Below are 72,089 nucleotides of genomic sequence, written 5' to 3' on the forward strand. Positions count from 1 at the left end.
TTTTTATCTCTTCCCTCATAATATCCCCTTAGAGTATTCTCTTGTCATCTTGTTTCTGATTCTGCTTTGTTACACTGGAGTTCCTTGGCCAATTTTATGAAAAACTATGATATAACCTGCAATTACAGCATTATTGAAAGCAATAATGTACAAATTGTAGATCTCACTGACACTTTTAGCAATTTAAGGCCCCAAGGAAACCTGCCTGTGCTTGCCTCACAAGAAGAAGGAGGGACAGGTGAAGAGGTGATTTGTAAAATCAACTTTCCCTTTAAACTTCCTTTAAAATTTTCCTTTCAGGGCTGGAGAGATTGCTTAGCACTTGCCAGCATAGCTTAAGGACCCATGTTCGACTCTCCAGATCCCATATTAACCAGATGCACAAAGGTGAGGCAAGCACAAGGTCCCACATGCCCACTAGGTGGCGCAAACATGTGGAGTTCAATTTCAGTGGCTGGGGCCCTGGCGTGCCAATTCTCTTTCTCTCTCTCTAAAATAAAAATAAAAAATAAAAAATTTCCTTTCAGGACTTGAAGATTTAGCACTTCCTTCCAGAAGAACAAATTACTGGAACCCCAAAGACCAACAAGATTTATTAGCAATGTGCAGTAGATTTAAACATTTTTCACCAAGATAGTGAAAATACATCTTACATCAAAACATACACAATGCGCGTATATATATATATATATGTATGTATATATATCATGTGTGTGCATGTATAGAAAAATGAAAACAAGCCTTTTACTTTTAAAATTATTTAAAATTTTTTTTTCATTGTGTGTATTCACTATATATAGCACTATGTTACACAAGGATATTTTAAAAGAAGTATATATTGTACATTGAATATAGTCCCTCATACCTCTTCTTTTTCTTTTCTTCCCCTCAGTGATCCCTTCTGATCCCCGAGACAGCTTAGTTTCTACTTCCATGTCATATGTGTATGTGCCAATTACATGAAATCTAGGAACCACAAAGGAGAAGAAATACAGCATTCATCTTTCTTAGTTAGCTTAGTTCACTTTACATGATTTTCTCCATTTACATTAAGAAATGAAATCAAGGGCTGGAGGGATGGCTTAGTGGTTAAGGTATTTGCCTGCAAAGCCAAAGGACCCTGGTTTGATTCCCCAGGATCCACCTTAGCCAGATGCACAAGGGAGCACATGTGTCTGGAGTTCATTTTCAGTGGCTGGAGGCCCTGGTGTACCCATTCTCCCCCCCCCCCTCTCTCCCTCTTTTTCTGTCAAATAAATAAATAAAGTATTTTTTAAAAAGAAATGAAATCAAGTCGGGCATGGTGACACACACCTTTAATCCCAGCACTCAGGAGGCAGAGAGGTAAGAGGATCATCATGAGTTTGAGGCCACCCTGAGACTACAGAGTGAATTCCAGGTCAGCGTGAGTTAGAGTGGAAAGAAAGGAAGGAAGGAAGGAAGGAAGGAAGGAAGGAAGGAAGGAAGGAAGGAAGGAAGGAAGGAAGGAAGGAAGGGAGAAAGAAGGGAAGAAAGAAAGAGGAAAGAAAGAAAAAAAGAAAGAAGGAAGAAAGAAAGTCATTTTACTTTCACCTATAGAATGTGATGTAATGTTTTTTATGCTTTCTCTCCCTCCTCTCTCTTCTCTTCTCTCTCTCTCTCTCTCTCCCTCCACCCCATCTTTCTCATGCCCATTCTCTTCTTTTCCTGGATGGGGAGTCATGACACTGTAAATGATTTTGCTTCACTGTTTGAAAAAGACTGGAGTAAGTGTAGGATTCCAACCATTTTGAGTAGGAAAAGAATTGAAAATATAATAGAAGTTTGTTTGTTAATTTTTCCTGTATCCTCAGGTAGTAACTATCTCCTAATTTATCCACTGTCTATCCTAGCTAAGGAGTATCTACATCCTACTAGGAAGCTTTACTGTCTTCATGGTTCATTAAGTTTTTTATTTTTTTTATTTATTTATTTATTTTGGTTTTTCAAGGTAGGGTCTCACTCTAGCCCATGCTGACCTGGAATTCACTATGGAGTGTCAGGGTGGCCTTGAACTCACGGCAATCCTCCTATGTCTGCCTCCCAAGTCCTGGGAGTAAAGGCATACGCTGCCACACCTGGCTCATAAAGTTTTTTAAAGTTGTAGAAATGCTCAATGCAATATACTGAAAATGACACGGGTACTTACTTCACACTGGTTGACCTCTGCTCTCTTGCATATGACACACTCATCTTTGCTCAGGCCAAAGCTTCTACCTGGAATTCTAGCTGCCTATCAAGACAACCTTTGCCTAGGCCTCTTATCTCCAGTGCTGCCAGAAGAGTTCTGTGTTGATTTTCCCAGGTTTTAAGGCTGCTGAGGAGCAAACTCCATTCAGTTTCCTCATCCTACTAAGTCAGGTACAAGCCACATCAAAGGAAAGATAACCACTGCTATTTTCAAACAACGTTCTTTTCTACACTTTTAAATAAACTAAGAGACTCAAGTAACTCAAGGTTTCTCTCAATCAACTTTCTTTATCCAGCTAGCAAGCTTCCATTTCATCCCCAATGTATTTCGTGTACAGAAAAAAAAAAAAATCACAACATTGTTGGCTGTTGTTCATTGAACATTTTAAACTAAAGAAGCCAAGTTTGAGTTTGTTAGTCACTTTTCATCACAGAGGGGAAAACTCACTTTATGCCTGTCTTTACGTCTCCATAAAGAAAACAACTGAACTGAGATATAGTTCAGTGGTAGAGCACTTACATACTCTGTACAAGGCCCTAAACTCAATTGCCAGCACCACACAAGTAAAACAAATCCACCAAATAAAACCCCACAACTCTATCTAGAGTTCGTGTGCTAACCAGAGTATTTCCCACACAAAAGCACCTCTCTAGGCTTTGTTTTTCCCCCTTAAACTATTGGCACATGGCAAATTCACTCTCTTCCAAGACACCTTCATGATAGATATTTAAAATTATGAACATCTAGGTGTTTATGCAGTTCTAAAGTGGTGAATTGGTTTTATCTTAGTTCCTTTGAATATATCGTCATGTACTGAATGTCTGAAGGTATGGAATCTATCAAAGACCAATGAATTCATGCCCAAAGGAAACAGCACCAATTTAAAAAGACATTCACTGAAGTTGGAACAACTCGAACAGTTACAGAATAGATAGCAATAAACTGCAGCACACCAAATAATACACTGTGTGTGGAAAGGTGCTCAAAAAAAGAAGTCATTGATTACCTCTTGAGTTTGCGAAGGTACCAACTCTTTTGTTCTGAAAATTAATAAAGAAAAGACAAGGTATTAAATTTAACTACCTGATGAGTTTGTTTAATATGTATGTGCCACCTTGGTGTGGCCAAAGTTGACCTGGTCACATTTGTAGTGGAATGCTTCAATACATTTTCCTACCCATGAATTTAGTCTCCCAAATGATTCCAAAACTAAGCTGGTCTAATTTTACTCTTTCTGTAATTCCATGCAAATAAATCACTCATTATAGTCTTTAGTATTTGGCTTTTATTTAGCATTTTGCTTCTGTTAGTCTTTTGTGTGGGAATCATTAATTTTTTGTATTGAAGAGTAGTATTTCACTGTAAGTATTTCATGATTGGCTTACCCATTCACTAGCATCTACCGAAATGACAATATTGTTCACTTTATTAACACAGTGATTACAGTGGTTGATTTTAAGATGTTAGACAAACTACATTCTTGTTACAATTTCACTGGCTATGCATTATCCCTCTAAATGTTTTGGGTTTGACTTGCTGTTCACTATTTTTGTGTTCATATTTATGTGGGATATTGGACTGAAAGTTTTTTTCTTTGGAGGTCTTTCGTCAATATAAAACTGCTCTTATAAAATAAATTCAAAAAAATTGTGATGCTTGTTCAATTCCTTGCAGAACTTTTGAGAAACAGGCTGCTGCATAAAATGTAGCCTGGCAGGAGTTGTTTAAATATACAGATTTCAAATATAAAACAATCTGTTTCTGTCTTATTTTTCTCCTGATTTCCATAACAAACACATTATATTCATTTTCACACATAGCTTGACGTTGGCTGGTTCGTGAGTGACTTGTAATCACAAACTTAAAAAAATTAGACTGGAGCAAAATTAGGGGCTGTTGTGTGCCTAGGTTTGTGGAGGAAGGAAGCTGAGACTCAGAGACTGCCAGTCTTCCAGAACAGGATCTTCCTACTCTCTATCTCCATGTTCATCAGAAGCACCATTACAAGCTTGTATGGGTTATAAATACATACGGTACCTGCCCTGTCTATATTTGAATTATAAAGGAAACGTGTCTATCTTTACTGCCTTCTCCTCTCTGTGAAAGTGCACACTGCTCTAACTGATGCAAATCCAAGAAAGAGCATTGAAACAATGAAAACTCCAGACTGTGGCCTGAGGGATACTAGCTGAACTGGGCATGCTCAGTCGCCAGGCAGAATTTTCTTTCAGTGGAGTGGAAACTACAACTGCGCTTACGGGCGAGCGGGTGGGCGTGTCCTCGTGGAATTTAGAACGCTGGCTCCGCCAATGGGGCCTCGCCGCCGGCTGGCGGGGCTGCTCATTGGCGGAGCAGGATGCGAGCAGGCGGAGGCGCCAGGGGAGGAGGCGAGCGCTGGTCGGGGAGGCCGGGCTAGCGGTGCCCGTCGCCAGCAGCTCCGCCGCCGGGTAGCATCCCGCCGCCGTCCTTCCCGCCGCCCCAGCGTGGTCACTATGCCGAAGAGAAAGGTAAGCCTACCTGAAGAGCTGCTCCTAGGCCTTCCGCGGTGCTCGGAGCACAACCTGATGCCGCGATGGACGCCCCGGTAACTCCGCCGCCCCGTCTGCTCCTCCGGTGCCTGTTGCAGACTTTTCCCTGCGCGCCGCCCTCGGAGTGTCGCTTCCCCTCGAGCACACGTCTGCCCGGTCGATGGACTCCCCGCGGGCAGGCAGCCCGAGCGGGGTTACAGCCCCCCTACAACCCGCCCTGGCCGGAGTTTCCTTTTTGCCAACTCCAGGTTGTGGCGGGGGAGACCGACTGCTCCGGCGCGGGGAACAGCAAAGAAACGTGTCCTGGGGCTCCCCGCGCCGGGCCGGGAGTCTCCCCGGGGGCGGGCCGGCGCGGCGCGGCGGTCCCTCGGCCGGGAGAGCGGAGAGCCATGTTTCAGTGCGCCAGCCCCTCTCCCGGCGGCGCGGACCCGTATGTACCCACGGGGCTGTCAATCAGCGCGCGGGCGGGCGGCGGCGGCGGCGGGCCAAGGCCGGGGCCACCAGGTCCTCCCCCAAGCCCAGCCCGCCCTGGCTCAGCGAAGGCGGCGTCTGGAGCCCACGTCCCGCGTGCGTGGACGTCATTTTCGTCTCCTCCGCTTCTTGTCGGTTGTGTTCCCTCACGCAGGCCGGGTATACCGAGACCCACCCCAGGCAGGGGTTGGTCATATGTATCTCCCCTGGGGTGAGACTTCCACTTGTCATTGGACCCGTGGGAGAAGGACAAGCTTTTCCCCCTCCCTGGGAAAACCTAAGAAAATACTTAGTACCCTCTCACCACCTACCCCAAGTTATCCCTGGTCAACACGTGTGGGATTTAAGCAGGAGCCAAATGATAAATAATAGCATACTTTATCAAATTGTGGACTGTGTGAGTGTGTGTGTGTGTGTGTGTGTGTGTGTGTGTGTGTATTATTTAAAATATTGGTAGCATAAAATTTAGAAGTGTTTTCCCTATTGTGTCATGACTAGTGGTGCAGACATCTCTACTTTGAAACAAATCATGTTAATCAAAAGGCTTTTAAATTTTTATTTAATTATTTATTTTAGTTTAAAGGGAACTCATACTATGCCTCATGGTAGGTGAAGAGTTTGACCCACATCTTATTTAATCCTCAGAACCACTGAGCAGTTTTTATACCCAATGAATAGGGTCCTAGATAGATTACCAGACATCTCACCGACCATGAATTAATAGCAGACTGTCGGAACCTGTAGGTCCCAGAGTCCTTACTCACTCTCTTCATTTGAAAATGGATGGGACAAGAATCTTCTCATTTAAGAATCTGGATGGCATATTAAGAGTATAATGCTTGAGATTCCTATTTAAATTTAAATGTCAGGAGAATTGTTTTTCTAGTGCTGTTGTATTAAAATGATGTTACCATTTTTAGCATTAGTGATTGGGAATTTTAGCAGAATCAAAGGAAGTAATCATGAAGAAATGGATTAGTAAGGGGGTTGGGGCCACCCCTTGTCCTGGGAATTACTAGCATGCTCAGATGAACAGCAGGCCATGTACACCTTTTATGTATCATGACCTGCTGAAACGTTTCAGTGTTCATAGGTGAGCCACAGTTTGTGAAACGATCACTCTTAGGTTCTGACACTACCTAACTCTCTCAAGGAGAAAATGGGAAGAAAAGAGTAGTAACCAGGTTTTGATTATGATTTTATTTCCCTAGGAGACAGGGAACTCCCATGAATTAGGCAAGAGTCCTGAGACAAGGGGCAAACCTGTGTACAAGCACTTTGGTGGGTTCCTTCAGCACATCCAAGTGTTTTTCAGAGATGGAGAGCCTTCGTGATTAATTAGAAGGCTTATTTATACCTGGAACCAGCTCGGTCTGTACCAGGCAGAGACAGCCCAGGATTAAACATGGCCGTGATAATCATCCACATACTCAGTCCTTACCTCTGGCTCAAGAAATCCTGCTGTTCCCTGGAACTGACATTAGAAGCCCTGGCACCAGGTAAGCCCTGCCTAGCTGTGCAAAGAAGGTACTAGAGATAATCCATACCCAGCCCTTGGAGATCTGTAAAATGGGTAAGGGCCAAAGAATTTCCATACTGCATTTTCCTTGACTACAGAATTACATTGCAATCGATCAGCTTACAGAGCACCCACATCATACTTTCTTTACCATCTCAGTTCCCCGAAGCACCTTGTCCTAGAGCTGTTATTGAATGAGCTTCTAAGGTCTACACAGTAATAAGGGGCATACTAATAAAGCCAATCTAGAATCCTAGAGCTGTTTTTAGACTATAGGAACACACCATTTATTCTCTTGGAGCTTGTATTTAATTCAGCCAAGTGATAAGAGTGGAAGACTACAAAAAAGTTGAATTTAGGCATTTATATTATAGAAAGTTATAGATGTTATAGATGCCTAAGGTAAGACAGATAAGAATGCATTGCTGAATTTGGATTAGCTGGTCTTGAAATTCTGGGTAGGACTCAAATAGAAAACCAGAGTCATTTTCTGTGACCAGGCATTTGGATGTCTCTTGTCATATCTTAACATGATGAGGTTCCAGTTACACAACTTCAAAGCTGAAATATCATCCATAATAGTATAAATTGTTCCTGTGATGCTTTTTTGTAAGGTTTATCTATATATGTATATTTGTGTATGATGAGTGACAGCTACAATAAACCAAAATTTAAAATATCATTTGAGTTATTTTTCAAAGCAGTACTTAATGTAGTAATCTCTTACTAAGACTTAAATAAAGTTGAGGTTCCTATATTACATAATCAATGGTGAGTGAGTGAAATTTCAGGGGGAAACATAAAACACATGAGCTCAGGTGGTGGTAGAACAGTGAGTGACTGAGTTCTAGACTATTCTGGTCAAACATCCACAATGCCTGCAGTGTTCATGTCCTTATGTGATGATTGAATGTTCTACAGAGAAGCACCAACCAGCAGGGTCTAGAATCACAGTCCTGGTGGTGTGATTAGCAACAACAAACACACTTTTGTTTTCCCAGTTCTTAAAACCTACAACTATGGTGCCTAGTAAATCACATCAGAAATCATGTAGATGACAATCTCTATGATGTTTGACATGTGCACAGTAACCTCTTTTTATTTAGAGATTTAAGAAAGAAAGTCTCTATGCCTATCTTTGAAATTAGTCAGGTTTTGCTCGATTATTCTTGAGTAGCATTTGGTCTTGGCTTAGGAGATGCTTAATTTACAGTGCTCAAGGTACCTGATAGTTTTGTCTTTGAAAAGACAAAACTGTAACCTGAAAGAAACTATAAGGGAATATATAGATAAATTTTGGCTGGGTGAAGATAAACATTAAAGAGTGGCACAAAATAGTTAGAAATTAAAATTTTTAAGAAACCAGGAAAAATATTTGTATCAGATTATATCACTTTGAAAGTTTGCTATTTTGAAGTGTCTCACATTTATAGAGAAGATAGATATCATTATAGGAAAAACAGACTTACAAAAAAAAAAACCTGGTTAATTTTACTAGAAATCAAAGATGTGTGCATTTTAGAAAATAGTTATTTACTTATTTGAGAGAGACCGACAGAAAGAATGGGTTTCCATCCACTGCAGACAACTCCAGAAACATGTGCCACATTGTATGTCTGGCTTACGTGGGTACTGGGGAATCAAACCTGGGTCTTTACGCTTCACAGGTAAGGCCCTTAACCACTAAACCATCTCTCAAGCCCAGATGTGTGCATTTTTTAAAATAGTCATATATGTTTTATTTATTTATTTGCATGTGCATATGTACACACGTGCTCATGTATGTGGGTGTGATATGCACTGGGGCCTCTTGCCACTGCAAACCAATGCTAGACACTTGCCACTTTTTGTGTTTGGCTTCACATGGGTGGCTGGGGAATTGGGCCCAGGCTGGCAAGATTTGCAAGAAAGTGCCTTAAAACTGCTGAGCCATCTTCTAGCCCTATTAAAAAAAAAGATTGAGAGTATCACTACCCAGCATTGAGGCACACAGACACAGCCAAACAATATGGGTAGGAGTTAAAGTTCCTTTAAAAGAAAACAAGATGGCAAGAGAGATAGCTTGGCGGTTGAGACCCTTGGCAGTTGAGGCACTTGCCTGCAAAGCCAAAGGACCCAGGTTCAATTCTCCAGGACCCACAACCCATGTAAGCCAGATATACAAAGTGGTGCATGCATCTGGAGTTCATTTGCAGTGGCTGGAAGCCCTGACATGCCCATTCTCTCTCTCTCTCCCTTTCTCCCTCCCTTCTCCTCCCCCCTCCCTATTTATCTCTCAAATAAATAAATAAAAAGCGTCTGTTTAAAAAGAAAATGAGATCGATTGGCGATGATCTACTTACCATAGAGCCCATTTATCCATTCAAAATAAACAATTCGGTGATTTTTGTAAGTTATAGAGTTGTGCAACCAGTCCCTTAATCCAGCTTCAGAGTTTTTCCATAACCTCATAAAAGTTCCCTATGTTGCTAACATCCAGTCTGTACTCCCACTTCAGCCTGACACCATCCCCAGTCTTCGTATTTTTTTTTATCCATGTGCTTTTTCTGGAAACTTTTCATAAAAGAAATTATACAAGCAGTCTGAAGCTGATATATATGGTAGCCTGTATCACTCCATTATTTTTGTTGTACAGTGATTCTTATTGTGCATTTGTCTTTCATCTTTCAGACATTGGTAAGCATTTCGACTGTCCTAGTTTTAGGGTTATTACAGTTCTGAGAATATTTGATTATAAGTCATTCCATGAATAGATAAATCCATTTTTTTTCTTTTCTCAGGAAAAATTTGAAGAATAGAGGTGGTGGGTAGTTTTCAAAGTCAATGTACAAATTTTAAAGAAACTGTCAGGCTGTATTTTAAAGTGGCTGGCATTCCTTCTTGCTCATAATTAGTTGTGAGGTCTTCTTACTTACAAACATTGTAATGAATTTTAGTGTATATTTCTTATAACTAATGATGCTGATCATCTCATATGCTAGCTAGCATAATGTAACTGTGCATATATATATTTATTTTTTCTGTCATGCTGTAGACCAAACCCAGGGCCTTCACATACTAGCCACTGAGCTGCATATACAGCCCCACTATATTCTAAATAAAATACTGTTTAGATTTTTTTTTTGCCTATTTTTAAATTGAGTTGTTTTGTTTCATTATTGAGTTGTAAGAATTCTTTATATATTCAACATCTGTCCTTATTCTGATATATGATTTCTAGAGATATGTCTACAGTCTGTGACTTTATTTAATTTGGGGTGTGTGTGTGTGTGTGTGTGTGTGTGTGTGTGTGTGTGTGCGCACACGTGCACACACTTGCCTCCACCTCCCCAGCTCTGAGATTATATGCATGTAGTTCCACACCTGGCTTGTTTACATAAATTATGGGGATTGAATTCAGTTTCTCATGCTCACAAGGCAGGCACTAGTCCCCTGGCTTTATTTTTGTTGTTGTTGTTTTTAATGATGTCTTTTGAGAGCAAAATTTTTAATTTTGATGAAATCTATTTAGTGTCATATCTAGTACAATTTTGTATTATCCAATATCACAGATATCTTTTCTTAGAAATACTGTAGTTAGCTTTGTAATCCATTTGAAGCTAATTTTGTATAAAGGTTTAAATTCTTTTTTTTTTTTTTTTGCATTTGAATACTTAGTTGTTGCAGTATTTGTTGATAATAATTCCCCTTTCTCCATTGAATTGGTTAGGCATCATTGTCAAAATTCAGGTAACCAAACATTCAGAGCTTTAATTATGTTCCCCATGTATCATTGCACCAGTATTGCAGTATCTTGACTACCTTTGTTTTGTGGTAAAAATTTAAGCACAGTAGTGTCAGTCTTCTAATTTGTTCTTTTTTTGGTAATCATTTTATCTCTTAAGTCTGTAGTGTTTCCATATACAAATTTAAAACCAGCTTGGAACTTTCTATAAGAAAAGCTTGCCATGATTTTAGTGAGGATTTAATTGAATCAATATATTAATTTGAGAATTAATTGCCTTAGAAAAATTGAGTTCCCCAGTATGAGCATGGAAGAGGCTGGCATCCATAAATGCTCTCTGAATTGAGTATTGATCTAGAAGTATTTAAGCAGAAGCTAACAAATGGTGGGACTACTCATTTATTAATTCCACATTAAATAAACATTCACTGAGGATCATCTCTATGCAAGGTGAAAGTGAATATTGTTCTTTCCAAGTCTTTTTAAAGTGAGAATGAGCTTGTCATTGAAAGTCTTTCAGTCTGACAGGTCCAGGTGAGACAGGTAGACAAATATTGACAGTTCATGCAAGAAGTAAGGAGCCACAGGAAAACTAAGCTCTCAGGTGTGAGCATTCAAAGATTTGCCAAACTGTACATCCAAAGAAGAAAGTCTGACAAACACTTATTAAAAGAGTTGGGGATTATAGTGTTAACAACCCTCTTAGTTTTTAAAAGTTTTTGTTGAGCCAGGTGTGCTGGCATATACCTTTAATCCCAGTACTCAGAGGCAGAGCTAGGAGGATCACTGTGAGTTCCAGGCCACCCTGAAACTACAAAGTGAATTCAGGTCAGCCTAGGCTAGAGTGAGACACTACCTCGAAAAAACAAAAACATACAAAAAAAAAGGTTTTTGTCTGTCACTGTCTTTCTAAATCTGCATGCTATTTGATTGATTATCTGTTAGTTTATTTTAAATTAACTTTTTTAAATCCTTCTAATTTGGCTTAACTACAGTGGATGATGGTTCTGACTATTTCACAGAGCATCTCACACAGGGACTTTAAAATTTTCTTGAACCAGTGAAAAATTGTTTACAAGAGAAGAGAATCATAACATGAAGTATTTCATAGACTTGGGGGGGGGGGGACATACAGTATGGTTCTAGTATGCAGTTTACTGGCTATATGACTTAGGGGTGTTTACTTGGCTTCTCCATAAACATCTAACTTTAATTTTGTAAGACTCCATTTATAATGACACACTCCGCCTCATGGAGTGTGGAAATTAAATAAGAGAAGAAAGATAAATACTGAGCACAGTGCATGGGCAGGACGGCCAAAGCACACTCATTTTTGTGATGGTGACACTTTTACTTATTCAGAGAACCTCAACAGCATCATAGGCTTATTGTAAACATCAAGCTTCCATTTTGTTTGGAAGACAAATGGCAGATGCCAGGGCGGGACAAGTAGATTTCACTCTGTTAACTGCAGAAATGGGGGTAGAGATTGTTTTTGAAAGGCCATAAGCTTTAATACTACATATTTTACTTTTTTTTCCTCACAGAGAAAAATGTATGTAAAATATCTCCATATACTATTAAAATTCCCTTGGCAAATCAGTTAATCATTTCCTCCTTGTATTTCTCCCCTAACATGTTGTATTTGTTCATGCTCAAGTTAAATATGCCCCAGTTTCCTGCAGGGTACAATTAGAAATGGTGACTGAAATAAATACCATTTAGACTGCCTGCTTTCACAGTACCTAGTATGATGAAATATAATGTGATTGTCCTGAGTCAACAAGTTATTGTCGAGGATAAACTAAATCAAAATGTTGAATTCCTTTTTCACTGGCTGCTCATCTATTGTACATTGCATTACCTTCTTCAAAGAATTCTTTCTAATCATGTTTTTAGTGACGGAGTCTCATAGTCTCGTAACTTGTGGGCATGTGCAGAAACTACGCAAGGGAATGCATACTCAGTCACACCTACAAGTGATGCGTACATTCAGAAGGAGACAAATTGAGATAATGGCTTTAATTTTAAATTATTCCAAAATTTCACAGTTGAAAAAGAATTATAATTAACATGAGTATATGTGTTAGTATTCAAACTCAAATATTATTATTGAATGCCTAGTTGTACTGGAACTGAGCTATGTGTAAAAGACATGAAATATATAAAATTCATTAGACACCTTAGGTAAAACTGTGTGAAGTTATTAGAAATAAAGATACAGGAAATGTACTGTAATTTCACATTTTATTTTACTCTCAGAACAGTTCTATAAGGCTGTTGTTTTCTCACACACACACACGTTATTTACTGTGACTAACATTTAGGGAACTTTCTTTGAGTAAGGCACTGTTTTGTATTATATTAGTAAACTGAATCCCCTCCATCATCCAGGAGTGAGGTTTGTCTCTTTTCATCTCCACTTGAAACTGAGGCAACAGAGGCTGACCTAACGTCCCCACGGCTGAGGTTTCACCCCTGGAAACTTGGCTCCAGAGTCTGTCATCTTCACTTGCATCCCTACAGCCTTTCCCACACACAGGGGAGGGGCAGTGAGGGACATTCTTGTGGATCATGCAGCTAGTTACCCAGCAAGTCATCATTACCTGTGACTGTGCCCTAAGGACTGCCTCAGGGTCCAGGCCTTTGCTTGGTAGGGAAGGCACATTATCATGAAGCCTTCTAGATATTCCAGAAACTAATAGCTTTATAGGGTTATACACAGCACATACACACAGAAAGAGAGAGAGAGAGCGTTTTCCCACCTGAGAATTAATTTGAGTATTAATTTGAGTATCTTTGTGTTTTCTCACACTGCACATGAGCTGTTAAATTTGTTATATCCAAGATATGTTGTGTGTTCCTTAAATTGTTATATTTAATAATAGAAGTGCTTCATCTACAAACAGGAAAATGCATATATATTTGTATATTAAATATTACATTCAAAGATTATACTACAGGGCTGGAGAGATGGTTTAGCAGTTAAGATGCTTGCCTGTGAAGGCTAAGAACTCATGTTTAAATCTCCAGGTTCCACATAGCCAGATGCACAGTGACACAAGTGCAGAATGTCACACATGCTCACAAGGGGGCGCACATGTCTGGAGTTTATTCACAGCAGCCAGAGGCCCTGGTATACCCATTTTCTCTCCCCCCACCCCTCCTCTTTCTCTTTGTCCCTCAAAATAAATTTTAGAAAAGATTATATCGTAAATGGTAAGTCACTATTACTTAGATACTGGGTTTAAAAGAACAAGAAGTTACCTTGATTTTTAGAACTCATCAAATCATAAGTCAGAAGATATGAAAATCTGTTAGACCTAGAAGAACTGGATGGATTTTTATTTCACTGTCTTGGATTGTCAATGAACTAATGACACAGATTTTAAAATGTACACAGTGATATTTTCCAGTTATATGATTATCTTGACCTTATGGAAAGAAATAAAAAACCTATACAAGTTATTGGTTTTCTTCATTTTTTCTTTTTTTCCTTTTTAAGTATACTTTGTGCTTAGTTTTACAATTTAGGCAGTTATTTATTTAAATGGAGGAAGTCATGAATACTAGGCCAGGTTTATGTGGGAGATAAGTATACTAAAGGCTTGAGGCAGTCCAAGTGAAGCTTTAAAGCCCCTGTCCCCTCCCACAAAGGAGTATGGTGTCCCACACAAGTAATGCCAGTACTTGGGAGGTGGAGACCTGGAGATAGCTGGTCCAACACCTGCCTGAGCTGCATAGTGAAGCCATGTCTTAAAGAAAAAGAAAGAGCCAGGCGTGGTGGCGCATGCCTTTAATCCCAGCACTCGAGAGGCAGAGATAGGAGGATCGCCATGAGTTAGAGGCCACCCTGAGACTACATAGTGAATTCCAGGTCAGCCTGAGCTAGAGTAGGACCCTACCTTGGAAAACCAAAAGAAAGAGAGAGAGAGAGAAAGGAAGAAAGAAAACACATAACAAAAGCTGCCTTCCGGTAGTTCTGTGTGTACCTTATATGTACATTTTTTTCCAATCTTATTTTTTATTTATTTTTTTAAATTTATTTTTTTTAAATTTTTTAATTTTTATTAACATTTTCCATGATTATAAAAAAATATCCCATGGTAACTCCCTCCCTCCCCCCCCGACACTTTCCCTTTTGAAATTCCATTCTCCATCATATTACCTCCCCATCTCAATCATTGTAATTACATATATATAATATCAACCTATTAAGTACCCTCCTCCCTTCCTTTCTCTTCCCTTTATGTCTCCTTTTTAACTTACTTGCCTCTGCTAAGTATTTTCCTTCTCATGCAGAAGCCCAATCATCTGTAGCTAGGATCCACATATGAGAGAGAACATGTGGCGCTTGGCTTTCTGGGCCTGGGTTACCTCACTTAGTATAATACTTTCCAGGTCCATCCATTTTTCTGCAAATTTCATAACTTCATTTTTCTTTACCACTGAGTAGAACTCCATTGTATAAATGTGCCACATCTTCATTATCCACTCATCAGTTGAGGGACATCTAGGCTGGTTCCATTTCCCAGCTATTATAAATTGAGCATGTACTTCTAAGGAAATGAGGTGAGTCCTCAGGATATATGCCTAGGAGTGCTATAGCTGGGTCATATGGTAGGTCAATCTTTAGCTATTTTAGGAACCTCCACACTGTTTTTCACAATGGCTGGACCAGATTGCATTCCCACCAGCAGTGTAGAAGGGCTCCTCTTTTTCCACATCCCCTCCAACATTTATGATCATATGTACATTTTTTAAAGCAGCATCATTTCAGTGTGTTTTCTTGGCTGTATTTTACCTCCCAATTTCAGTTTGTTATCTTGTAATTCCCCTTACTGGTCACATACAGATCTCATCATAGCTGGCTAATTGTTTCTACAGAAAATACTTGGAACATCTTTACTAGTTTCTGAAAGTTACTAACTGATTTGGGGGAGGGAAAGTAAAATTGTACAGATATCATAACTGTTTACTATTTTCTCAAATTAATTCATATCTGGGCAAATAGGAACATAGTCACTATCTGGTACTATATATTTGGTACATATATCTGGTACTATATCTGAGAGTCAGAGTTAAAGACTCTGCCACATTAACTGGGCAGGGTTACATGATCCTCTTGAATCTCTGTTCTTCATCTGTAGATGGAGATGTTAAGAGAGCCCCATTTATGTCAGTGACCATGTGAAGATGAAGTGTGGCATCACTGCGCAAGCACACTGAAAGGGGTCGACGTGCTGTGAAGATGCTAGGATTGATTTACTGCAGTTTCTTTAGCATTCACAGTGAGATTCTTGGAAAACAACTTAGATCTATGTATTTGAACACTTTAAAAAGAAAAAGAAAGAATAGAGCAGGAATGGCAGACACACCTGTAATCCCAGCAGTTGGGAGGATTCGTAGATACAGAATAGTTTTGCTATATCACATAGTTCAAGACCAGCCTGTGCTGGTCTCCACCCTGTCTCAAAGCAACAAAAACTGAAAATGAAATTATGTGCATCTCAACATACATGATTTTAATGGAGTGTGTTTATTGTTAGCTCAAGAGACCATGTATGGATGGAGACTGGTTGAAAATACTCCCCAACATATCAGGTATACTTTGGTGAGGCTATATAGATCCAGGCATTTTCCAGACTAAAGGCTGTCTGTTTCCCAGACCTGCCACCAGGTTGGAAAGTAGGGAGACTACCCTGAGCTCCTTTGAGCAGTGTTCTCTTAAGAATATGAACTGGGGGGCTGGAGAGATGGCTTAGCGGTTAAGCGCTTGCCTGTGAAGCCTAAGAACCCTGGTTCAAGGCTCAACTCCCCAGGACCCACGTTAGCCAGATGCACAAGGGGGCGCACACGTCTGGAGTTCGTTTGCAATGGCTGGAGGCCCTGGCGCACCCACTCTCTCTGTGTCTTTCTCTGCCTCTTTCTTGCTCTGTCTGTCGCTCTCAAATAAATAAATAAAAATAAACAAAAAAATTTAAAAAAAATTAAAAAAGAATATGAACTGGGTGTGGGGGGGCCGCTAGAGAGATAACTCAGCAGTTAAGGCACTTGCCTAAAAAGCCTAACGATCCAGGTTCTATTCCTCGGTGCCCACATAAAGCCAGATACACAAAGTGGTTCATGCACCTGGAGTTCAGAGTTGTTTAAAGTGGTAGAAGGCCCTGGTGCACTGATATTCTCTCTCTCTCTCTCTCTCTCTCTCTCTCTCTCTCTCTCTCCCTCCCTCTCCCTCTCCCTCTCCCTCTCCCTCTCCCTCTCCCTCTCCCTCTCCCTCTCCCTCTCCCTCTCTCTCTCCTCCCCTCTCTTTCTCTCTCTCTCTGCCTTTGTCTCTCTTAGTTGTGCTTCTTGTGCAAGCATGAGGGGCCTAAGAGGGCCTGATTCTGCAGGGTTTCAAATCTCCAGATCCCCACATAAACAGCTATGCGTGGTCACACAGCCTGTAATCCCAGTTCTATGGGGATCAGTGATCTGAGGATCTTGGGAGTCTTGCAGGCTTTGGAATCAGTAAAAGACTGGGGCTCAAAAACAAGACTAGGTAGGATAACAGAATGCTTCCCTCCACTGGGGCCCCACAAACTGCTGCAGGAGAGCATGTGGGGCAAACTAAAGGAAGAGAGAGAGAAAACATGAATTCAGCCCACCTGCATGGGTCACAATCCCCACCTTCTACTTGCCAGCAACCTTACCAACTGAGTCCTCTTGAGCGAGTGACTCCTAACTGAATAATTTGTTCACTGTTTGGGACATAAGTTAGTTATTCCTCCACACCTCTGCCCTTGTCTTTTCCCACCCCAGTGCCTGCCATCCCTAGGATGAGCATGAAATTTCTGCTATGTAATAAATACATATGTGAGCAGCTAAATCAGAGTAGTGACATCTTCATGTCCGTCTTAGTTTGGTGAAGAAATGCAGACCTCAAAAGTGAGCTACATTCGTATTCAAGGCTTTTGAGTCAGCCAGTAGCATTCTTCATCATCCCATCCACACGAAACTATAACATATCAAAGAGTTAATCTTGGCAAAAGAGACACCCCAGACTAAACAAGTGTAGAATACAATAAGTTCTTTCTTTTGCATCAGACATATGCACCCGTTGTTGAATCATCCATATTTACACTACTGAAATGCATACCTACACAAGGCTTTTCCTCTTCTTTTTTTTAGTTAACTTCGTATTTGCTTACAAATGAAATACACTCAAGTACCCCTCCAAAGACTGGTATTTATTTCAGCTCACCCAGGCTTTTAAGACAGAATCCCTGCTCCAGTACTTTTATCTTAAACAACGTAATATTGGGGAATGACCTGACTTCCTGCAATTTGGGTAAAGTTGATAAACCAAGCAAGGGAGAAGCAAAGAAATTTGATGTAAGCGTGATTATTAATACTGTGCATATAACCTCTCCATTTCAAGTGCTAAATGTTTAAAGAAGACTTTAAAGGGCAGTGAGGTATTGGGAGCCTCAAACTTGGAGCTACAAAGAGGAGTGAAAACAACCATGATAAAAACATTGTTTCATGGCTTTGAATAAAACTTTCAGTGTTTCATGTGTCATAGAAATATTTAACTTGAGGAAACTCCCTGTTATTTGAGAAACGTTGTGAGAATTTCAGATAGTACTCTCATTTATGGGAACAAACGACCATGTGTTAATCAGATAGGTGGGAATTTTAGCTACTGAACTGCAGAGGTAGAGATAGGCTTATTTCTGTCTTCCTCTTTATCAGTTTGAATCTTAAGGCCCCAGAATGGTTCCCCCCCAACAAACTCACTATTGGATAGAACCCCCCACACACCCTGGATTATAACAAAAAATACAAATTAATTTTTAACAAAAGCTGACATAGTAAAAATAAATAAATAAATATTGACCAGCAAACTGCTGAAAACATCACCCAATGTATTCTGTAGGTGAAAAGAATTATTGGTCTATTTGAACTATTATATGTATTCTCAACTTTCACATAGTGGCATGGAGCGCTGGGGGTGGAGGGGGTCATTGATTCAATTTATTCTGTGGCTTCTCCTAAGCTCCCTGAGTGCTCGAGGCTTTCAACTAACTCACTGAAGTTTTAAAGTAATAGCCCTTGTCACCTTGACTCTTAGAAGTAAAACTCTAAAAAGCAACACTTAACAGTAAAGACGTTTTTGGAACTTTTAAGATAGGAAAGTTCCAGCAATCCCTGCTGAGGATCAGGGGCCCTCTTGTCCTCTGTGTTTCAGGATCATGCACTGCGGTGCATGCCCGATTCTCCCTAGCCTCCTGCCGCTCCTGCAGAGGCTTTTCTTGTAGTGACAAGTCCACCGGCTGGTGAAATCCAGTTCACAAGCAGATGATGGAAGATAGGAGGATTGTCCCATCTTCTCAGAGAGAAAGTGGTACTTTATGCATAGTGTCCTCTCAGGGGCTGGTCAGTACTTCCCGTGGTGTGTAGAAGAGAAATTCCAAGTTTCTTCTCTTGGGTTCCTGACCAAGACTACTGGAAAGACTGAAGGAAAATATGGGTCATTTGAGTGTCTGTAGGTGTCAGGACTCAGGACCCAGTCTTTCTGTAAATTGAGAGCCCTTAGTGGTTAAGGTATCCATGCTCCTTTTCCAACTCCTCTTGTCAGTAGCTAAAGAAAAGTTCTAACTCCAGTATCCTTCCTTCCTTCTTCCTCATTCTCCTCCTTCCCTTCTCGTCCTTCCTTCCTTCCTTCCTGTTTTTTTTTTTTTTTTTTTTTTTTGAGGAAGGGTCTCACTCTTAATCCAGACTCACCTTGAATTTACACTAAACCAGGTTGGCCTCATAGTCATGATGACCTTTCTGCTTCAGCCTCTCGAATACTGACATTAAAGACCACTACTCCTGGCTCCAATATCCTTTCTTTCACACAAGTGAAACAGTATGTCTTAGTATACAGACCAGACTGATAGAACATAAGAGACAGAAAATGCTGACTATTGTCACCCAAAATTGTGTCAGGAGAGAGACAGGATGCTGTGAAACTGGCCCTAATAGAGCAGGTGTGCCCCTAGCTTTTATTCTCTCTCTCTCTCAAAAGGGATAATATTTTTATTTGGAAAAAATGTAGAACTTGCGGACCTGGAAATGATATAACATACCTGTTTTCTCACTGCCTTAAGTTCCTAACTGTGAATCATCTTTTATCACATTTGCTTCAGATCTGTTTTAAATATACACAGTTACACGGTTTAACTTTCCTTCGAAACCCCTCATATTTCTTGCTTTGACGACCTCCCTGGAGAGAATCAGTGTCATGAATTTGCAGTGTGTTCTTCCTATATATGATTCAGGCACAGCTACATACTTCATGTTAGCTTGCGCATGTTTGAAAATTTGTAAAGGTAGAATTATGTATTACTCTGTTTTTAACCCCTTCATCACTGTACATAATGAACGGGTATACTTTTTAGATATATTGTGGTGACTGATAGATTTAGACCTTTCTAAAGATGTGGTGGGTAGTTTTCTTTTTACCTCTTTGTTTTTCTTTCCCTTTTCTACTCTACCATTTGTCAGTCAAATTTGCTTCCTTCCACCCTTCCTGATTTGGACATGTATAGATCTCACTTCTTCCTTCCTTCCTTCCTTCCTTTCATTTGTTTTGTTTTGTTTTGTTTTGTTTTGTTTTGTTTTGTTTTGTTTTGTTTTGTTTTGTTTTGTTTTTCAAGGCAGGATCTCACTCTGGTCCAGGCTGACCTGGAATTAACTATGTAGTCTCAGGGTGGCCTTGAACTCATGGCGATCCTCCTACCTCTGCCTCCCAAGTATTGGGATTAAAGGTGTGTGCCACCACACCTGGAAGATCTCATTTCTGTTCTGAAAAAAAAATTAAAATAATTGTTGAATTTTATTTTAAGAGAGATGAAAATTGTTATTTCTCTGTTACCATCCAGAAGAAAACCCGGGCCCTGGTAAATATAATTTCTTCCCTGTCCATCTCATTTCTTGTGATTGTTTCTGGCTAGAGCCCTGCTGTCCCATACTGTAGCCACTGGCTGAAGATTAATGAGCATTTAGAAAGAACGAGGGGATGAAGCCTCCAGTTTGTTTAATCAATTTAAGTTTTAAAATTAAGAGATTACATTATTATAAATTTTAAAATAACCTTATATAAAAAATATGAATTTGCAAGACATATCAAATGTTCCCAATGAAACCTTGGTGTTTGGAGATGTGCTATTAAGCATAAAATACATCCCAGATTGAAGGATTTTAGTACCAAAAGTTTGTAAAATATCATATTTATAATTTATATGCTGACCACATGGTGAAATTATCTTAGATATATTCAGTTGAATAAAATGTTATAATTTTTCCAATTTTCTTTTTGCTTTGGTAATGTGGCTCTTAGAAAATCTGAAATTACATGAGTTATATGTGTAACATTATGTAGGTCAGCACTGCTGTACAATTTCTATGAAAACTTCTTTCAAACACAGTCAGTAATAGGTAGCATTATCTGCAGGTAATGCTATGTTTACCTTCATATGTCTAGGTAGATAATGCTAAGTTCACCTGTATATTTCTAGGTAGCATTATCTATAGTTGTCCTTAGTTTGCCTGTTTGTTTTCACATCATTTCTATCTGCTTGCCTTCCATGTGAATTCATTCTTCTTCTTCAGTTAGATTCTTCAATGATAGACCTTTGCTTGAAAGAAAAAAAAAAGGCTCTGTTGGTGGTGAATTCTCAGTACTTGCATTCTGAAAGGCTCTGGAATGATAGAGTTATCATACTTAGTAGTATGGAATCCTCAGTAGATAGTTTTCTTACACACAGCAGTACTTTGTAATATTTATAATTGCTAGAGTAGAAGTAATTCTTTATAATATGCTGCTCGATGCATGACTTGAATTTTTCCTCCATTCCTTGCTTTTCTAGTTTTATTATAGTATGTCTTGTATGCAGCCATTGCATCTGCACTCTTGCTGCTTCCCCTGTGTTCAGCTCCTGCCGGTGGTTAGATGCATGTCAAGCCTCCGTGAGCCACCTGCCTCCTGGTCTCCCCCTCATAGTACTCATCTCTTCATTACTTACTCTGTGTTGCTAATTCCTCAGTTGGCTGTGTCAGTTAATTATTTCTCCTGTTAACCCCCACCAAAGCTAGTTTTTATTTTCAGAATATGTACTATAAAAATGTTAATTGAAGCTGGGCTTTAATCCCAGTACTAGGAAGGCAGAAGTAGGAGGATTGCCGTGAGTTTATTAAGGCCACCCTGAGATTATATAGTGAATTCCAGGACAGCCTGGGCTAATGAAACCCTACCTTGAAAAAAAATTACTTGATTTTCCTTCTAGCCTATTTTGTTTGAATCTCTTATATTTTGTAATTGAAAGACATGAATATAAAACATGTATATGATTTAAATAAAAATAGTAAACCAATGTAGTCACCATTCATCCTAAGAAATATAATATTTCCCAATGAGTTTGTTTCTCCTGTTCAAACCACCCTCCTCCTCACCCAAAGTAACCTGTCTTGATTTCATAGTTATTTCTTGCTAATTCTTATGTGTACTTTAAACTTCGTTAAGAACCACTCCATACCTTTTTTTGTATTGTATTGTATTATATTATATTGATTATATTATATTATATTATATTATATTATATTATATTATATTATATGATGTTTATCATGTTGGTGTGCATACCTACATTTGTTTTCACTGCTACATCTTGTTTGATTGTATATCACAGTGGATTTCACTATTCTGATGATGCATATGTGGGTTGTTTCTAATTTTAAATTAACTATTTATTAACTCAATTGTTTATTATGAGCTGAGGTCAAACTCAGGGCCTGTGTGTGGTAGGCAAGTGATTTACCATTGAGTTATATCCATAGCCCATTTAAATAGAAAGTGTGTGTGTGTGTGTGTGTGTGTGTGTGTGTGTGTGTGTATTTTTGTCTGCTGGAGCCTTTTGCTGCTGCAAATAAATGCCAGACACTTCCACCACTTTTTACATCTGGCTTTGGTTGGTGGCTTGGGAATTGACATTGGACCATCAGGCAAGCCAATGCCCTTAACCACTAAGCCATCTTGCAGCCTCCCACATATTTTTTAACATCCTTGAATTTTCATGTTTTCTGTGTTCTTAGATTATTGTGTGTCTCTTTCAAGGATCATATTGCTATGTAAATCTATGTAAATGTTGGCTGCACCTATACTCTTCTGTTATTTTTAAGTCTTGAAATGTGGCTAAGCAAGTGTTCCTCTCCCATCACATTAATTTTTCTTCTTGAGCAGAAATGAGGTTCCAAGAAACAAAACCCAGGTCTGGAATGGGGCACACAGCATACATTAGCTATCCCTGCCTACATAAGGATGCAACTAAAACAAACACAATAAAGTTGACTCCAGTCACTTTTTGTCGAGAACTAACAAAGGGTTTTCCATGTTGGCCTTGGTCCTGCCTGTGGGGGAAAATACTGTTTCAGCCCTGGCATGTGGACATGCAGCATACCACCTAGCTCCTGACAAACTATAAACCCTGGTTCTGACAGTGAAGCAAAAAATTATCTCGAGGTATCTTAGATGTGACATCAGTTATTGGGGAGCCTCACCTTGAGCTAAGAAGTTGGCTTTCCCAGCAGGAAACACTAAAGTCTGCTATGGTATTTACTCTTTAGCTCACTTAGAACTTCACAGGACCTGGAACAGATTTACAAAACCTTGATTTGGAATTAACATGTGTTTCTGGGGCATGTCATCCAATTCTTTCCTAGTGCCTGTCAGGTTAATAAGTAACTCATCCTATATAGGTTGATGTTAGTCAACTCCATTCATACAGCAGAGTAGCTGGCTTGTGTCTGAACAAAGTTAGCTGCTCCTTTGAAATTGCTTTGGATGAGATGTGTTCATTTACCTAATCCTTTTGTGCCTCTTGGCTGATTCTCTGTCCTGACTAGTCACTGGGTATCCAGTGATCCTCCTGCTTCTGACTTGCTCTTGGATCAGCATTCAGAGGTGCCTTGATTCCCCAGAGCCTCTGTTGTGCCTTCAACCTGGCCATCCTTTGTATCCCCAACCTCCCCAGCAGCTCTCATCTCAGTACCCTGGCTAGCTCAGAGCCTGTGGCTGGTCACATTCTTGGTGTCTTGATGTTTGTTGTAGACAGCTTCATATTTCTGGGATGAACAGCCAAACCAGGTAGTTTAGGAGAGGAAGGGGTTTATTTCAACCTGACAAATCCAGGGGGAAGTTCCATCAGTGGCAGGAGAAGCTGCTTCCATGTATCCAAGCAGAGAGAGACCATCTCCAACCAGCAAACACCAAAAGCAGCAACCAAGCCAGCAGCAGCAGGACCCCAGAGCTCAAACTGCTCTCTTAACACCTTTGGGCTGGAATTCAGATCTGCCCCTAGACACCTCAGGGATGGATCCCAGAATCCACTCTCAGTGACACCTCTTCCAGCCAGGCAGCTGGAAATCCAAATTATAAGCTTTAATAAAACACCTGAGCCTATGGGGGACATACATTCTAATTACCACAATGCTCTTGCTTCTTCTTGATTTGTATAAACCTGCTGTGCTCAAGGAAATGACACAAGAGCCCATGTGCAGTTCCAGTCTCTGTAGCCTCTCAGTGCTCACCCAGCACATCAGCACTCTAGAAGGTTGTGGTGCATTTAAGGTCACCTGAAAACACCCCTGATCCTTCATACTCTCCATTCTTTGCCTTTGTTCCTCACAACCCCTTGGTACAAAAAACTTGGGCTTCTGCTCCAGTCCCTTCATGCCGTATGTGCCCTCCTTCTTGTTCCCACTGTTAGTGTGGCCAAGAGCGGAGAGGATATGTGATCAGATGGCCAGTGGTCTTCTCAAAACAGTATGCCTGTTAACTCTTTGTGATAGAAACAATGGCTAGTTTTCAGAGACTCTCTATATAAGGAAATGTGTGCAGTTTCAAGACTGTTCAATATAACCTTATACTTTGTATTTAAAAGGTTGCTTAATATCATTTGTGTTTTCTGTTGCCTAGCATCGGCTAACACTTCTGTTTATGAACTGCCTTCTCCAATATTTGGTTTGCTGCCATTGCCGTCAGTCACCCATGGGTGAAAAGGCTGAGCCTATGGTCAAGTTATAGGCCCCGGTCATACAGCCCCTTGATAGAAAGCCAGGATTCCAGCCAGTCTGAGCCCACATCCTGTACTCATGATACTGGGGCACACTGACCCCAGACTAAATATCAGGTGTCCCTAGCTATAAATGTGTCTGAGCTTGTTGGTGGAAAGCCCCTGTGGAGAGACTGCCAGAGAACCCTTTGTCTAGAGTTGTAGTTTGTCACATCTACAATCTCACAGTTTATGCATCTGAAGGCACCAACAGTTTCAGTATTCCTACTTTTAATGCACTGTTTTTCCAAGTTTCTTTTTTTTAATGTACACTTAATATACACATTATTAGATCTGTGTTTAAAGACTGATTTCTCAATCATATGGCCTGTTACTAGTACACAGCATAGAAGAATACTGAAAAGGAAATTGTTAATGGTAGGTTTTGTGGTAATAGCTGTACACTGCTCCCTTAGCTGCTCAGTTACAGGCAGAGCCATCCCTGACTGACAGCTACTGAGTGACAACAGCTATGAATGGGAGCCCCGCACACCTAGACACCCAAATGGCTTGTGAGGCCAGCAGTGTTGAGCTTATAACCAAGAGTGGGCAAAGCCAGTGGTCCCTTTCTGGCTCCTTTTCATGTGCTCAGACCTGCTGGGACTCTGCTGTCCAGAACTCAGCTGACTGATAACAACCCAAGTGCTGTAAAGCATGCAGTCCTGGGCAAGAGGGGGGAACAGAGAAAAGAAAACTTGTTTCTCTTCAGGACAGAGGAGGTTCCATGAGGAGCAAAGATCAGCTGATCTGTTTGGGAGACAGGAGATAACCTTGTAGGTGTGGGGGATTCTGAAGAACAGGGACTGCTAAGCCATGTATAGCAAGCAGAGAAGCTCCAAGGAAAAGAGAATGTACCCTGGGTCCTTTGTCCTGAAAAATTTTTGTTTCTCCCAAAGACTAAGTGGATCTACATGTTGCATATTGTTTTTTATCTAAGTTTTTAAATTTAGAATGATGCTATATAGATTTTTCCATGTGTCCAGACAGCCTATTTTTTTAGATAACTATTTTTAAATTAATTAATTAATTTAAGGACAACAGACAGAGAGGAAAAGAGGCAGAGAGAGAGAATGGGCACATCAGGCCCTCCAGACACTGCAAACAAACTCCAGATGCATGTGCCACTTTGTGCATCTGGCTTACATGGGTACTGGGGAATCGAACCTCAAACTGGGATCCTTAGGCTTCACAGGCAAGTGCTTAACTGCTGAGCCATCTCTCCATCCCTAGATAGCCTACTTTTAATCCAATTGCTTTAAGTTTCATGGTTTAAATATTTCTCTGTTATTTACTGTATGTGGATATTATTTCCAGTTATTCCATATTATAAATTATACAATTGAACCAATTTTTACAGAGACCCTGCAAAAATTCAAATTTTTATAAAATTGGATTTATTGGCTCATTGTCTGATGAGTTTTCTGTGCCCTTCCCAGATTTTTCCTTGAGAAGAATAATTTATAGTGTTACCAGCTCCACCAAATAGTGGTTTTATGATCTTGTAAATTTTGTTCTCATCTGACAAGATGAGGTGTTACTGCGTAGCTATTCTATTTTTTCTAAAGCAAACATTGTGACAAATGTCACTTTGCACTTGGTATTGTTTCTAAAGACCTATTTATTCATCTTGCTGCCCATTTGTGGCACAGTGAGTACTGACTTTCCACTTTTATGTTAATGTAAAATACGTGAAAGATTTTAATTTCTAATTTGCTTTCTTGTTTTTAATATTCCTTACTCTTAGTCAGTAGATGCATTGGTATATAGGAAGTGTGTAAAGTACATTACTCTTAGAAATATAGGGGAGTATGAAGTATATTTCTCTGTAGTTGTATACAACCCTTATTTCCTGTCAGGTTTGAGCTGTCACAGGAGTGGGAAGTGCTATCCCATGTCATGGTGCAAAATCTAGAGGCAAATCAGCTCAGAGTGGCAGGGTACCTGACTGTCCTGCTAGGGCTGGCTGGGAATGTAGTAAACAATGCTGGAACTGATGGTGGAAAAATAGCAGCCTGTGGTAAATTTATCAAATCATATCAACAAACGTGCTGGAATTCAAAGCCAGGCAAATAGGGGCTGAAAATATGCTTCTGGGATTGGCTTACACTTTTGTCAGCCTACTATCTCCTTAAAGGGGCAAAGTAACTCCTCCAAGCAAATGAAACAGAGGCTGTCTCCCAGGCACCCTGCCACTGACTGCTGAGTCCTAGTGAACTCCTCAAAGATAAATGAAAATTGCTTAGAGTATGTGGACACTACAAACAAGAGGTCAATAGCAGTTCTTTCCTCGATCTTATTTTAAGGGTAGCATAGTTGCACAGGTACATGCCTTGGATGTGTATGCATGTGCACATATGTATGGGAAGAATATCCTTTGCAAAACGTATTTTTCCTGCAAACAATCTGTTTGTTTGTCTGGTCCCAGGAATAGAAATATCCTTGTATAGTCTAATCATCTTCTTAGATATGATTTTTAATTTAAGTACAATTTCTGAATGTTTTCTTTCTAGTCTCCAGAGAATGCAGAGGGCAAAGATGGAGCCAAACTAACTAAACCGGAGGTGAGTATGCCTTCAGTTTCTACCGAATTCTGGAAGTTGAAGTGTTTCATATTGTTAGAATTGTCTGCATGTGAAGGAATGCTATTATAAACCAGATTGCCGAGACTACATAAGCAGAGATATGATTCCCCTTGTGCAGGTCCCTTAGCTTAGGTACACTTCATCTGAGTACATTGTTGAGGCATTTTCCCATTTACTCTGTTGTTTAAATTTCTACCTGTTGATCCTGCTATCTATCAAAGTGGATGCTAAGAATTCCTTCTGGGCAGAGAGCAAGATAATAGATAAGTTCACAAAAAAAAAAAAAAAGAATCTGATTTTCATAACAAGAAATGAAAGGCAGTTGATGTCATAAATTTTGTGCTCCAGTGAGTAAATTATAAATTCCCTTTTAGATTCTATTCACCTAAGAGGATTCATCTTTAAAGTCAAAAACTATAAGTAGACAATATGTCAAAATATTAAAGTATTTTTTTAGTTAGGAAAACTCTGGCTAAGGAGATGTCTCAGCAGTTAAAGTCACTTGCTTGCAATGCTCCATTAGCCTGGGTTTGATTCTTCAGTGTACACATAAAGCCAGATGCACATAATGGCACATGTATCTAGAGTCCATTTGCAGACCCAAGAGGCCCTAGCATGCCTGTTTCACCCCCCTTCTCTCTCTCTTTCTCTCTCACATACATACACGCATGCAAGTAAACAAAATAAATAAATTGGGAAAACATATGGTATTGAGGTAACTGACTCATTAGGCAATGACTCAAAATGCTTTGTGTTAAGTATAGAAATCTTTTAAAAGGTTAGGAATTGGGAAGACAGGTACACATTTGGACCTTTGTGGTATATTATGGGCATCAAAAAAGAGATGACTTAAAACATGGAACATGAGATGTAGTTCTGATGACAGCTATTTCCCTTTATAGAGCTTTTCAGTGTGTGGGAAACTGACTCTTATACTTGAACTTAGAAACTAAAAGGGGTCATGAGAGAGACAAAAACAATATCCAGCTACAGATTCTTTGATGGGGTGATTTATGTTATGGTTAATAATTCAGAGGAGTTTGCCATGATACCAAAATCCCTTCAGGAGCTCATTCCTCCAACTAGAAAATCTTTGACAGAAACTATAAAGAAGTAATTTAAAAGTAAAACAAACACAGCCACCTGCCCTTGTCATTTATGTGTTAGCAGTTAACTGTTAGCAATTTAGAATAATCATGACATTTGTAATCCAAAGTCAAGCCACCACACACATGCTAGAACCAATAAAAAAATGACAAGACATAATTTTTAGAACAGTTTGTGAATGGTGTAACTAACCTTCCTTCATGGTTTTAGATTTGGACACTGAAAAAAAGAATTTCCCCTTGAGGGCTGACATTTAAGTTGATCAGTCAGTCAGAAAGCCTAGAGGCTCAGTACACATTCAGGAGGTGTTTGGTATAGAACATCTTCCCGCTCCCTGTGTGCTAGAAGCAAAGCAGCCTGGTTAGAATATATGTAGAAGTCACATGTATTCTGCTTGTGTGACTGTCTTACGTATGTTGCTAGCTCAAGGATTTTTAGTCTTCATATTTCTTGTGGTTTATTGTGTTGTTTCTACATATTTTGTGTATTTTTATATTCTTATTAGCAAAAATATTTTCTAGGTAATACTCCTTACCTGTCATTTAAGTGAAGTCCAGATGCAAACATACTATGTGTCTCCAGGCCATCAGCATATATGTTTGAAATTTGCAATGGTCAGTTAGCTAGTGGCATATTGTTAAAAGCTATTGACTGGGGCTGGAGAGATGGCTTAGTGGTTAAGGTGCTTGCTTGCAAAGCCTAAAGACCCACGTTCGACTCTCTAGGTCCTACATAAGCCAGATGCAAGGTGACACTAGTGCGCAAGTTCACACATGCACATTACATGGTGCACACGTGTGAGTTCGATTACAGGTGCTGGAGGTCTTGATGCACCAATTCTCTCCCTCCCTCCTTCCCCCTCCCCCCCCCCTCTCTCTCTCTGTCTCTCTGTCTCTCTCTCCCCAGTCATAAAAAAAAGGCCAGTCTGTTGGGCTTGCCTCAAAAAAAAAAAAAAAAATCTGTTGACTGATTTTTTTCCATTGAATTGAAATTCACTTCAAACTGAATTTCAGTTTTGTCATTAAGTATGCATAGACCTGATTATGACGAGTATGTCACAGTGACAGAAGGAGAGCTTCCTTTGACAGTTACCCAGCATTGCTGTGTACTTGAGAGCATTGTGCAGAGTAAAGTACTTCAGGAGACTTGGATAATCACTGGTGTACAAAATAAGTTAGAATCATTCTTCTGGAGCTTACAAAGCCCCTTCATGTTCATTATTTCACCTGCTGTGTACAAAAACCCTAAAACACATTCCTTTCTTCTCCTTTTTGGGGTGCTACTGGTAGAAAGTAGGACCTTTCACATGCTCAGTTCATGCTTTACCTCTGAACCACGTCCATAGCCCCAGATTCCTTCCTTAAAAAATGTATGAGCACTTGTAGATACTTCAAGCCCTGAAAAATCAGCAAAAATATTTACCATAATGGAGCTGCCATTTTAGTGGGGGAAAATGAATAAGTTTAAATCATTGGATGTTTGCTATAAATAAATAAATCAGGGAAAAGGAAGAAAAAAACGTCAGGCACTGATAGGCAAATGTGATTATCCTTGCATCACTCAAGCAACAGTCTTCTCAGAGAAATAATGTGATTTTCCACATTATTTCTGCAAATTACCAGTAGCAGAACCAGGAAAGACGTCTGGTCTCCTGACCCCATGCTCCTTTTGCTACAGTCATAGAATTGTGTCATCCAGGTTCCTCTTCCTGGTCTTCTTCATTTACCCCAACAAAACTGTCATGTACGTATTTCCTTGTTCCCTAGTTTTGAAAAGAAGGCAGTTAAAAACTTAACTTCCCATTAGGTTTTGAGAATTCAAAGCAACTCGACTCCTAAGTTTTGCTTTAAAATTATATGGTGAGGCTCAGATGCAAAAAGACATTTTGTGGGAGTAAGAATACTTTCAAAGTTTGTACATTTGAAGCAAAAGCGATCCTACTAGAATGCAATTCTCCCTCTGAACTGTGCCATTGTGAGACAGACTTGAAGGCTGCTTTGCAAGCGGGGTAGCAAGATAGACTCCATGTCTTTCAGAATTGCCTTCATTGGATGTTTCTCCTATCAAGGGATAAGCAGTGAGTTAATGAATGCTTACTGGGTCACTCTAATGTTCCCAGAACCAACAACCTATGGTGAAAACCCTCACATTTATCCTGACACTCTCATGGTGACCTGTCACTGTGAAAACCTGTCTTCCCTTTCTGAGAATCATTCCTTTGACCACTTTCCTGAAGGTTTCATACTTACTCAGCAAATCAAGAGCTTAATATCTTTTTTTCCCTTTACCCTACTCCACCAGGCTATCTTGAACAAATACTTCAAATGCTGGTGTTTCAAAGTGGAATAAACAGCAGACTAGCCTGTACATTGCCAATAAACTTAGCCCAGTCATGTGTACATTGTGAGGCTGTGAAAGTGGATGGGACGTTCCAGGAAGACATCCATGCTTGCATGCATAAGCAGTATGCTGACAGAGTGAAAGGTTGGTCTCAGCCTTCGCCCTGTGCAATGAAAACAAAAATCTCCTATGATGATTACTGAAAAGGAAGTTTCAGTAAGTCTCTTTTTATGACGTAGAAGAGCTGGTAAATTTTAGGCTCGTATAGTAAAGCATATACTGTTTAGAGTCTGGCTGGTTTGGATAGCCTATAGAAGGGAATTGCTTTTTGTTTCAATTTCCTAAGCATTTTTATTTTGGAACTCTTGTTCTGAACCTGAATTAAGACATTTGGATCAAACAGCTGGAAGCCCTATGGAGCTGTGCTATGATTGGAACGTCTTTCTGGAAATCCCAAAAGGCTTTCTGTCATTTCTCAGCCTATTTAACATGTTCAAGTGCCTGCCTGGAGAGGCAAGGACAGGAGCAAGAATGTCGCAGTTGGGGAATATTTCACTTTTTTCTGGCCTCTCTTTAATAAGATTTTGCGAAGAACAACTGGTAATGGGCAGTTTTGTTGAATGGCTAACATTCTATAAATAAGTAGCTTTCTCCTTTCTGGTGCTTCTTTCATTTACTGCAGGTCCCTGCTAGGCATTGGTGCTACTGAAATAGAGAGAGAGTGGTGCTGTTGGGGATTCAGATATGAGACAGATGAGGTGAAGCGCGAGGTAAAGCCATCACAGTGCACATACGTGAGCAGCCAACCAGACAGGCATTCTCTTCCCACCAGAGGCTGCTGCTTTTCCCCTTGGGGGGGTGTCATGGAGGGGGTCTCTCTGAAGGCCACACAGAGGCTTTAATCTCTGGTGTTGACTAGTGGGTGCTCCAGCACTCTGAAAGCACTCAGAAAGCACACTGAAGAAGCACAGGATGTTTACTTATTGGGCAGTTGTAGTGATAGTTGCCTTTCTTCAGTGATAACCAATTCATGTGACCGACCATCCCCAGAAAGGCACTTAAGGATTCAAATCATGATTCCTAAGGACTTGTGGGTGTGTCACCATGAATGCGCCTGTGATAATCACAGCAGGCACAGTGCTTCCTGTGGAGAATCTGACCCACGCTCTCCTGCTCTCCTCCCCCCGGCTAGCCCACTGGGCTGTGTTGTGAGCTGTGTGCTGACTACTACATGCTTTTCTGGGAGGTGACTCTATGCCATTCAACTGCTTAACCTGCATGCCATCCTATTCTCTGGGCTGGCTGACCTAAGTCCACGTCAGATCTTCCCCCAAGACCCTCAAGGTTAAAATATTCATAGAGACTCTGGCCCTTCCTTTCCTTCTGTTTAAAGAAGATGAGTTTACCTTCTCTGGCTATTTTGAGATGGTGAACAATATTTCTTAAAGTTTGGCCTGACTGGCTGACATAGACTGACCTCAACATGGCTTCAAGAATTTCCACAGTTTTTCTCATCATGATGTGGATTCCCACTGACCATTTCTTGCTGACCTCCTTAAGCAAGATTACCTGAAACATTTAAGCAATAATAATGTGTCAGTATTTACATAAACCAACATGGATGGGGGAAAGCTTGAAGTCATTTATTCACCAGCTGTTCTTTGAATTGTACTGTGTTGAGTAGTCCACTATTCTGCTAGAGATTAGTAAGTAAGTGAAACAGACAAAACGGGGGAAGTATTCATTTGCAAAGAACGTTAATTGTAGTTTCAGAATGTGAAGTCCCTAGAGGAGCTGGCTTCTGTTGAGTAGCAAGTAGAACATCAATGCTGTGTGACGTTGTTAACATGCCCAGGACAGGCCTGTCAGCTACATTTCCTTTACCATGTCATTGGCTCTCAACCTGCATAATCCTTGAAGAAAGCATTTCATGAAAAAATAACCTCCAAATTCAACCTTCTGAGCTTTGACATTAAAGATTAGTGAACATATATGCTTTTGGTAGATGAGTGTTTATTTTGTTTGAGGTTAAAAAAATTCTTATTAACTATTTGGCATTTATAGTCACTCTATTTTATAGCATAGCACAGGTGAGGAAATACTACTGGTTTCTATGCAGTTACATAAGTCTCTACTTTTATTAACTTACAGATTTTGGTTACATTTTAAGGAACAAGAGTAAGACTGGAGACCATTTATTTTGTTTTAATTTTGACACTTTCATAATGTAATATATTTTTGTCTTAGTTCCCCAATTTACTTATTTTATCCCCCTTCCCTCTCACTAAAGCTCTTTTCTTTTCTTCCCAATCAATCCTCTTCCTAATTTCATGGGGGTTTTTTTTGTTTTGTTTTGTTTTGTTTTGTTTTTGACTCACTGAGTTAAACCAGGGCTGCTTGGATGCTCATGAATAGGAGGATCTTTACTGGAGAATGGGCAACTTAGCAGTGGCTACACATTATAGAATATGATGACTCCCCCTCTCCCAGCAATTGTTAGCTGCCATTAGCTACCATGGGAGGTACATGATCTCACGAAACTTTCCCCCATCATGTTGAGTATTGACAGGTTCAGTTTGTGCAGGAAACCACAGCTATTGGCTATACCATATCCAGAAAACAGCATTCCACAGCCCTCGTCCCCTCCTCCCTCTCTTTCCTTCTATCCATATCCTATTCTCTAAGGTTCCCTGAGCCTTGGAGTGGGGTGGTTGCGGTGTCCTAAGTACACAGTTGTTACTTACTATTGGCAGATTGTCAGCTATTTATGTCTGTGTTAACCTCTGTCCATTGCAAAAAAGAAACATCTGTGATTGAGACTAAGAGCAGTCCTAATCTATGGGAACATAGATATTTAGAAGGTAGCTTGACATGTGTCTGTTTAGCATAATAAAAAATAGTAGGTTCCCACCTAAGACCTTTGTTCCTAGCTACAGGCTTTTGGCTAAGTTTATAGTACCAGGCATAACTTCCTTCCTATGGATCAGGAATCAAATCCAATCAAAAGGTGATTTGTTATTCCCATTAATATTCATGCTTCTAACGCATAAGTGGGCACATTTTGCCTGGTAGGTTGGTTGTGGGTTGTGGAGTACACAGGGTCCATAGCTGGATAGGACTCTTGAGGACTTTTCTCCTCTAGCAACTCACATCATACCTTCTGGCACCAGGACAGCTTGCTGGCAGTGAAGAAACTTCCAGCTCAGTACTAGCCCAGTTCCTCTGAGGCCCACAGCCAAAGTATAAAGTTTCTTCAGCATTGAGGACTTAGAATCTAGTTGTGGTGGGCAACCAAGAACAATGAAAATAGCCTATATTGTTTTAGGGGCCTCTGTAGCTAGAGGCCACTTCTTAAGGTACTTCAATGGTCCTACTGCCAACTTGATAATAAGAGATTATAGTTTAGGATGGTCAGAATTTTTTTTTATTTTTCTTTTCTTTCCCTTCGCACTCTCAATTAGGAAAGGCCTACACCTCTTATTTGTATGTGGACCTGTGCATATATACATGTCTATTTGCATAAAGATGCCATCTCTCAGATACCACCCACCTTTGTGGAGGCAAGCTTTCTCAACAGCCGGGAGTTCTCCAAGTAGGCTAGACTGGCTGGCCAGTGAGGCCCATGTGTTTGCCTGTTTCCATCTCCCCTGTGCTGGGATTACAAACATTGGTGGCCTCCACGCCTGACAATTTTACATGTTTCCTGGGGATCAAACTCATGTCTTCATGTTTGCACAGTAAGCACTTACTGCCTGAGCTGTCTCTCCAGCACCTTGGCCTACATCGCTTGAGAAACACTCTCTGAAGTATCCACAGGACTTGGCAGGTGTTTCACTGTGCTGATCTGGAGAGTGTGATGTGGCGTCATACGTTTTTTCTTTTGACAAAGCAAGATATATGTAGAATTAATTTTCAAAATCAACGTGGTTGTGCATAATTACAAAAACATATTTTTCTATTCCTTTTGTAGCCTACAAGACGCTCTGCCAGATTGTCAGCAGTAAGTACCTCAGAGGCCCTTTGATTCTGTTTCTCATGTGTTCCCTTTGTCCAAAGCAAAGCCATGAAGGGGGGGATTAGGTGATATTTTCCTTGAGTTTGCTTCGCTTTTAAAAATTACTTGGGGGCAACAACTTCTAGCAAACTGAATCTCTGTAGCCAAGCAATTGACTTGAACACACGTCAGTGAATGGCTGTCCGGTGAAGCCCATGAAGATTGGCATTGCTATGTATTTGAGATGAAGTAAGTGCATTAAGCAAACCTCGTCTTCAAATTCTGTTTCTGTTATTCTGAATTGACTTGGAATGCTGATTTTCTGTCCACAACCCATTCTTCAGAATATTTTATTCCTATATCAGAATATTCCTAAAGTTCTCTAAATCTTGAGCTACATTCCAAACCTTGAATGCCTGTGAGAAAGTGATAATTCTGCTTTGTCACTGGGATCTCCCACTGGAGATAAGAATTAGAACAGAGCAGGATGGGCAGGGGAGGCTCCTTCTTACCAGTCTGAATGTGCTTCTTGCTGGCTTCTGTCTGTTCCATTTCTCATCTTCCTCATTCTACCAGTAAACAGACCAATCTGACTCTGGTAGAAGATTCATACAGTCTTAATGTGTCCCCTGAGAAGGTAGGAGGCACTGGCATCTTGGCTGACAGCAAACACCTCATCCTGCATGTCACAGACCCTGCAGGCATGACTTGTACCCTCAGCCATGCATGTGCATAGAAGTGGGCATTCATGCCTTTCATGAGTTGAGAAGTGTTTTACATGAGTCCATAAAACATTACAAGCAAAAGTCAGCAGAGCTTGGCATGGTGGCACACGTCTTTAATCCCAGCACTTGGGAGGCAGAGGTGGGAGGATCACCATAAATTTGAGGCCACCCTGAGACTACATAGTGAATTCCAAGTCTGCCTGCGCTAGAGCAAGACCCTACCTCAAAAAAATATATAAATAAATAAAAAAGCAGAAAGACTAAAGAGCTATTGTAAATCTCTAGCCCATTAAGGGCATGGCCCCTGTGAGTTAAAGGAACTCATAATTTAAAAGAAGGCTTTTCCTGAGTGCCTGGAACCAGAAATATAAGCCTCTTTCACTGAGTATTTCCTATGGTGTAACCATAGCCTCATCTGAAGCCAGAAGATTAGACTATAAAACCTCCTTTCTCTGAATCAAGGTGAAAGATCTATCTCATAGGAAATATCAAAGGTAATTATTTGATGAAAATCAAGAAAATGCATATATTAATAAGACACAGAATAACAAATTTTTAAGTCATCAAACTTAGGAGCCATAGAAACTCCTATACTTGGGGAGGAGCCTGCAGACTTAGCAGGGTAAAATCACCAATGAAGACATTTCTTATTTTCCAAGACTGACCTGTAACTCACTCTGTAGTGCAGGCTGGTTTCAAACACAGAAGGGCTGAGTGTGGTGGTGCACGCCTTTAATCCTAGCACTTAGGAGGCAGAGGTAGGTGGATTCCCGGGAGTTCAGAACCACCCTGAGACTACATAGCAAATTCCAGTTCAGCCTGGGCTACCGCGAGACCCTACCTCAAAAAACAAAACAAGACAAACTTACAGAAGGGCTGGAGAGATAGCTTAGTAATTAAGGCATTTGCCTGCAAAGCCTAAGAACCCAGGTTCTATTCCCCAGTACCCACATAAGCCAAATTCACAAGGTCGTGCATTTGTCTAGAGTTTGTTTGCAGTGGCTGGAGGCCCTGCTGTTCCCATTCTCCACCCCCCAATAAATACATTAATTAAATTAAATTAAATCTTACAGATATCTCCTGTCTCAGACTCCTGAGTAAGAGGAATTATAGGCAAGTACCACTAGCCTACCTTGAAAGGTCGGTCATTCCTAACAAACAACTTCCAGAACTGATCTAATCTCCAAGTTCACTCTATACCCTTGATGAAAAGGGATAGATTTGTTCTGAACCTTGAATCTCTTAGTGTTGCTGAGAAGTGGGCATTTAGAAGATCTTCACAGGGGAGATATTCTTCTCATCCCAGAAGAAATGGACACTTTTTTTTCTAGCTCTATGAGAGAAATATTTGTCTTATAGTACCTGGAGTACCTGTGTCTTAAACTGGTTCTCTTGCCCAACATCCCCATGTGGTACTTGGTCTCAGGCCCTTGGGCTGGGGGGGGGGTGCATCCTGGGACAAGCAGGACCATGACCATAGCCTTGGACATTGCTCACTGGATATACAGAAGACCACACAAGACAGGAAGAAAATTGTTTCCTAGAGGGTGAAAAATCTTAGATTTCCAGGGTCAACAGGCACTATAGTCACATTCTTAATATAAATCTCTGGAGATGAATGAGCCCAGTGTCTTGGTGGCATAGATTCTTACCATGAACCGATCATGTTGAAGAGGAAACAGGAAGATGCCTGGTTGCAGACCCTGAAATCTGTGTCCAAAGGGTGGTATCTAAACGCAGCTTGGAAAGCCTTCACCGACCATGCAGTCTTGGTGGCCTATGGGCTTTTGCTATAGGGCTACTGTGATTTTTACCCTTTGGAGAAGGCCAGCAGGACAGAATGCATGGAGACATTTGGCCAAAGGGTTGGTGTCATTCCTCTGTCCTGTGCAGCGATAAATGGAAGTATAGAGAGTTTAGTGAGAAGCTTCTATCTGACCCCAAAAGCTGTCCTGGATGGGGCTAATGAGTGGGTGTTTCCTTCCCACCTTCCATTCTCTTGTGAACCTAGGATGAAAACAGTTAGGAAATGTTGAGATCTGTATACAGTTACCCAATGCAAGGACGAGTTTCAGGTGAACAAAGCACAGGACTGGTGGCTGTCCCTTTCAGTCCTTGTGTGTTCCTTTGGGTACTCCTGAACCAGGGTTTCAGTATCTCTAAAATTTAAATTGCCTTTGCAGAAACCTGCTCCACCAAAACCTGAGCCTAAACCAAGAAAAACATCTGCTAAGGTAAGAGGTATTCCCCCTCTTTCCCACCTTTGACTTTCAAACAATGAATAAATTATAATTCCATATCCAAAAATCATCCAAGGAAAGATCATGTTTAATGATTTAAGCTAAAATGTACTGACCAGAAAGCCATTACCACTGTTATGGGCTTTCTTTAAAGACATAAAGCACTGTTTTATGTGTTAGCAGGAATGTGTTTTCCATTTGGTCAATGAGGCGCAGGAGGCTGAGCAGGTTGCTCGGAGAAGCACCATATCAGGGGGCTGGAAGCTTCCTCAGAACATGCGGTTCACGGCATGTTCGTGTGGGTGAACCTAGGCCTGGCAGCTGCCCCCAAGGCCAGCAGTCAAGGGAGGGGTTTCCAACCTCACAAAGCTGCCCGTTGATCAGTATGATCATGAATACAAACAAACCATGAACACTAGCCCTGTGACTCTGACAGAAGCTGTTCTGACTGCCTTACTCCTGTAGCCCTCACCTCAACCCTATGGAGTTAGATCTGAACATCCTACTTTAGATACAAATATTCTATTTTGTAGATGAGGAAACTATAGTGAATGATTACCAAGAAACTTCCCTAAAGTGGCTTTTCTGCACTACATCATCCTTTGTGTATTGTTTGAAATTGTGTGTAGGGGTGTGAGTTCATGATTTCAGAAGCAGAGGTCTCTACTTGTGGCTTGGTCTTAAAATTACCTTTTCTTCATTTGGGTCTTCAGTTATATGCATTCTAGTCATGCAGGCTACCTGAAGGGTCCCATCAGAAAGTGGGAGCCAAAGCCCCCTCCCCTTTTGAGCGTCTCCCAAGGCCTGCTTCCTTCAGCAGCATACTGATGCTCTTTACTGCAGTCACTTGTCATCCTGGTAGAAATGTGGCTCCAGAGAGGCCCATGAGGGTGGCCAGCTCATTTCTCACAGAAGGGACTGACTGTGTGACAGACTTTCCAAGCAGCCTGTTACCTTGTTAATGGAAATGCAGAGTAAGCCAGAAATACTGGGTTCCCATTCTCCCCTGAAGACCACTGTGGTGGCAAGTGTTCTATTTCTATTTCTATTTATTGTGTTCCAAGTGGCTCATTGACTTTAGCTAGCATCACTCTATGTCTAACTGCTCCTTCTTTGTGCTTTGATCTTCCGTTAGAAAGAACCTGGAACAGAGATTAGCAGAGGCGGTAAAGGGAAGAAAGAGGAAACGCAGGAAGCTGGACAGGAAGGTACTGCACCATCTGAAAATGGTGAAACTAAGGCTGAAGAGGTACTTTCCATAAATACCTCCCACTGACCGAATCAGTGTCTGAAAGAAATTGCTAGATCCTTCAGCCCATGGTAGCATGTTCATAATGTCTCTTTTTATTGCCTGGAATGTTATTGCAGATCCACATCTCTCGCTCAACTGTTAATGTCTCAGCCTCCAGAAGTACCCCTCCCAGCACACTGTCAGTAAAGGGGCAGATTGAAACAGTGAGCGTGAAGGGTATGTGTGCAGTGACTAGAATCAGATAGTGTGTGTGTCTTATCATGAGCAGTGCAGCATGCAGGTAAGGCTACTATAAGAAAGTAAGTGTGCTGAAGTGTTGGCATAGCGCATGCCTGCCTTGTCTGCTTTCCTCTCTGAATTGAGGTAGGTTGCATAGCAGAGCTGGAAAAAAATATTGCAGATGTTCAAAAGTGTGTTTGTGGTTAGAGTAGTTGTGGTAACTGTATATGTTTTTAATATGTTGGTTTTTTCTTTCTTTTTTACAGGCACAGAAAACTGAACCTATAGTTAACAGGGGAGACTGAATTGTCATGAAAAATTGGGGTTGATTTTATGTACCTCTTGGAACAACTTTTAAGAGCTATTTTTACCAAGTATTTTGTAAATGCTAATTTTTTAGGACTCTACTAGTTGACACAAAATATATATAAAGATGGACATCTTGCCCTCTTATAGTCATGCTTTTTTGAAATTTCCACCAGCTTCAAGTAAAATATTATCAGTTTAATATTGGAAGCTTTGTGTATAATCATTTCAGCATCCCACACCCTTGCTTTAAAAATTCAGTCCTGTGTATAGTGTGGTGTTTTCACTGTGCAGTTTTGAATTTTCCATGCTGTTTCTCTAGAGCAATAATCAGTGGTGCTTTTGTACCTAAGTTTTCTGTGATTTTAATGAAATATGGATAGTTGTGGCCACCTGCTGACTGTGGTTTAAAATAAAAGGTTTTCTTGATGCAGAATACCTGCCCTTTTGTAGCTTTATAAAGTTTAAGGAGCGTTCCATTTTATTATTGCCGATGACTTTATAAAGAATTCTAGAGTCAGCACCATGATAATACCTCTCAAAAGGGGAACAGGATTGTTTCCCCAATTTTCTGATCCTTAACATTGTTGTCATTTTAATAAAGTGTTTGTGACCACTAGTGAAGAATCTAACATATAACTCACTTCATAACAAGAGTGACTGGCATATGTAGTAAAAGTTAGTAAAATACTAATGTTTTAGAAAGTTCTTAGAAACAAAACAGAGTTCTACTAAACTATAGCTAGAAGGAAGAAAATAACATACGTTCCCACCTTGAAAATCTCCCACTTCTAATGCAGCACTAGATCATATTGACACTGAAGGGCTTTTCCATTTGATAGGCTCCCAGGCTGTGAGAGCTGTGCACCTCTCATAGCCACTCTGCAGCTTGTGTCAGCCCAGGAAAGAGTTACAGTGAGTTATTGAGAGCTTCTTCCAGAAGAGAAAATGGGAGTGTGTGACATCCTGGAAGGGGAGAATCCAGGATTCATCGTTTCATCTTTTCATCATCTTCATCTTGTTATTTGCCTATGGAATGACATGACAGTTGTGGAAAGGGAGGAGTTATTCTCTAGACAAAGTTTTTTAGGTTCTCCACAAGTGAGCACCCTGGGAAAGCTGAATGCTGGGCATTCTGCTTGGATGGACATGCACATCTTTTAGAGTGAAGAGTAATAGCTGCATTGCTCAGGGACTCACGGCAGCTTAAATGCCTGTATGTTGTCATCATCAACAAAACAAGATCCCTCCTCTAGTATATATTTTGAGGCTAAGCATTTGAACTTGTGTCATTGTCCCAAGTCTGTCAGTTGCTTACATTGTATGACATTACCATATCTATTTTCCTTGGCTTCTTGTTATGAAATGTACCTTATGTCATGCTAAAAACCACTTTCCCCTCAGGGAAAAGCATCTGGTATCCTGTGACTGCTTTACAAAAAATATGTTCAATATTCTGTTAATACACAATTGAAGTGCATTGCTGGTTGCTGTCCTATCAAAATTGTACTAGAATCTCCATCAGTTTACATGTTAGGAATTATGAGTGATTTTAGGAAATATCAGATGCTACCATAATTCATAAAGCAAGAAGTTTAAAAAAATCTTCCTTTCCCCATTTCCATATGTCAGAAGCAATTGCTGTGTATGTGTAGGACGCATATATGTGCACATGCAGGTCATGTTTTTTTAAAAGAAATTTATTTATCTGAGAGAGAGAGAAGGAGAGAATGGATATGCCAGGGCCTCTGGCCACTGCAAACAAATTCCGGATGTGTGTACCCTCTTGTACATCTGACTTATGTGGGTCCTGGAGAATTGAACCAGAATCCTTTGGCTTTGCAGACAAACTCCTAAACCGCTAAGCAGTCTCTCCAGCCCACATGTCATTTTTAAAAGAAGGACTCATACTATGTTTGAATGGACTCAACCAATAAAATACAGCTGGAGACACTTTGCACCTGCATATCTGATATGGTGGTATTGCTAATGAGATGGCAGTCTACATGCTTCACATGAAGCTTTGCCTACTTACATGTTTCTGCTCAACTCAGTAATTTCCCAGAAATGGAATGACTAAATCAAAGGAAATGTACATTTGACATTTTGACAACTGCCAAAAAAGTCACTCCAGTTTCCATCCCCATCAACTGCACATGAACACTGTGTCTTCCTGCCTTTTCCAGCTCTTGCATTTTGGCCAAATTATTATAATAGAAATATCTCTGTTTTAATTTTAAATTTATTTCAATGCTAGTAATACTGAATTTTCCTGATGTTTAATGGTCATCTGAATTTCTTCTGCAAATTTTGTTTTTTCCTATTTTTTGAGAAGTTACTGTGTTTTAAATCATTGTTCATAATAACCATTAATGCCATTACTTTTATTTCAGGCATAAAACAACAATTCTGTGTCACCCACTGGTATATGTCTGTTTAAGTACATGACTGTCATTAGTGCCTCGCTGAAGCTCACACATGTGACTACTATAGAATGACAGTTACTCAAAATGACCTTGGGGCTGCAGACTGGTTCCCTAGAACCTGAAGGACCCAAAGAGACAGAGCTAAGAGGAAGGACCTGCCTGTGCCACGTGCATGATGGAGTAGTGCACACCCTCGGTGCACCACTACCCCGTAGATACTTACATATGTTGAAAGAGCCCCTCTTCTCCATGCTGGTTTGCTCTGCAGGGAATCATGCTATCCCTATGAATCCACAATGACAAAGTCACACAGCACCTCCTGTGGTAGAATAGGACTACCTGTACAATCTAGAGTGGTGCCCTGCACACTGAAAATTCTCCTTTAAGGTTTCCCAGAAGGTCCTGGGACAGGTAGATGCATCAGAAGCACCTGGCTCTGACACTCCCAACTCTATGTTCTGTGATACAGTAGCCTAAACCAAAAGTCAAATACGTTGGTCTGACAACAAATAAGCCATCTCCTTGTGCACTAATATCATCAATTCATTTGAGTAAGACAGGAAATGGAGGTTTCTTTCTGTCCCCAAGTTTCAGGAGATTTAGCTCTCTTGGTTACAGGTACAATGCTGTCCCTTGGGTTGCTGAATGAACACATGAGAAAAGCCATCCTCATTCTAGATAATCATGTTAATGTGTTTTTGATTTTTTTCTTGGAAATTAATTCTAAACTTTCATTATTTTCTATCAGTTTATTCTAAACATTGATTTTTAAATCTCAGGATATTATATTGATCAACATAATAACCAGAATTATCTCATGCCTTTTAATAAGCACTTTATATGAATTGTCAGTTTGGGGAAACAAATTTATGAATTTTTATTAATATTTTTATTTATTTATTTGAGAGAGAGAGAAAGAGATAGAGAGGGAGAATGGGTGAACCAGGGCCTCCTGACACTGCAAACGAATTCCAGATGCATGCATGCGCCACTTTGTGCATCTGACTTTACCTGAGTACTAGGGAATAGAACCTGGGTCATTAGGCTTTGGAGTCAAGTGCCTTAACCATTGAACCATCTCTCCAGCCTAATTAATTAATTCTTTAATAGCATGTCCTATCCCCACAGTAAAAATAAGCCAGGCTTTCCACATTGGATGGAAGCTCTGGCTCACACCTGTGTTATGCAACACTTCTACGGGATGACAGAGAGTCCAATCTAATATTTGCATGTAAAACTTTCTGACCTTAAACTGAGTACTAATTTCTCAGGAGAGACACCAAAAGCACAAGAAATCAAATAAAAGTTAAGTTGGATGACATCAGAATTCAAAACTGTTAGGAAAATAAAGATAATCCACAGAATAGGGGGAAATGTTTTCAAATCATCTACCTAAGGGTTTAGATTCTAGAAGTGTGTGTGTTACATAAAACTGAGAAGACAACTTTTTAAACATTTTATTTATTTATTTGACAAAGAAAGGGGGCAGAGAGAGAGAATGGGTGCACCAGGGCCTCCAGCCAGTGCAAATGAACTCCAGACTCGTGCACCCACTTGTGCTTCTGGCTAACGAGGGTCCTAGGGAATTGAACCTGGTTCCTTTGGCTTTTCAGGCAAACGCCTTAACTGCTAAGCCAACCCTCCAGCCTAAGAAGACAATTTTTAAAATATGAAGATTTCCTGAGTGAATATTTTCTAAAACACTGGACACAAGCACCAGATGAGATAGTCAGCATCATCAGTCTCTAGGAAATGCAGCTCAAAACTAATGAAATAAGCTCACAGCACTGGAGGGGTTTATGAGTACAAGGAAAATAGCACATGTTGGAGAGAGGGCAGAGAAACATGAGCATTGTTGCTGGTGGGGTGTATAAAATGCTATAGCCACTTTGGAAATCAGTCAGCTCCTCAGAAAGTTAAACATTGATTTATCATCCATAAGTGCAGCTCCTGGATCTAGACTAAAGAGGACTGGGCTTGAGCATTGATAACAGTACATTACATTGTAAGCTTATTAGCAGAAACAATCCACTTGTTTCTCAGTTAATAAATAGATTAAAGATAAAGTCCATGCAATGGAATATTATTCAGCCAGAAAGAAGAATGGAGCATGCTGAAAATACTATGCCAGGTAAAAGAAGGGACACATAAAAGGTTACATACTGTTTCCATTTATATAAAGTACTGAGAATATATGGCCCACGTCTATGTCCATGCCATGCTGAACATGCCAGATCCTGCCTGATCTTAGAAACTAAGCAAGGTTGAGCCTGGTTAGTACTTGGATGGGAGAATATATGACCCACAGGAAGGCAAGGGGCCCCACGTTCTGGAGGCTGGGGAAGAAAAATGGAGAGTGATTGCTCATAGGTGCAGAGTATTTTGAGGAATGATGGAAATACATAATTGAAGATGTTTGCACAGCTATTAAGTATATTAATAGCCACTGGCTGATACTTTCATCATCAATATTTATCTTTTATTAGGCACTGAAAGCATAAGACACTGAGTCAGGAGACTTAGGTTAAGGCCCAGCACTACTTCCCAGTAATTGTGTGAACATAGGTCTTTTAACTTCTACTCTCAATTTTCTTATCTCTAAAATACAGGTAATATCTACATGACAAAGTCCTTAGGATTGAATATTAAGAGTCGCTGTGAAATCAGCTGGTGCAGCACCTAAAATACAAGTGATTTTCTATAAACATCAATTGAACTGGAATTGGATGAGTTCACATGGTTTTGTGAGATCTGAGATGATGATGTTCAGCAGATCAGTTCTAGGTCAGTGTCTCCTTTGACCAGTGTGAAGAGAAAACTTGTGCTTCACTTAAATGGCAGGGGCAGGAGGACAGTGAGGTACATGATCAACATACAGTCTATACATGCACAAAGCTTGAAAAAATGAATTAATTTGAAAAAGTGTTATAGGCTGGGGACATGGCTCAGTGGATAAAGAAGTTGCCACACAGGCATAAGTACCCTGAGACTACAGGGTGAATTCCAGGTCAGCCTGGGCTAGACTGAGACCCTATTTCAAAAATCCCCCCCAAAAAAGTGGGTTGTTTAAATGGATGCCCTCCAATATATTCACAATTTTATTAAAGTTTGTAATTTAGATCTGCAGCCATGTGACTGGAGGAGACGTCACTGGACAGATTCTAGAGTCCAGCCCTAAAATGTGGTGGTAGATTTGAAAGTCCGTTCTAAAGATACACAAGAGTACCTGGCCTTGCCTGGACTCTCTGAAGTGTGCTTTCATGTACTGCTGGTGGTGGCTTTTCTCTCTGCTTGGTCCTGTGAAAAGGGGGCCAACTTCGGCCATCATAAAACTTCCCCTGAATATGTAAGCTTAACTAAATATCCCTTCCTCCATGACTGCCTGGTTTAAAAGTTCATCTCAGTGGCCTGAAGCTGACAACTACACAAGGAGAAGATGAGGACCAACACCTGAGGTGCTCCTCTGACCTCTACACAGGCCTTGTGGCATGTACACACAAACATCACACACACACACACACTTTTTTTTTTCCGGTAAGCTTGTAAACTCTGAAGCCATACCAGTTCAGTCTTGCTTACTTATTGGCTTTGAGACCATGGAAAACTCTCCCTCTATCTTATTGTTTTTTTTGTCTCTTGTTTCTTTTTCTTTTTTTTCCTCTCTCTTTTAATTAAGACAGGGTCTCACTCTAAACCTGAACTGGCCTTGAATTCACAGTGATCCTCCTGTCTCAGCCTCCTTAGTGCTGAGATTAAAGGTGTAGACCATTTATGAGAACGAAAGTATTTTTCTCCATAGGGTATTGGAAATTAGGATTCAGGAACTGGTAATATAGAGTTGAAGTGAGCAGATGAGTCATTAGCTCCTGGAGGGCAGGCAGGCAGGCAACCACTGTCCCTTGGGCCTCTTGGGCCTTACACATGAAGACCCAGCAAATACTGCTGAACTGAACTTAGTCTTTAACGTACAGGAAACAGCCAGGCTTGGGTTGTTACCACTGCTATACTATCTCTAAATTGAGTTTATTGGATGGTGTAATCCCAACATACAGAGTAAAGTTCTCTCCAGTGTTCTTTGGAATTTGTGCAAAAAGTTAACCATCTTCATCTCACCTGGTTATTTACATAAAGCTTCTTAAACACTAACACCATAATTTTAAAAAGATCTTTCTGTCGGTTGTGGTTCTGTTCTAGTGACAATGCTGTGATTTGTGACATATGTCTTTTTAAATCATAAAAATCTTACCAATTGAACAGAGTCTTCCCTTAGAGATAATAGACATGGGCCTAGATTAAGGGCCTCATGAATTCCTTGAAGACAAATCGTAAACTCGAAAGATGGAAGAACCTCTGAGGTCATCGACATTTCTCTGGTGTGGTGTGGTTTACATTCTCCATTGCAAGAGGACCTGGCAAAGATGCTGAGGACTGAGCACCTCCTGCTTTTAAGGCAGTGCACCCAAGAGCCGGGTGTGATGGGACCATTCCTGTAATCCCAGCCTTTGGGAGGTAGAGGCAGGAGGATTAGTTTAAGGCCTGCTTTTGCTACATAGTTCAAGGCCAGCTTGGGCTGCATGAGACCCTGTCACAAAAGGAAGAGGAAGAAGAAGTTATCAGCTAAGTAATTCTGAAAGTTAAAAAGTTATTTTTAATTTCGGAGTCAGAAACTATCTCAGTATTATTTGTAATTATTAATCCCAATTCTGCTAGGATTAGGGACATATGAATTAATTTAATTTTGTCCCCAGCAGCTCCTCAGATATCTGAAAATACCTATCGTAACCTACTAAAAGCACTTTCTCTCTCCCATCCTTATGGATTACATGTGGGGCTTTTTTTTAAAAGGTAATTAATTTAGATAAACCTTTCAAATTCAAATACTGGAATATGATAGCAGAAAATTTTCAGATATAATTATCTTACCTTGAACATACTTATTTTGAAAATACTTATTTTCTCTCCTTTTTAAAAATTTTATTTATTTTTATTTATTTATTTGACAGAGGAAGGGGGCCAGAGAATGTGCACACCAGGGCCTCCAGCCACTGCAAATGAACTCCAGACATGTGCGCCCCCTTGTGCATCTGGCCAACGTGGGTCCTATGGAATTGAACCTGGGTCCTTTGGCTTTGCAGGCAAATGCCTTAACCGCTAAGCCATCCCTCTAGCCCTTCTCTCCTTTTGAACCTGAAGAAATAGTGATTTCATTCAGCTCGACCTGACGTTTGGTCACTTTTTTCCTCCTTCACAAATTTTACTATCTTCTGCAAGCTCATCAAATCTCTAAACAAAGTATGTTTTACTGGGCAGAGCACTCCAGGATAATACCAAAGCCTATCTATTATATTTTTATCGAAAACAGATTAACTGTCTAAATATCTAGCATTTTGTGCAACACTAGACATACATTCAGGTCTCCCTACTCTTAGGGGGCTCAGAGTAGTGGGGAAGCCAACATTAATTACATAGTAACACAAATAACATGCAAGAGCCATTACAGATCCCTAACCTCTTCCACACTAAACCCTTAATGTCAATCCTCTAATGGAGGAATTATTTTGAGGACTATATCTCAATGACCCTAGCAGATGTTAGCCATAAACAAAGTCACAAAAACTTGAGTAAGCTAACTTATTGAATAACATTAAGTATTATTCATCTGGTTGCCATACAGTGCCTGCCAAAAAATGACAATTTGGGTTTGGCACAATTAAGGGTTAGTTGCACTTCCAAGAAATAATTATCTGAGTTTCTTGCTGCTTTTCCACTGATGTCCCACAAGTGACTGGGAAACTTTGGCCTAACAGGTTGTAGGGTCTTGGGGGAGGTGAAGGGTGGGAGGAAAGTGGCCTGAGAGACAGAAATCACAGAACTTGATGATGTGATGTAGCTTTGCCCCTAGAGCTGAGTCTCCTCTGAATTTTTTCCTGAGAACTTTTTGTATTCTTCTATAATATAAGCTAACTCAGAATGAAGTGATTTTAAAGTGTGCTTTCAGCTGGGGCATCATGCTGCACCCTGTGTTCCCAGCACTTGGAAGGTGGAGGCAGGAGGATGAGAAGCTTATGGTCATCCTTACACTGACAGAATTCAAGGCACATCCTCAAAAATTGCCGGGCTCCCCTGGCAAGTTGGGCTAAGGAAGGACCAGGCCCGCTGGCTCCTCCCAAGGGATTGAGGAGGAGGGTGAGTATCCACAGCCAGGAACACACCACCAAGCCGGGAGTCTTGTGGAAGCAGGAACTCACTTTATTGTTACAGGTGGTTACCTCTATAGCGTTGAGAACGAGGGTGGGGACTCTAGGATGGGGGGAGAGGTAAGGGCCAATAGTATGCTGTGACTTTTGAAATGATTGGTTCTAAGCATGCGCGCCGGTGGGAATTCCAACTCCTATGCGGAAGTAACCCGCCAGAGGCCATTAGGCATCTTGCTGAGTCATAGCTGGCCAGAGGCAGATCACCCAACTTTAGCTAGGCTCAGGAAGTTCCACTAGGCCTCGTGTCTGGACCTTTCAAGGCCCAACAAAAAATAATATAAATAAATAAACTTTCACTCTGATAAAACTTAATGTATGAAATTTGGTAATTATACCCTTAAAAAGTAGTTTACTTAAAAAAAAAAAAAAAAACCCTACTCACTGAGGGTGGAGGCATATGTCTGTAATCCCTGAATCTTAGGAGGTTGAAGCAGGAGGATCACAAGTTCAATGTCATCCTAGGCAACGTAGAGAGACTTTATCTTAAAATAAAATTGAGCAAAAGGACTGAGGCTATAACTCAGTGAAAAAGCACTTTCCTATTGAGTGTGAGGTCCTAGGTTCAATCCCCAGCACAAAACAAACAAAAAGCCCCCCGGGGGGGGGGGAGGTCCTGGAGAGATGGCTTAGTGGTTAAGCCGTTTGTCTACAAAGCCAAAGGATCCCCATTTGATCCCCAGGACCCACAGATGGACGAGGGGGTGCATGCATCTGGAGTTCATTTGCAGTGGCTGGAGGGCCTGGCATACCCATTCTCTCTCTCTCTCTCTCTCTCTCTCTCTCTCTCTCTCTCTCTCTCTTTCTCTCTCTCTCTCTCCCTCCCTCCCTCCCTCCTTCCCTCCCTCTCTCCCTCCCTCCCATTTTCTCTCAAATAAATAAAACATATAAATTATAAAAAAGAAAAGAAAAAAACCAGTAGGATTGTTTGACAAGTAACTGTTCCGTAGCTACTGGCTTCTGAGTCCTGTGCTATAGTCACCACAACCCCAAGAGACATTAATTCTTGGATTCTTTCTTATAAAGCAAGATAGTCTCTTGGGGATATCCTCTTCCTGATGTTTGTAATATATGTGGTGTGTGCATGTGTGTGTTCATATACTCACTGCATGAGCATGCAGGGGCAGTGGAGGATGTCGAGTGTCCTCCTCCATCACGCTTCCATCTTATTTCCCTGAGACAGTCTCTCACTGAACCTGGAGCTCTCTGGTTTTTGCTGGGGCTGGCTGGTCAGCAATTCTGTCTTTCCAACACCACCCACCACAGCGCTAAGGTTATAGGCCTGAGTACAGTTGTCTTTTCTTTCATGTGGGGTCTAAATCAGGTCCTCAAGCTCATTCAGCTGTCATCTCTCCAACCCAAGTTTTCTTTTTACATCACAGTTTAATACTAAGTCGTCAAAACTATAAAACCCTGCCAGTCAATAAGTGTCTACAGTGTGCCCTGAGTATTTTCCCCTGAGCCTCCTCCCATGCTCCTGCTGCTGGGATGTTCAGCTCAAGGGCCCAGAAGCAACAGAGCTAAGGGCTGTGGACTGAATCCTCAGAAACCATGAGCCAAAAACCCTTCTCCCTTAAGTTGTTTATGTCAGCTTTATTGTCATAGAGGTAAGAAAAGTAACTGATACAGATTTACTCTCTTGGCCATTACCTCATCACCGAGATGGTCCTTCATTTGCTGGATCCACTGTATATAAATTGCAGGATTCTGAACCAGGGGCCCTCTGAAATTCAAGGTGATGGGAGAATTCTTCTAAATAATCAATATGCAGTGTGTGCAAAAGATATGCTCGTGCAACTGAAATGGAGGGTTGTTGTGAGAAACGGGGAACGTACTGAAGGCACTCAGCATTGTGCCTGGCACACAGCAAACACTCAAGTAACACTACACAAATATATGTGAGAATGTAGGCTAAGAACATGAGACCCACACCTTGCTAGGGAGACCTGAATGGTGGCCCAAATGCTTGGACTTGATTCAGCAAGAAAAACTGTAGATTTTTCTACAGGGAAAGACAGAATGAACATAATTTCTGGGGAAAAGAAGTCTGGCAACTAACCAGGTCCCTCAGTAGCTCACATTTCCTCTTTAGTTAGAATATAGTCTGGATATTGTTTATTTATCAGGAAACCATGAGTTGTCTAAGTTATACATTATGATTATTCTTATAGAATGCATACTGAAAACTTTAAGATGAATAGTTTTAATATCTGACTTATTTTCAAATGTTTCAGCAAGAATATGCATATATATATAACATACACGTGATATATGAACGCATGTGCATACAAGATACTGGTCATATAAAGGAAGCATGGCATAATGTTACTTGTTGGATCCAGTGGTATATATACAAGTGCTTCATGCAATATTTTTTCTTATGGTTTGTTTGCCTGTTTGTTTTGAGGCAGCATCTCACTCTAGCCCAGACTGTCTTGGAACTCATTAAGTGGTCCAAGCTGCCCTTGAAGCGCCTTGCTCCTACTACTCTAACCTCCCAAGTGCCAGGATTTCAGGCGAGTGCCACTGTGCCTAATTGCAATATGCTTTTCTGTACATTTGTACACTTTCATAATATAAAAATGAAGCTGGAGGGCTGGAGAGATGGCATAGCGGTTAAGCGCTTGCCTGTGAAGCCTAAGGACCCCGGTTCGAGGCTCGGTTCCCCAGGTCCCACGTTAGCCAGATGCACAAGGGGGCGCACGTGTCTGGAGTTCGTTTGCAGAGGCTGGAAGCCCTGGCGCGCCCATTCTCTCTCTCTCCCTCTATCTGTCTTTCTCTCTGTGTCTGTCGCTCTCAAATAAATAAATAAAAAATTTAAAAAAAAAAATGAAGCTGGAAAGAGGTTTTTCTTTGATCATTTTTCTTTTGGGGGGGTTTGAAGTAGGGGTTCACTCTAGTCCAGGCTGACCTAGAATTCACTCTGTATTCTCAGGGTGGCCTCGAACTCACAGTAATCCTCCCACCTCTGCCTCCCAAGTGCTAGGATTAAAGTTGTTCACCACCATTCCTGGCTTCTTTGATCTTTTTATAGAAGAGAATGATTAATAATCATCTTCATAAACATTAGGAGAGTGCTTGCTCTAAGCCAACTGTGGGCTAAAGAAGTTGGCCTGATTCAGGCTGGCAATGTGGCTCGGTTGGTAAAATGCTTGCCCAGCATGCACAAAACTCTGGGCTCTGTCCCTAGCACTGCATAAAAACGGATATGGTGGTATGCCCATGTAATTCAAATGCAAAGGAGGATCAGGAGTTCAAGGTCATCTTTGGCTACATAGAAATTGAGAACAGTCTGAGCTATACGAGACCTTGTCTCAAACAAAAAGAATTTGGCCTGTCCCGAATAGAAGTCTAACCTTCATCCATACCTGACAGCTTAGACTAGCACATGACACATGGTCAGTCCTTTGGATCATGTGGTATCAGCTTAGCCTCAGGGATGAAGAGGGAAATGGGAAACTGAGTCTAACTACAAGGGCATCTAGCCAGTCAACTATGCCTGTGTCATGATGAAGTCAACAAAAATGCCCAGTGAAGTTCCTAGGTTGGCAATACACCCTGTATAGTACCACATATTGACTCTAGAGAGTAAATCTTCTTGAGAAGTAAGAAAATTTCAAGATAGGAACCCTCCTCCATTCTGGTTGAAATTTGTATCATTTCACTGTAATAAATATAAGTCATAACTGTAATTGCTTTGAGCTTTGTGGAACCTTCCAGTGAATTACCAAAATTGGGAATAGATCTGAAAACCCCTTAAGTTTTCAGAAACTGTCAAAAATTATTGTTAGGAAAATAAATAAATAAAATTTAAAAGAGCCAGTGTGGTGGCACACACCTTTAATCCCAGTACTCCAGGCAGAGGTAGGAGGATCACCATGAGTTCGAGGCCACCCTGAGACTACATAGTGAATTCCAGGTCAGCCTGGGCTAGAGCAAGACCCTACCTCAAAAACCAAATAAACAAAAATATTATCATTAGGGCCGAGAGAGATTGCTGAGTAGCTAAAGGTGCTTGCTTCCAAAGCCTGAAAGCTCGATTCCCCAGTACCCATGTAAAGCCAGGTGCACAAAGCAGCTCATGTGTCTGGAATTTGTTTGCAGTGGCAAGAAGCCCTAGAGTACCCGTATTCATTCTCTCTCTCTTTCTCAAATAAATGATAGTCTTGGGGACTATGTCCTTAGACTTTGCAGGTTGGCTAAGTCCAGGTACAGGAATTTTCTTTAGAATGCCTTTGTATAATTAATATTTATTACATGAATATTAATAGACTGTGATGTGTTCTAATGTTTTACTCACTTTACAGATGAGAAAACTCAGGAAGAGAGACCTAACTATATTGGCCACCATCGTTCTGTGAATAAACTATGAGACTAGAATTTAAACTCTGGCAGGAAACTGCAGGGCCTGAGGACTTTTGCAGATTGTGAGGAAACAAGATGATGTCACAGAATACTAATGCAAAGAATGCCATAGCAGGCACATGCAGAGAGCATTGGAAGTTCAGTCTTGTCCCCTGCGTTCCCTAACTGTGGTTCTATGTAATAGTAATGCACTTTCAGAGTGAGACACTGAGGCATTGAACACCTTGTCCTCTGGAAGAAAGATTCAGTAGTGTTTAGTGCTACACACATTGTTGTAGAAGGGCATTAAGTGAATTAATTAATTTTATAAAAGAAACCCAAGAGCTCTAAGAGAATGATTTTCCTCATTAACTCTTTCCATATTCAAGTAACTAGACCTCCCCATTGTACAACCAGGCCAGTTAATAGCAAGTTTGACGTAAAATTTCAGTGGCATGGGAAAAAAATGCTTAAAAGGGGAGAGCAGTCCCACACTAATTGATAGTTGATGATAGTCCAAATCTAAATGGCATGGACTTCAGAATTCTGAAACAGTGGTGGTAAAAATGTCACCTCTTTAAAGAAATTATATGAGGTAAGATCTGCCTAATAATCACAGCTTCTGATTACATTTTCTTTTATGAAGTCCACAGTGTTCCAGCAAGAAGTTCAAATTTAATAGACAACTAGTTTTAAGACTTTGCAAACAGCTTGATAAATTTTTAAACCTACCAGCTGAAATTGCATTAAATTTTAACCAAATACTCAGAAAAGTTTGCAGATTAATAGTACCATATAGGTGCAAATGACCCAAAGCAGTTGTCACCCTGGTCAGTCATTACTCTTTGTGCATGTGTGTGGATGTGTGAACAATACCCTTACACAGGTTGCAAGGATGCCATTCTTTTCTTGCTACCCCCAAATCCAGGAGGTTAGCAATTCACCAGAGGGGGAAACCAGGCCATGCCAGGAGCACACAGAAACAATAGAATCCAAGAGATTCAAACCTAGTCATTCTTTATTCTGCTAACTCAAGCTTAATGACCAAATGAATTTCAAAACTTTAGTTTATGCCTGGCTATGAAATTCCTTAGGTAGCTCATGTTTCACATAAAACAAAAAACTACAACTCCAAACACTGTGTTTCCAGATTCTGTTCTTCTCTGATCTCTGTCACAGTCATTTCATGCTGTTTTTCAATCATTAAACAACTTGATTCTATAAAGCAAGATTACATATTATCCTAAAACCTGCTGAAAGGAAAAGATAAAGGAAGGAAACAAGGTCACTGTGCTTGCAAAGTCCACATTTCTAAAATACAGGTAATGAAAATATACATAAAATAAGCATGTGGGGATACAGTAAGCACCTCACAAATCTGCCCTGTCCTCCTGACAAGTAACTGCCATGAGAGTGTTCTGGAGACAGAGAGAATTGAGGCAGAGGGGCAGGAATGTGTTTCCAGCAAGTCCTAGCTAAGTATGGCATCCCTCCGTTTATTTTCACTATATGAGTTTTTGATTTCTGCATACTTTGAAGTTTGCCTCAAGGGAAAAAGTTGAATTGGGACTCTTTGTGACTGGAGTCTTTGGCTTGGAAGGTTGGCGCCTTTAGCTCTTTCTCATGCCAAGCTTTTGAGATTCTGTTCCCGTTCCAAAAGCTAACAGGAGCTTCCTTGCAAGTCCTTCTGAAAGAAATAAATGAGACAAAACTCCAACAGATTCTTGCCTTTATTGGCCCCTAACTACTCTAATTAGCTCACTAAATTAGCAGTGTGAAGGGCAGAATGCAGGGTGCACCAGCACTAGCTCAGGAGTGAAGACACACGGGGCTGCACAGACCCATGTCCAAGCGGCACTGGTCCTCCAGCCACTCGAGGGAAGGCCACAGAGAAGCGGCTGCCTTCCTTGCCTGGTTCACAGGAGATGTGGATTTTGAACTTTGAGCCATGCCAATTATATTTTTCCCAGAAAAGGCTTTATAATGCCAAACCTAGTGGGCATAAGATATTACATCATGGACACCTTTTGGACTTCAAGGAAAGAAAAATCAAAGGTGGTTCTGAGTAATATTTTTCCAGTTACAAAGAGAGACAAAGAAGAAGATTGAAAACTGAAGTTTGTATAAGTAATGACAAGAAGAGTCCAGATCAACTAAGAATTTCCAGACCTTCTCACCACATACATAACTATTCGCAATCCCATCAGACTGTCCCACTCACCTGACAAAGATTTGTTAACATTCTTGCAACTACCCAGGAATACAACTTATGGAAAATAAACTCTATCTGCAGGCATAATTTTTAAGGTTGTTTTCATTTTTGTTTATTTATTTATTTATTTATTTGAGAGTGAGAGAATGTCAGGACCTCCAGCAGCTGCAAACACACTCTGGACATATGTGCCACTCATGCATCTGGCTTACATGGGTCCTGGGGAATAAAACCTGGGTCCTTTGGCTTTGTAGGCAATGCAGACAATGCAGGCAAGTGCCTTGACCACTAAGCCATCTCTCCAGCCCCATAATTTTATTTATTTTTATTTTTTTAATTTTTAAAATTTATTTCAGACAGAAACAGAGAATGGGCACACCGGGGCCTCCAGCCACCATAAACGAACTCCAGATGCATGTGCCACCTTGTGCATCTGGTTTACATAGGCCCTGGAGAATTGAACCCACGTCCTTTGGCTTTGAAGGCAAACACCTTAACCACTAAGCCATCTCTCCAGCCCCATAATTTTATTTTTAAATTTATATATACTTTGGGGTCTATATATACTTTGTGGTGTGTGTGTGTGTGTGTGTGTGTGTGTGTGTGTGTGGTGTATGTGTGTATGTGTGCGTGTTGTATACAAATGGGTGTGCCCAGGGAGCCACAGAAATCCTCCTATCTCTACTCTGTTCAGTTCTGCACAGCTGTGCCTGGCTTTTTACATAGGTGCTGAAGATTGAACTCAGGCTCCCATGATTGCACAGCATTTGCTCATAGCCACTGAAACCCAACCCCCAGATATAATTTTAAAACCTCAATATACTACTTTGAACATAAAGTAGATATTAATCTGAAAGAAAAATAATGTACAATGAATCATGCACATCAATTTTTGGCATGATTTCATAAGAAGACATAATGAAATAGAATACACATGTAAAATAAATTTGGATTTTAAAAAATAAGATATCTTATGCATTACAAAGGTGCAGCTACTGTTGTACTGGAGACTTGAATGCTATGAATGGCATTGCTGTAGGTACATATTACATGTTCAGGTTCCAAACTATATATAATGTTTAAAACTGCAAAAATCAAGCTGGCACACATCTTTAATCCCAGCACTCAGGATGTAGGAGTATCACCGTAAGCCCAGGGCCAGACGGAGCTACAATGAGACCCAGACTTAAAAAAAATTAATTAATTTTTAAATTGGCAAAAAAGAAACTCAGAATCTTCAGTATGTTTATTTTAAAACAAAGTTCTAGACTTAGATACTACAAATAGCATATTTTAAAAACTCTTCATGAATGTTAAGTTGATGTTGCTGTTATCTTCTCAAAGCTGGAACAAAACACCTGGCCAGAAGCATCTTGTGGAAGGAAAGGGTTTATTTTAGCTTATAGTGTTGAGGGGAAACTTTTTCATGGCAGAGGAAGTACGACAGAGCAGAGGCTGGTCATCCTGCTTTGCCACAGCAGCTTGAGGGTAGCAGCAAGAGTGAGCTAGCTGTAGCAAGGGGCTTGGGCTATAACACACACACACCTGTGTGTGTGTGTGTGTGTGTGTGTGTGTGTGTGTGTGTGTGTGTGTGTGTGAAAATACATAAATATATTTTTAAATCAAATGACAACAAATGCTGGTGAGAGTGTGGGGGAAGAAGAACCATTATTCACTCTTGGTGGGAATGTAAATTGGTGCAGCCACTGTGGACATCAGTGTGGAGGTTTCTCAAAACTAAAAATAGATCTACCATGGGAGCCAGCTATGTTACTCCAGGATATGTGCTCCAAGCTTATCCATGTTCATTGCAGCTCTATTCACAATAGTTAGGAAATTAAATCAGCCTAGATGCCCACTAACTAATGACTGGGTAATGAAAATGTGGCACATACACACAATGGAGTTTTACTGATGGTAAAGAAAACTGAAATTATGAGATTCTCAGGAAAATGAATGGATCTATGAAATATGAGACCAAGTGAAGTAAGGGAGGCTCAGAAAGACAAATGCCACAAGTTCTTTCTCATATGCAGATCCTAACTTTGAATTTCTAGATTTGCCTATAAGTTGAAGTAAGACAGTAGAAGTCAGGAAGCTAGAAAGAAGGCTGTGGGTGTGTCAGGGAGGGCTAAGGAGGAAAGGGTAGTAGGCATGAAAGTACAGGGGTGGAATACTAGGGATGGAAAGGCAGGCCAGGAAAAAAAAGTAGGGCCAGGGGGATGAGGATGAAGGGAAGGAGAGGAAGGGTGCAGGGTTAACCAAACTAAGGAAGATACTTTAAAAAAATATAAGGTAATCTATTTCCTTATTAGCCTCTAAAAAATAAAATTAAAACTAAAAAGAGAAAGAGACAACTTGGACACAAACTCCCTGTGAAAGTGTAAAGTGCAACTTTCTGAAGCCATAGGTTGCTGTGGATTGGCCAAAGAAGCCTCTTTGTTCTAAAGGCAATAAATAACGGGTAGCTTTAACCACTCGCCAGAGGCTGAGAATAAGTGGCAGCTGAGTGTTCAGCACTAAAAAGACATTTCCATCACATTCCCCAAGGCTCAGAGAGCATGGTGGAATAGGAGCCAGAAAGAATGCAAGGGCCAGAGGGTGGGGAAGAGTACTGTGGGACACTATCCTCCAGACATGACGTGGCTGTCCTATTCATGACATCAAAGCAGCTACTGGCTGTTGTTACCTCCACAAAACCTGTACAATACTGGGCCCATCAACATTTTGACATGGATGGTGGAGGAGGGCAAAAGCAACCCACCAAACAAACAAGAAAAAGACATCAAAAAACCAGTTAGACAGAAGAAAGAGTTCAAGTGAAGTGGGGGTGGGGCTAGGGCAATGGTAATGGGAAGGGATTATGATCAAATTACAGTGTGTTTATGTATGAAGGTTCTCAATAAAAGACTAAACAGATGCATTTGAAACACTGAATGTCATATGTAACTTGGGTCCCATCCCTAAGAAGTCTTGTTATGTATATACAGATATTCCCAAATCTGGAGTTCAAAACACTTCTTATCCCAAACATTTCCTGTAACACAAATACAATTTTTAACGACAAATATACATTGGCTTCCAAATAGGGAATATAAACCTTCACACCATATGTGAAGGATGTTAAGACATTTTTGAATAAACCTTTAGAAAATGAGTTTCTACAATTGAGTTTGCACATGCATCAGTTCATGTGATTCTCACAGGTATTTTGCAAAGGCAGCTGTTATACCATTTCCATTTCAAAGGTGGGAAATCAAAATGTGTATAAATGATGTACCCAAGATCACGACTAGGAAACAGAAAAGAAGATGGAACTAAACAGAAGTGTGCCTTCACTGTACTTGCTTTGATGGCCAAAAGAGTCTATGACACCACTCTACTCTGCTTGGATAGATTGTTTTCTGGCAAACCTCCTTCAAAGCTGCATCTCAATGCCACCTTCTTCCCTCAGCCTCTGCTCATCTTACCCGGGGTGTGTTATGTCTGCTTCCACAGCAGTTTGCGAGAGCAGAGTCTCCCTCTGTCACTGCACTGATCACAGTAAGTTGTCCTTTTGAAATTTTTGTTTATTTTTATTTATTTATTTGAGAGTGACAGACAGAGAAAGAGGCAGAGAGAGAGAGAGAGATTGGGCGCACCAGGGCCTCCAGCCACTGCAAATGAACTCCAGATGCATGTGCCACCTTGTGCATCTGGCTTACTTGGGTACTGGGGAATCAAGCCTCAAACTGGGCTCATTAGGCTTCACTGGCAAGCGCTTAGCCACTAAGCCATCTCTCCAGCCCTGTAAGTTGTCCTTTTAATGTTCCCTAGAGGTTGAATCTGGGTTCATGAAAGCCCTAGGCAATTCCTTTATGATCCCAGTGTCTAGCAGGACACCAAGCTCCTGAAAAGTGCTCAGTCACCAAGGAAAAGGAAGAGGAACTTTTGTAAGGGACCTGGGCTATGCTGGAGGTGGAGGGGAAGAAGGGAGGGGAAGGGTGGGCACAGATGACAAGGCAGAACACTTTCCCCACCCTCACAGCCAGAATGGCAGATTGTAAATACAAGTGTGCTACTTTGGAGTGGCTGGAGGAGCAAGCAATATTTGTAAGGACAGTTTCACAGAGACCAGTGTTCTCTGTTTCATAGCTGGAGCTGGCTGAAAGACATACCTGTGGAGAGTTAACTAGACTTGTGATGTAATGAAAGATCCTATGAGAGGAATGGAGCTTATGAAAGAGTAGGCCGGTGAAGACATATACTTATAAGAAGAAAGATGAAACCGACCGTTGGTGACTACAAGCAATTTACAAGTAAGGCCAGTGGGAATTTACATTAACCCAGAAGAGAGATAGCGTAAAGCTTGATGTTTTTATCTTGAAGAGTATTGATGAGCTTTGATGATGGAGAAAATGCCTTTGTCTTTCCAGGTGAGCAAGGAAACAAGGGCCAGAGTTCAATTTAAAGCAATGTGCTTTATGTGGTAATGTGATAAGCAAGGCTTCAACAATAAACTAGTCATGGATAATGAAGTTAAAAGAAGTTGGAAAAGATATTAAAATCCAGTACTTTTGAGGAACTATGAAGGAAAAAGTTTTATGTATTTGTTTATTTATTTATTTATTTATTTTTTATTTATTTGAGAGTGACAGACACAGAGAGAAAGACAGATAGAGGGAGAGAGAGAGAATGGGTGCGCCAGGGCTTCCAGCCTCTGCAAACGAACTCCAGACGCGTGCGCCCCCTTGTGCATCTGGCTAACGTGGGACCTAGGGAACCGAGCCTCAAACTGGGGTCCTTAGGCTTCACAGGCAAGCGCTTAACCGCTAAGCCATCTCTCCAGCCCTATTTACTTATTTATTTATGAGAAGGAGAGAGAATGGGCATACCAGGGCCTCTAGCCACTGCAAACAAACTCCAGACACATGTGCCACCTTGTGCATCTGGCTTTACATGGGTAGTGGGGAATCAAACTAGGGTCCTTGGGCTTTGCAGGCAAGTACCCTAACCATTGAGCAATCTCTCCAGCCCACAAAAGATCATTTTTTGTGGAGGGGGAAGTGAATAATTCTTGCACTGTCAGTTGAGGTGATGGTTATGAACACATGGCACACATTACAGCAGGCAACATACAGACAGGCTGCATCTATAAATGCCACCAAAAGGCATTATGAATTGCCAGCCACACATTTATTTTCTGTTTTAACATGAGTGTGGGAGTTTCTCATTGACTCTTATGAATAACCACAGTTATAAAGAATATATATAAACCTATAAATATAATGTATTATTATAACTAGCTATAAAGAAGACAGTAATTATGAAAAGACAGTTTCTGACACTGAGAGCAAGTTCTTGGGCTGGAGAGCTGACTTAGAAGTTAAGACACTTGCCTGCAAAGCTGAAGGACCCAAGTTGGATTCCCCAGGACCCACATAAGCCAGATGCACAGGGTGGTACATGTGGCTGGAGCTTGGTTGTAGTAGCTGGAAGCCTTGGCATGCCCCATTCCCTCTCTTTCTAATAAATAAAAATAAGATATTTGGGGACTGGACAGATGGCTTAGCAGTTAAGGTGTTTGCCTGCAAAGCCAAAGGATCCCAGTTCCATTCTCCCAGACACATTTAAAGCCAAATGCACAAAGGGGTGCATGCATCTGGAATTTGTTTCCAGTAGCTGGAGGCCCTGGTGTGCCCATTCTCTCTCTCTCTCTAAGTTCTTTCTTTCTTTTTTCTTTTTTTTTTTTTTTTTTTTTTTTTTTGCACCACCACAAAGACTAAGTTCTTGTTTCTTGCCACACAGATACCTTGATGGGCTGTACCAGCTAAGACCAAGCTCTACTCCCAGTTCTTCCTTCTCTTGAGGGAAGCAGATTTGATACAGGGAAGGAAAATTCATCTTTACTATCAGACAATAGGATTCTTTGTACAGAAAACCTTAAAGAACACGTGCCTAGGAAGAGAAACTGTAACAACTACTTTTGTTGTGTGATTGTTTACCTGGAAGGAAATGAGCAGATAAATATCTAGTCACCCAAGACTAAAGTAAGGACTCCAATGTCCAACTTGAAACAGTGAGATCACTGGGGATAGCACAGGTGAGGGGCTGCTTACAAAGTCATGGGTGACTCAAAGGCAGCTGTGTCACAAAAAAAAAAAAAAAAGCCCACCTCAGCATGGGTGGTGACCTCCCAAGACTATCCCTGCAGCTCCCCGCGCAACTTGCAGACATCTTGACCAATTCAAGAGTTTCCTCTCACTAGTAACTGTTGCCAAGAGAATGTTTCAGTTCTGAGAAAATATCTATACAATACCATTTAAAAAGTAAAGCAAGATCTCAGCATTCAATATGTAAAATATCAATTATATTTTAAATTACTAGCAATAAATAATCCAAAGTGTTCTAAATCTGTATTTTGAGAGTGGCTCTATAATTCAGTATTATATTTACTCCCAAAATAATTTAATTCTACATTGAATATATATAAAATACATTAGTTATTATATATCCTAATATACAAATATAAGTATGTATTATGTTTATAATCTGTACTATTTATATATTATACAATATTATATTCAACTTTACATCATATGTGTTATATATAAATTTAATATATAATTCATATTGTGTTATATAAATTATGTCTCCATAAAGTCTTTTAAAAATTGGGGTATGTATAAAAAGATAACTTTTCTCTTCCACAGAAGAATGATATTACTCAGTATATATATCCAGTTTTTCTGTTGTAATGTCTGGTGTCAAGCACTCTGACTAGAAAGGTTTCAGGAACAGATCACCCAGTTCAGTCATTTCCAGACCATTTCAGAGTAGAAGTCAATGGCCATTGTTGTAAACTGCCACATTGGTATCAGTGAGCATAACTTTGACAGTATTTGATTACTATGTAACTGGCAGACAACCGGAATGACACATACAGTCGAAAACACTTGTGAGAAGTTTGAGTCTTAGACTAGGGGAGGCATGCTCCAAACTGACAAGGGACATTTGTTTGCTTAGAAGGAAACCAGTTTCTCAGCTTCCAAGACCTAGTCAGCTCCTTGGAGCTGGGTAGATGCTGCTTCGATAACTCAAAACTAACAGAACTCTCAGAATTCTCCTAGCTCAAACAGCTTGCTGCATCTTGGCAGATGCAGAGGAAAACACAATCCTAAGGCTCTACAAAATTGAGGCAGAAAAATTCAGAGCCACAATTACCACCAGTGGGCCTCTTTGGTTTTTAAGACCCTCTGTTTATAATCTGAGCTACATTCATAAACATTAAACATGCTCAGAAACAACTATAGAAGTATTTAATACTTTTATGAACAGTTTGTATTTTCTGTCTTAAAATAGCATGAAATCATCCATGGATTGAGTTTAGATTCTGGGCTCAGACACAAAGTTTTCAGATATAATTTCATGGCTTTGTTGACTGAAATAAACAGGTGGTCAACTGCAAAGAAAGTTTCTTCATTTGTCAATGGCCAAATGTTTGAAGTCTTGGATTATCTCAGAAGCCAAACAGAATGGGGCCTGGTTAGCTCTTGGGTCAACATCTTTCTGGGAATATGGGGTGATGTAAACTTAAAAATAAAGGTAGAGTTGTTGGGTTTTTTTAGATGAAAAAGAATTCCTGAACTAATTCTATAGCCTTTTGTTGTTGTTTGTTTGTTTTGTTTTATTTTGTTTTGAGGTAGGGTTTCACTCTAGTCCAGGCTGACCTGGAATCCACTAGGAAACCTCAGGGTGGCCTCGAACTCACAGTGATCCTCCTACCTCAGCATCCCAAATTCTGGGATTAAAGGCATGTGCCACCACACCCAACTAGTTTGTTATCCTTTAAAAAATTATTTATTTATTTTCAGAGAGACAGAGAATGGGCATGTCAAGACCACAAGCTGCTGCAAATGAACTCTACATGCATATGCCACTTTGTGCATTTGACTTTACATGGGTACTGGGGAATCAAACCTAGGTGGTTAGGCTTTGCAGGCAAGCACTGTAACTCCTGAGCAATCTTTCCAGCCCCCTTTTTGTTATCTTTAGTTTATTATTTTTCATAAATAGTGACTTACGAAGATCATAATGCTCTATCTTATTTTAGGAGCACTCAGTCAAGTACTCTAGAGAGTTGACTTTATGAAAAAGAATAGTGTTGATGTGAGAGCTGGGGAGATGGCTCACCAGTTACGTGCACTTGCCACTTAAACATGAGGGTCCAGGAGGGCCTGAGACTGCCCAAGTTTAACTTCTCAGAACCTATGTCAAAAAGCCTGGGGGCTGGAGAGATGGCTTAGCAGTTAAGGCACTTGCCTGCAAGGCCTAAGGACCCAGGTTCAATTCCCAAGTACCCATGTAAACCAGATGCACAAGATGGCACATGTGTCTGGAGTTTATTTGCAGGAGATAGAGACCCTGGTACACACATTCCTCCCTCCCTTTCTCTCTTTCAAATAAATAAAAATAATTTTTTTAAAAAAGAAAGTACATGAAAGTACAAGGATAAGCAATAGAGAAAAATATCCAAAGCTCTCCTTGGTACATATCTAGTACATGTGGCTCTGCATACACATGTACATATGCCATGCATAGCACACCCACACACATACTGGACATACACACACAATAGTGTTAATTCACAACACTCTTGCTCCAAAGGGAATAAGAGCTTACACTCCTCTGGTACCAACATTACTGTTGAAGTCAAGTTTGCATTGCTGGCAGAAATCACTCAACCAAGAGCAGCTTGTGGGGAAAAAATAAAGGTTTATTTTGGCTTACAGTCTCAAGGGGAAGCTCCATGATGGCAAGGAAAACGATGGCATGAGCAGAGGGTGAATATCACCTCCTGGGCAACATTACATGGACAATAGCAACAGAAGAGTGTGCCAAACACTGGCAAGGTGAAACTGGATATAATACCCATAAGCCCACCCCCAACAATACACTGCCTCCAGAGGCATTAATTCCCAAATCTCCACCAGCTGGGAACCTAGTTTTCAGAACACCTAAGTTTGTGGGAGACACCTGAATCAAACAACCACAAGTACTCTGCAATGAAATTTTGGTGAAAAAAATAGAGAAATTTGCTGTGGCCACAGGCTGCAGCTAGCTCCATAGTTTTCTAATGTGCCAGGTGCATAGCTGAGCACTTTACATACATTATACTATCTCCTTGTAAGCATCCCAGGAGAAGCTACCGGTACTCTTATTTTACAGATGAGAAAAAAAATAGGGATTTAGGAATAATTCCTGCCAAGAGATGATGTTACTGGCTTCAGGTAACATCTCACCAGAGTTGACCTTATCTCCTGGGTGACATCAGGCAACACTTGGATGGTAAAAGATGTGTGACAAGCTATGCAGGAGGGAGGAGGGGTGATATAAAAATGGATTATCACAATTTCTTTCAAGAAGCTATTTATACTTTCTTGAATGAAAAATTATCATCATCATTATCCTTGATAGCAAACATCTGCCTTCCCCCAGAAAAACCACCCAAATTTTATTAATGATAGTGTTGTAGAAAATTTTTTTATGCATGGCAAGTTAATGGTCAATTTGGATTCAAAATATGGGCTCTATAAGAAGAACCATAAAAGAAAACAATTCCATGGTTACAATGCAAAGTAGACACTGAAAAGGTAATTTGTTTAGGAAAGGCAGCCTGAATGGATTTCAAGATGAAATAAAGAGTGCTAAATTGGGCTTTTTATGTCTTGAATAAAGGAATTTTCACAGAGTGACCAAACACAATTTTGCTTCAAATTTTTTCTTCTATACTAGTATTTGATTTTAGAATAGTAAGTTATTTAACTTTTAGCTGGCTTCTGAAATTTAACAAATTTATTGGAAAAGAGGTTTTTAATAAGATAGTTCTGTTCTGTTATTGCATCCCTATTCACAATGTTAATGAATAATTTGAGGTTGTGCCCTTTTGGGATCAGGTGATGTGGCAATTATCAAAGTAATGGGGTCAGCAGAAGACTAAATAGTTTTTCCTAAATTAGCACCTGGAAAGAAATGTGGGCAAATTGAATGTGTATGACAAAACTCTACTTATTTGCTGCTGTCTACACACATTCCTCAAACCATCTTTAACAGTGTAACTCTTTAGCACATCCTATAGATACTAATTCCACAGCATGATAGCTAATCTCAACTGTCAACTCAATTGGATCAGGAATGGAGTAAGACACATCTCTCAGCAGGTGTGCAAAGGCATTTCCTGGAAGGATTAACTGAGGGGGAAGGCCTTCCCCTGAGTGGTCAATCCCCCTTCTGACTGTCACCCAGATATAAAGAGGTCTGAGGAGAAAGAGTGCTGGTTTTTCCCTCCCACCTTCATGCTCTGCTGGTGAGTGCATCTGCCCTGTTGCTGCAATTCTTTACTGGCATCAGAACCAGGTGTTTTGGCCTTCCCATGTGGACTGAAGACCAGTAGCTCTTCAGGAATCCTCCAAGCCTTCAGTGCCAGACTGGGACTGCTAAGTCATCCAGGCTCGTGGGTGAGCACCTACCAGGTTCTCAAGACTCTCCAGTGCACAGACAGCTGATGTTGGATTATCCAGCCCATATAATGTAAACCAATCTGATAGTATAATCTCCTCTGTAATACACATTTGTTCTATCTATTTTATACCTCTAGAGAACCCTAATATACACACAGTTTGGTCATCACTATGCATAACAGTAAAGTGCATAATATTTAGTATTTGGTACATACAAAGCTCTATACTTTGCATATTTTATTTCATTCCCACAAAACATTATGATATACTGATTCCCTTGAAGTTACTGCAGAAAAAAAGATTCGTGCAGGCTGGGATTTAACATAGGGAATTGATGTTTGCAAAATCACCAGAATGGCTAAAGGAATAGGACAGGACCCAAGCTGGGCTGCTGGAAGTCATTCTCAGGCAAATACAAAACTATCTAGGAAAGTTGTTATTTTCAAGGTCACTGCCAATGCAGAAACTCTGCTCTCAATTCAAAAGGATTAAGAGAACACAGACTCACAGTTACTTCAAATACCATGTGCCAATTGTGGTAACAGTTTCTTGAAGTTTTGATAATTACAGAACAGACAAAGTCATAAATTAAAGCACATTTTAAGTACATCTGTGGGACCATCAGGAAGGCCAGATACAGGAAAGTGGGGAAATCTCTGTCATAGTTATCACATGGCATTCTTAGCCTTTGGGTTGGTCTGTCAAGTTAATATATCCCAAAAGATTTCACATGATAATCACAAGGCTGTCAGGTCAGATACAGAGGTAGGCAATGTATGGCTACTAAGGGGGCTAAGGTAACCCAAGAAAATTTGACTCCAGATATGCAATATTAGCACTTGCCAGAATTATTAAAGTTCTAAGCAGCCAATCAGTCCATGTAGCCTATAACAGAGGTGAGGGTATTTTTTTAATCTTTTTTTCTAAGAACATAGGTTCACTGTCACTCAAGCCAGTAAGTTAAAAACAAAACTAAGGATTGGAGAGATTGCTCAGTGGTTAAATTGCTTGCCTGCAAAGCCTAAACACCAGAGTTTGATTCCCCGGTACCCATGTAAAGACAGATGCACAAAGTGGTACATGTATCTGAGTTTGTTTTCTATGGGTAGAGGTCCTAGTGTGCCTATTCTCATTCTCTCTCTCTCTCTCCTCTCTCTCTTTATATCTCTCTTTCTCTTCTTACAAATAAATAAATATATTTAAAATAATAAATAAAACAAAAATGTCCCAGAGCAAGAATCCAGCTTGAAGAAGCTGCTACAGCTGCCACTGCTGAACCTGCCTGTATCAGTTACCTTCTTGTTGCTGGGACAAAACACTCAGCCAGAAGCAGTGTGTGGAGGGAATGAGTGTATTTCAGCTCACAGTTTTCAGGGGAAGTTTCATCATGAAAACATGGCAGGAGCAGGAAGCTGGGCTCACATCTTCACATCATAAGGAAGAAAGTAGGGAAAGCCTGACTTCTTTAAATTAATTAATTTGTGAGAGAGGCAGATAGAGCAAGAGAGAGAGAATGGACATGCCACAGCCTCCTGCCGCTGCAAACAAACTCCAGGCACACGTGCCACCTTGTGCATCTGGTTTTACATGGATACTAGGAAATAAAACCTGGGTCCTCAGGTCTTGCAGGCAAGAGCCTTAGCTGCTGAGCCATCTCTGGCCCCCAAGGAATAGAATGGACAGATGAGGATGTATTTACACAGGAATACAATAACATCAGGAACCTAAACTGGACTTTTGGGGGCAGCTTGTTTGCCTATCAAGAGGGCAAAGGTAGTGATTCCAACTGACTTAGTGATATCGAGTTTTTACCAAGAGGTCATGAAAACATCCCAGCTCTGAGAATCTTTGACAGGCTTTACCATACTGGTCAAGAGAGGTTGTTGTTGAGCCAGGCATGGTGACACACACCTTTAATCCCAGCACTCAGAAAGCAGAGTTAGAAGGATTGCCATGAGTTTGAGGCTAGCCTGAGACTACATAGTGAATTTCAGTTCAGCCTGGGCTAGAGTAAGCCCCTACCTCAAAAATATCAAAAAAGAAAAGAAAAAAGAAACAGACAGCAAGAAAGCAAGAGAAAGGAAAGGAAAGGAAAGGAAAGGAAAGGAAAGGAAAGGAAAGGAAAGGAAAGGAAAGGAAAGGAAAGGAAAGGAAAGGAAAGGAAAGGAAAGGAAAGGAAAGGAAAGGAAAGGAAAGGAAAGGAAAGGAAAGGAAAGGAAAGGAAAGGAAAGGAAAGGAAAGGAAAGGAAAGGAAAGGAAAGGAAAGGAAAGGAAAGGAAAGGAGAGGTTGTTGTCAAGTGTTGTAGCTCTCAGCTCTTAACAGATCTTGGGATCCCATTAAAGCAGAAGCCAGCATTGCCAGGGCAGAAGTAGGTGGGTTTTGTGAAAGCAGGAGCTGAGTGCTACCTGTCCATGTCTGAGGCAGGAGTGAGTCTGCACAGATAACTCAAGTCTGTACACAGGTGCTGGTTTAAAACCCTGAGCACAGGAGGCTCCCAGGGCCTCAGCGGGCAAGAACAGGTCTGGAGGTCTGTATGTGATCTGCACTGGCCCCGGGCAGGTCTTCCCTCTTGCTGATTGGTGGGTCTGTGTGACTGAGGAGACAAATGTAAAGGTATCTATAGATCCATGTGGGTCCTGGTTGGTAAATGCAAATAAGAATCCCACAGACAGGGTGAACATCCAAGGAACTAATCAGGAGAGAGTGTGAGCTCACCAAAGTTCTGTGCTAAGTGGATCCATGCCCCTTGTTGCCCTGGTGACTACCAAAGGAGCAGCCAGACTTCCAGAAAGATTATAAAGCATGGAGCTCAGTGCGTGGAGGGACAACCAATCAGCACCAAGGGAAGAGCCCTTCACCACTGGAGAAAAATCACTCAACTATCAAAGGGTACACATAGGCAAACAGGTTTTAGGTTGCACCAGAGAAGTTTTCTGTTTGATGCTGGCTCCCTTCATAGTCCAGGCCCCTTTCCAGTCTTAAAGGGTTTAAGAAATGATTGGATGTAAGTACAATGATTGAGATGGGGAGGTAATATGAGGAATGAAATTTCAAAGGGGAAAGTGCAGGGGGGAGGAGGTATTACCATGGGATATTTTTTATAATTAAGGAAAATGTTAATAAAAATTGTGAACATAAAAATAAAAAAATAAATGATTGGCCTTCTATGTAAGTTGGAGTAAAACTCAGTAGTAGAGGCCAGTAAGCTACAAAAGGGATATAAAGGGAATAAAAAGAGAGGGGGGGGGCACTTAATAGGGTGGTATTGTACATATGTAAGTAAGAAGAACATACAAATGGGGGTGGAAAGGCCTAAGTGAGGTCAGTGGAAGAAATTGAGTAAAGGGAAGGTGGGGAGAGGGAAAATCAAAATCTAAGAGTCAGATGGAAACCTAACATTTTGGACAATAGAACACCCAGCAGCCATAGGCTGATTATTACTAGAAAACATTCCGTACCATGGATGGGATACCTTCCAGTGAGTTCTTGGCCCAGGAGATTTCTAATGCCCCCAAAACATTACAGGCCATTGCCTGTAGGAATAGATGGTAAGAACCTATTGCTGAAGACTCCACATACTTGGGCTGCAAAGTCTCTAAGAAATCCTGCTGGAGCTAGCTGAAAACCTCTTCTGTGTAGACCAGCTGACAGAAATCTAGAAAAAGTTACACTGAATGTAGTTCAATGGGAGAGAGAGAAATCACCAATGGAGATACTCAACAGTGGATACTGCAAACTTTAATTTGGCCAGCCAGGCCAAATGAGCCAACGGGTGCAATAGTGGCATGTCTGTTATGGGGGAAACCAACTGCTCTCTAATTGGACTGGAGACCCACTCCATGGGAGGGTATACATGCCTGATACTGAAAACCTCCAACCAGGGTAGTCACAAGACCTAGGGGTGTAACATCTGCTGGTGTCTGGCTAAATTTATATACTATGCTCACTAAACTCCTCAGTAAGCACTTCTCTTAATGTTAATACCCATATATTAATACTACTATCACTTTTGGTTAGAGAAGCTTCTCTTTTCAGGTGGAGGTGACCATGGAATGACTCAGAAGGCACCATGGTGCTGAAAAGAAGTGACAGGGCAGTGCTCAGCACTAAAATATCTCTATTACACCTTCCAAGGCTCAGGGTCCCTTGCAGACGAGGTGGCAGAAAGAATGTAAGAGACAAAGGAAGGGTAGAACTCCTTACAATGCACTCGTTTAGACACAAAATGGCCCAAGTATCCATGACCTCAGAGTGCCTGCTAACAATACATACACAAGACCCTCATAATAGATCATAAAAGATGATGACATCAAAATAAAAGAGACTGATGGAGAGAGGAAAGGGATGTGAGTGGGAGTGGAGTTACAAAGGGGAAAGTGGAGGGAGGGAGGGAGGGCATTACCATGGGTTATTGTTTACAATCATGGAAGTTGACAATAAAAAAAGAAAGGTTGTCAGAGACCATGACCTGGCTGCCCTAAGGACAAAAGAGAACTAGCCGCTCTCATGCAGCCCCTCCCCCCGAGAAAAAACAGCTGCTCTGGGAGACATCACAAGAGAGATTCCGAGAAGATGTTCCAAAAGATTACGGCCAGGTGGCCCTACTTCCTCCTTCCTCGTACCCCCTCCCCCTTTTTCCCCTCCTTATTGCCCTACCTGCTGGTTGATTATAATAGAACTAAAAAAATCCAACATTAAATGAGACCTTGACAAAACCTCCGCTTGGTCTCCTTCTTCTTTCCCGCCCATTCTTTCAGGTTGCAGCCCTCCTTGACCACCCCACGTAACATTGGCCCCGCAGGTCGGGGGCAAGTGGAGCCCAACGTGGGGCTCGAGGCACGGGTCTCAACCAGACGACTAACTGCCCTGGAGATCTCCTCGGGACACCGAGAGACATTTTGAAGAGTGCCCCGCCATTTCATCGCTCGCGATTTCGGCTACGGGACACAGTAAGTCAGGGCCCTTATTTTTCATTCTCGTCCGATTTTCAGAATGGGCCAAAAGCTTAGTAAAGAGGCTCTTTTTCTTAAGGATTTAAAGAGCTCACTCAGGGAAAGAGGAATTAGAGTTAAGAAAAAGGACCTCGTTAAATTTTTTTGTTTTCATTGACAAAGTGTGTCCCTGGTTCATTATTTCTGGTCCTGATATTCATCCTGAAAGATGGCAAAAGGTCAGTAAAGACCTAAATCGCCATATTCTAGAGGAGGGACCTGATTCCGTTCCCTCCACGATTTTCTCCTACTGGGGACTCATAAGAGACATAGTGGAGAAAGCGCATTCAGATCCAGATAAACAACAACTTTCTGTTGCTGAATACTGCCTCCGCCCTCTCTCGCATGGTGTTTCTTTAGTTTCGCTTTCTTCTCCTCCTGAGAAATCCCCTTGCCCATCAGTCATTATCGATATGGGTTGTAGCTCCAATAACTCTGGTGCCCCCCGAACAATAGAAAAGTTATATCTGCCCTTACCCGAGCCTATTCCCCCCAAAACTGCTTCTCGATGTATGCCCCTCATTAACCCAGTTTTTTCAAAAAATTGCAATCCCGAGCCTCTTGATCTGGGTGACGCTACCTCTCTTGAGGAGGAGGCTGATAAGTACCACAATCCCGACTGGCCTCCCGCTGCATCGGCCCCCCCTTTCAGACGGCCCCCTTACCCCTCCCAGCTTCGTGCACCCACTCTGCTACCTCCAGGGCTCCACCCCTCTACCCTTACTGGTGCCAAAGAACATCTCACTAAACAGATAGCTGAGTTACGGGATGTGCTTAAGCTTCAAAAAGAGTTTGCTCAATTATCTACAGATTTAAGCTCTTTACAAGCTTCAATTAATGAGACCATACTTAAAACCCCCCCAAAAGTCTTATACTGTCTCTGATCCAAAACCGCTAAATTCAGAATGCGGACATGATTCTTATAGAAAAGAGTGGTGCAATCCACTCAATATCAGCTTCACGCCAGAAGGCAAAAGACAGGATTGGACCAATAGAGGCTTTGAGTGGGGCCTTAGGTTATATGCCTATGGGACAGACCCCGGCCTTACTTTTAAAATTAAACTTCTTAAAAAAAAACCCTCAATTCTCTAAAGTTGCTATACGACCAAATCCCATTTTTCATCAACCCCCCCCCAACCAAGCAAAGAAAAAAATCCCTCCTTCTCCCCCTCCCAACCAAGCAAAGAAAAAAATCCCTCCTTCTCCCCCAACCCCACAAGCTGTCACCAGCATCACCCTGTTCCAACCTACCTTACCACTAGGGTTGCCTTCATCGGCAGACCTTATTCTGACCATGCCTCTATAGAGGCCATACATCAGACCAATGTATCTGAATTTCAGGAATGCTGGGTATGTTATTCACCTCAGCCCCCTTTTTATGAAGGGATAGCCTTATATGCAGAACTAACTGTGACCAATGACACTATGGCTTTACAGTGGCAACAGCAAGATGGGGTTGGCCTCATGGACACCCAGGTTTCTGGGTGCGGGATGTGCCTCCTGGGTCTGTCCATGCTTCCCCCTATAGAGCTTCAAACCACCTGCAATCTCACTCATGTTGTTAACTCTAGCTTTCTCTATATTGTTGCCCCTGCTGGCACTTACTTTGCATGCTCTACTGGTCTCACTCCTTACGTTGTAACTTCCACCTTCTTAGCTCACAAAGATTATTGTGTCCTTGTACAACTCTTCCCCAAGCTAACAATACATTCCAAAGATGAGTTCCTTCATTTTTGGGAGGGAGGAACATCTCCGTCACGTGCCAAACAGGAGCCTATCACTGCCATCACTCTTGCTGTTATCCTGGGGTTGGGTGCTGCCGGAGCAGGCACAGGCATCGCTTCATTAGTCACCTCCCAACAACAATTTAATCAACTCTCTTTGGCAGTAGATAAGGACTTATAGGAATTACAAAAGGGTCTTCAAGACTTAAAGGACTCTTTGGTATCTTTGTCTGAAGTAGTCCTCCAAAACAGACATGGGCTAGACCTAGTCTTTCTACAAGAGGGGG

The 72,089-nt window shown here is 40.9% G+C and overlaps 1 protein-coding gene across 1 annotated transcript; it reads left to right on the forward strand.

Annotated features, from left to right (window-relative positions):
* The first annotated feature begins 4,593 nt into the window (after nt 1-4,593).
* Hmgn3 (high mobility group nucleosomal binding domain 3) lies at nt 4,594-39,787 on the forward strand. The gene is made up of 6 exons (XM_045160044.1): nt 4,594-4,716; nt 27,097-27,147; nt 34,586-34,615; nt 37,518-37,568; nt 38,710-38,823; nt 39,312-39,787. Exons 1-6 carry the CDS (start codon nt 4,702-4,704, stop codon nt 39,348-39,350), a joined length of 300 nt encoding a protein of 99 aa, XP_045015979.1. The 5' UTR covers nt 4,594-4,701; the 3' UTR covers nt 39,351-39,787.
* The last annotated feature ends 32,302 nt before the right edge of the window (nt 39,788-72,089 follow it).

Source organism: Jaculus jaculus, chromosome 10 (genome assembly GCF_020740685.1).
Source record: "Jaculus jaculus isolate mJacJac1 chromosome 10, mJacJac1.mat.Y.cur, whole genome shotgun sequence".
In the NCBI taxonomy this organism is placed as follows: Eukaryota; Metazoa; Chordata; class Mammalia; order Rodentia; family Dipodidae; genus Jaculus; species Jaculus jaculus.

Bases quoted from the DNA above. Each gene is read 5' to 3' on its own strand.
- Hmgn3 (XM_045160044.1), top strand. The intron at 27,148-34,585 runs GTGAGTATGCCT...TTCCTTTTGTAG, and splicing joins CCAAACTAACTAAACCGGAG to CCTACAAGACGCTCTGCCAG. The intron at 38,824-39,311 runs GTACTTTCCATA...TCTTTTTTACAG, and splicing joins GTGAAACTAAGGCTGAAGAG to GCACAGAAAACTGAACCTAT.